The following is a 72,089-nucleotide window of genomic DNA, read 5'->3' as shown; positions in this document are numbered from 1 at the left end:
ACGAGGAGGAAAGGCAGAGAGAGAAGGAGAGGAGGCAGTGGAAGAACAGTAATTGTGAGTCTGAGCGCCAAATCCATGCCAACCTCTTTGCTAAGCACTTTTCACATACTACCTCTGCCTATCATAACAACTCAAGATTGGTTTGTTTCATCAATCCCCGTTTTACACACACACAAAAAAACTGAGGACCAAAGGGATTAAATGACTTACCGAAGGTCCCCAGCTGATAAATGCTGGAGCTAGCATTAGCATCCGGACAGATGTTCCAGTGACATCTGACCCAATATTCTTACTGCTGCCAGGAAGAGGCACTTACTGAGCAGTCTGGCTGGACATCTATAGTTTGAGCATCTTCTACTTTCTAGGAGGATGAGGAACATTTTCATTTTGATCTTGCTTTGTTTCATGTTTTAAGTTTGTTTTCCTTAAAAATCATAAAAAGGGGACAGGTAAGAGGGTCTTCAAACACTGTGACTTAACCTTGAATAGAGATGGCTCAACAGCACAGACAAACAGTGGGCCAGCCACTCTTCCTCCCAGACCACAAGTTCAATCACTAAGGGGGTTGTAAGACCAATGACAGCTACAAATGAAATATGTAAAAATGGAGGGTTGTTCTTTAGTAATATCATCTTTTTATACACTGAATCAAGTTTTTTTCCCCCAGAGGAAACACCATCTATAGCGTTTAAGTCCTGATTTCAGATGCCTGTTGAAGTCTATTACCCACCATATTATTTCGGCGATATTTGATGAAAGTGAGAGGGGATGATGAAAATTTTGGCAGGCTTTAAACAAGGCTGATCAATATTTTCCATTTCCCCATTTATGTGTCACTACAATTCACTAGCTAAAAGGACAAGTTAATGGGATACAGCATAGGAGAGAAAATCAGGCATATCTGTAAGTCAAGGCAAAGAGAGAAGGAAAAAAAATTAATGGAAAGAAGCTGAAGGAAGAAAGGCTAGAAGCAGGAAAATAACAAGCAGTTCATAAAGAAGCTTGCAAATTAACCACTGCACATATAATGAAGGTGGTGGAGCCAGTCTAGCCAGGACTAGAGCGGGTAGCCATATACATCCAGCATTGTCAGCTTCATTCTCTGAGTCACTGTCAACGATTCCTGGAGCCCTGGAAAACAAGGGCTTCAGGTCCCAGACTCAACACCAAGGAAACACCTTGGAAGGAGAGACCTTGGAACTGTGGCCAATTTCAACATCACTCCTGTTAAGATCTGTCTTGCTAGGCAATAGGTCACCCATTAGAGTTGATGTTGACATCTCAGGCTTCACACTCCCTGGCACTGCTAAGATTTGGTGTCTTGTTTCCTGGGTGCACTAAGCTTACCCCCAAGGACCTGAGAATTGTCAGTAATGGAATAAAGCTATGAATATCTAGAGGTAAAGTCAAATTTTATCCAGGTGACCAACCAGCCTCTATCTACCTTCTGTTTTGTCCTGATGGGTTAGGATGAGGAGACTGTATTAGAGCTCACTGATTAGTTTCTTTAACTAAATGAAGAAGAGCGTGGGGATGGTGTGGATTTAAAAACACCAAAGTCAAACCATCACACAGCCAGAGAATCAACAAACACCCCTGAAGGCAAGGCTAGAAATGTAGACATGAATATCCATAAAAAACAAAGAGAACAATATAGAATGAGAACAGAAATACTGAAGACCCAAGTCAGATTTCTTGGAAGGGAAAGGAGAATTAGGAGCAGTCACTAATTCTGCTAAAGTCTCCAATATTTGATTCTTCCTCACAAGTTTACCCCATGGCACAACGAATCTGCTTCTTTTTCCATACAATTTGGGTGAGAATAGATGCTTATTAAATTCGTTTCTGGACTATCCACAGTCCCCATTTAGCACACAGCCCCCATCAACACTTAATGAACTAATGACCCAACATAGCCAGGGGACAGCCTTCTGGAAAGCTCCTGGAGACACAGCTGGGCAGACAAAGAAGAGCCATCAGGTGACTCTATTAGCCTCATGAGCCACTTGATACGGGTTACCTCTAGGAAGAGCAAGAGGAAGAGAACGGGGCCTGAGCATCAACAAGGACTTTAATTGTATTTGTAATGTTTTATTAAAAAAATAAAGTAGGGGTTTAAAATGTTAATTACAAATTAACATTTGTTAATTTGCATGGTTTTGCTATATTGTTTTAATATATCAAAATAAAAACAAGAAACAAAAAATATGATGAGACTGAGGGAGAACAAGGGAGGATGGAAAAGAGAGGGGTAGGACTAGGGGGAAAATGAGAGGGAGGGAAGGAGGGAGGGAATTCCATGTTGAAAGGCTCTCTGAGGCTATTAGTGATCCCCATGGTAAAGTGACACAGAAACCCAGCTCTCTCAGAGGCTGTAAGTGCCCACACTAAGGGATGAATGCAGACAAAGTTCTAGAAGCTATAAATACAGAGGCAGAAATCCTTAGGATCCAGGGAAACACCTAGAGAAGTCCTTCTAGGAATACCACTACCAGAGTCTCCAAAGGAGAGAAAAGAATTATAGTCGGCAGGTAAATTCCACTGATGCTCCCAAAATTCCAGGGACCTTTAGCATCTGAACCCCTGGTCACCATCTAACTTCCCATCAGACACTTTATACTCATTCATATAGTCCATCATGGAAGTGTTTCTCTGGCTTCAAACTAGAAGCCAATGGGAAAAAAAAAAAAAGAATTCACTTTTCAGTTAAATTCTGAATAACTTTGGCAGGAAATTGACTTTTTGTATGATGGGATACATATACTGCATTTACATTTTCTGAAATCCAAGTATGGGCAGTAAATGAACATACCACCTGGTGTAGCCTACCTGTTACTCCAGAAACACAAAAATCCATTCCCTTTTGACATGAGAAAGAAAGGGTTTTTTTTTTCCCCTTACAAGACTTTAAAATCCAGTAGTAAAACTAGCAGCTTATAAAATCTGCAGTGTTGGAGAGAAGAAGAAAAAATTCCAAATATGTATTGATTGTTTCCTTTCATTAACTGAATATTGGGTAATAAAGGAGGCTTCACAACTGCCGGCAGAATACATCCTCTCATTAATCCCAGCTGTTTAATTAAATCATTTGGAAGTTTCTAATTTCATTATGTCTTTTCAGATGCTTACATTTATTTATCGGGAAGGGAAGATTTTTAGATGGTTAAAGTTGCATTTGGTAAAATTTCTTCAAAAGAAATAATCTCTTACTACAGAAACGGATTGTCTGAGACAACCTACTGACAGGTTCCCTCCCAGTACTTTTCAAGGCTGTCATAGAGCAAAGCCATCATACACAGTGGGGCTGACTTCTATAAGCCACATATGATAAAAAAGAAAAAAGATTAGCCTCCTCATATGACAGACACACTTCAGTCCCTGGAGAAGGTGGAATTTTACCACAGCATCTGGCCGGCAGAAAACTACCATGATTTAAGAAAAGGCATTTACTCATCCCTTCTGGAAGAGAAGATAATTCGAAGTAGCAAAGGAACAAGTGACACATTTCAAAGCAATACAATAAAGGGACAAACAAATCTGTATAAGGTCAAGAAAAGGAATATCAGAACCTAGAGGTCATTCAAGACATGCCTTCAGTGAATTTGTGGTCGTATGTAAGCATCAAAAATGTTTTATTTCTGGGAGGCAGAAACACAACATTTAACAAAGACAGCAGTAGATTTTTAAGAAGTGTTTGCATATGTGCACTACTTTGAATGTAAACACCAGTGTCTCCCTCTATAAGTAATAGATGACTTATGCTTCTCCCCTCCCCCTGGGGGGAAAAAATAGTTCTTGACCATGGGAAAAAAGGGACTTCGGGAAATTTACTTTTAAAAGAGAAAAAACTTGCCAAATAGTACCACCATATTATCATGATCCAACTAGTGCTCTATTTTTTACCTCATTTTATAGAAGGGCAGACTTTACACATACTTATATTTTTAAAAAATTGCAGAAGGTGCATTTGTTCCATCTTGAATACACATAAAATCAAATTCCCAATCCCACATTCAGTGAGGCACCCCAAGAGGTGATTAAATTTTCATAGTCATTTCCCTTCTCAAGTTCTCCCGACACTCAGGTCTCACCTCCCACAACCCCTCTGTGGTCCCTTTATTGAGTCCCCATCCATTGAAACAGTCTCTTTTCCTAATTTTCCTAAAGTATCACTTGCTCACGGCATGGGGGTATGTGGCACACTGTATGGAAGGCCTGAAGCCACAGTGGAAATTATATCATAGCACCTCACACACCCCAATAATATAAAATACAGTAACTTATTATATGCTGCTTAGTAGAGGGAGAAATGATATAAAATTGTACGCATCTTCTGATTGTGTTAACACTACCTACAAGGAGGAATAAAAGGAAATATACAAAACTGTGAATAGCAGTCATCTTAAGGTAATAAAATTAACATTCATTTTTTTTCTTCTCCCTCCCTCCAGATTTTCTACCTTTTCTCTGATGCACTCGCTTCTCTACATGTAGAGGTGGGTGGCCTTCTCTTCAGGCCCTCACACCCGTGGGCTCCCTTTTTACATTTATAATGGAATTCTCTCTCTGCCCAGCTCAGTGAACGTTTCAAGCCTGTGGCTCTACAGTCTCGAATCTGCCTAGAAGAGCTACATTCCAGGTACTCATCGGAGATGACCTCTAACTCTGTGTGGCTCAACAGTTTACAAAAGTTCAGTTGAAAATGAATCACGTAAATGGAAGATTGCCTGGAAGTTATTTCTTTTCCTTCATAGAATTATACTTTGGCAAAATGCCAACAACGAGGGACGCAATACAAAGCAGTCCTGCGCAATTCAGTGGTAGTCACTGTGGGGCATTGAGGAACTTGGTCATCAGAGCTCAAAGTATCCTTTTTATGAGTAACTATGAGAAAACATACTTCTGTTCTCAGTGCCAGGGACAACTGAGCTCCTCCTAAGAAACTTTATTTCTTAAAATCAAGTAACCAAATGGAATTTTCCTCTTTGTACTGGTCACTGGGAAGCCCAGAGCCAAATTTTTATTACACAGGCACGCATTTTCTATACCTAACTTTGCCATATTTCTCTTTCCCCTTAGTCCTCATTTATTTTGTATTCTTACTTAATTGTCTTAACATCTTTATGAAATAAGATAGTCATAAGAAAAGCACTTGCCTTATTGTTATAAAGGAAAACAGTGTTTTTTAATTGCCCATGGAATGATGGAAGTGTATGATCAGAACTTCCTTTCAATCTTCAATGAAAATGACACCCAGCATAGCACCTTCTTTGGCAAAATAACACTGATAAAGGAAAAGAAAGATACTTCTCCAACCTTCAGTATTTTCTCTAAGAATCTTGGGCTGTTTTCTATAAGAAAGCAGGATCTTTTTAAGAAGTTCTAAGCTGACAAAATGTTTTCATTAAATACATTCAAACAGTTTTTCTCTATGGTTTTTCCCAGGAAAATGTGTGTGCGTGTGAGAGTGTCTGATGGCTTGTTTTGCATAAACATAAGCACACATTAATATTCACCTTTTAGGAAACAAATGGAAACCAAGAAGAATCACATGAATTTTTGTTCCAGGGCCCTTCCACACAGAGTAGCAATAGGTTCTAACTCTGCTTAGCTGGGGATAAGTCAACGTGAGACGGTGAACTTGTAATTCCATGGCAGAGCTTGCATAGACCTCCTTTTGTATAAAGGTTATTGTGTGATCATCATACTGCCTGAGTTCCTCAGAGATCCCTTGGACCTCCGTATGAAGCATTAAGAGCAAATACTCTTAAGTATTAAGAGTCAGAGAGAAGATGTTTGCCTTCATGTTTAAAGCATGCCATGCAAGATGATCCACAACTGGCTTATTTTCCCCCTAAATTACTTTCTAGAAAAACTCCCATCCTTTTTTGCTGAAATAGAGCTGTGTCCTGTCACAGGGTTGTTCTGTGTAGCCTTAGATGACTGTGTTCCCATAAGCGACAAGAATTAAATGGAGTAAGTTCTTACCATGTCCCTGAAACCGCAAAGCTCCTTACTAAAGATCTCATTGTCCTTCACCACCAGCCTTCAAGGTGGGTGCTGTGGCTTGAATGTTTGTATCCCCCCAAAATTCATATGTTGAATCCTAATCAGCAAAGTGACGACATGAGAAGGAGGGCCTCCAGATGAGTGCCCTTGTAAGAGGCCCGAGGGAGCTTATCTGCTCCTTCTGCCATGTGAGGACACACAGAGGACACAATCTATGAGGAACAGGCCCTCACCAGATACTGAATCTGCTGATGCATTGATCTTGCTTCTACCAGCTCCAGAATGGTGGGCAATACATTTCTGTTGTTTATAAATTACCAAGTCTAAGGTATTTTGTTACAGCAGCAGGAGCAGACTAACACAGTAGATCTAACACATTTTAGTGTTCAGGCTCGGACCATTGGATAACTTGTCCCAGGTCTCACAGCTGCTAGATGACAGAAACCCAGATCTATCCAACTCCCAAATATATACTCTTAAACATGACATGATTGGGACTCTACTGGTCCAGAAAAGCAAAAACTTTCAATTCTCTTTCTGTGGCTTGCCCACTCTAATAGATCTAAGTCCCAGGTACTTCCTCATGGGCAAAGGGTCTGCTAGTCCTGCTTTCTCCCAGTTAGACCCTGGAGCCAGAGCTCAGGCATGCCCAGGAGACCATAATAGCTTCCAACAAAAGGCAGTTGCTTTTGAAAACAAAATTAGGCCAGAAATCTAGTGTCCCATGATGCTCAAAAAGGTTTTCCACTGGCTTCCTTCACTGGAAGGCATGGTCACCTCCAGCTATGTCCAGAGCAGTTTGGGTGAGGCTGAGCCTCTACCCCAGTGTTTCTTAATAACAATGTTAGTGCCCCTGGAGTATGCCTTGGAAATAGGAAGACACATTTTAGTTGTCACAATGACTGAAGGTGTGTTGCTGGCTTTTAGTGGGCAGGGCCAGGATTCTAGATATCCTGCAAAGCAGGTGACACATCCTACACATCAAGAAAAATGGTCTAGATGACTCACATGCAAAGATGTTCCACTAGGCATTAAGACTATCCCCCCTATTTATAATTATCTGAGCAAAGGTCCTGATTTTGTTTCATATATAAGCACAAATTATTTTTTACAATTTTAATATAACTGAATTTTCCAGGAATATAACTACTATGTCCAGTAAAGGGAAGATTATTCTTTATTTTGCTTGGAACATCACCAACTATGGCTTACCATTTCAGAAAATCATGTCATTAACAGCTACACTACTTGTGACATGACAGTCTGCCATTCACCACACCTGTATCAATTGGCATGTGGGGCTGCCAGTCACAGAGGTTCTATTAATACGTGTGCAATATCTGACCCTATATGTCGTATTCTGGTGTGGTTGGGTCATATTTCTTTATTACAAATTATTTTCCATTCATGTTTCCTTTATATTATATTCAGGACATTATTTTTATTTTTTGGTAGATTATATATATATATATACACACATATATATATTATATATATATATATACACACATATATATATTATATATATATATATATACACATATATATATATAGTTTATGTTTGATTTTCATTTCAGAACAGGGAAAAGGCATTTCAAGATATTTCTTATATGAAGAGGCAACTTAGTGTTGAGAACTGCTCTATTTTCCCATCAAACAGACTGCAAACTCCTGACTAGGCAACGCGGATCTTCAGGTAAAAAGAAGGAAGATTTTCCACTCAGTGTTATCTCAGCTGAGGGTGCCCCATGCCAAGTGACTTGGGCTCCCACCTGCCATCTTCTTAGATTCACATGCCCAAGCCATCTGTTCAACACAGAATCCTTTGCTTTTTGGAACAAGGCAAGATCCAATGCCATTGCTAACACCCAGCCCAACTCTTTCTACCCCCACGACGATTGTAATACAGAGACATTTTTATACTCCTAAGGTACTGGATCACTCAGCCCACCCTGAAGGTTTCTGTAACCTGGAATTACAAGGAGAAGGATGGAGAGATTTTGTTCCCTTCCTTCCCAGGAGGGCCACTGGAGTACTTATGCAAAGTTACTAACTTCTATCCCCCTCTATTCCCTACTATTTTAAATTCTGAATCTCAACACATTGTCATAGCAAAAACGTCACTGGACACTCCCCCAAAACCACTGACAATTACTTGTACATCCATCTCTATTTGGAGCCAGAAGAAATGCTGTGAGAGGCAAGAAGTAGGGCAAGGATTATCTCCTTACCCCAGTTGAAGAAAGTGAGGCTCAGAGGAGGTAAGGGACTCTATCAAGGACACAGAGCTCGTGAATGGCAGAGTCTGGATGAAAACCTCAGCTTTTGAATCCAAATGCCAGCACCGTTCACAACGTATTAAGGTGATGAGATGGAAAATTTTGCAAAGCCATCTCCGAGTCAAACAAGCCCCTTCTACCACACCACTTAGAAGATCTATATTTTCTTTCTTAAGCAAGGTAACTAGAGTCACCCTCTAGAGAAGCAGAGAGGATATTGCTTGCAATTGAGAGAGCATTTTATAACCAATATGGGCCAGAAATCCTTCTAACATACGTACACAACTCTCACACACAAAATCCCACCTGTTATTAATACTTGCTCAGCTGCTTATTAACGGGAATGCCTGGGCAATTTAAAATCTTATCTAGGGGCTGCAAATTTCATATCAGAATTATCAACACAAGCTTATTAGCCCCTTCGGCCCTGAATTCCAAGGTCCTACAGAGCCTGGGGAAAAGCCAGAAATTTCAAGAGCACCACTGTTCAGTATGTTTTCCTCAACACAATAGGAGAGCTAAGGTCTCTTTTAGCTCAGGAATCCCACGTTGCTTTGACAAGGACCATGCTTCCTTTCCCTTATCAGACACTGGGCATCTCATCAGTCTCCTCTGGCAAAATAGCTCTCTTGAGCACCTCAGAGCTAACCCCGATCCAGATCGTAGAGCCACATGCAGCTCTGTAAGGGAGAGTGGCTTCAGGCTTCTGAGACCTGGAGCCCTGGTCCTTGCTACTACCAAGGGGAGCATCTCTAGGCTGCATGCATAGGACAGACTCGGGCACACCCCATGCCTACCCATCAGAGTTCATATGGTAAGACTGGTGCATGTTCTCCATTATCCATATCAATGAACAAATACCACAGAGTCACATGCAATGGTTGAAATTATATACAGTGGAACCTTACTGTTAACTTCTTTCCACGAAACAACTTTAGTACAAGATAGGTGCCTCTTGTACCTGGCCCGAGACTCTATGCTGCCTTGTTACACAAGGATTCCAGTACAAAGTGTCACTTCTAGGAGAAGTCCATGCTATGTGCTCCAAAGGACACAACTATATCAAGGCTTTAAACATTTTGGGTGTGAGTTCTGGTTCCACCAGGAATTTCAGTGGGTTACAGAAGACACAGTAAGTATAGGCTGGGTACAGATTACCCTCATTAGTCACTTAAAAGGCCCTTTAGGTGTATGCGTGCTGTGGGCTTCATGGTTGTGCTCTCGAACATCACAACAATGTCAATGCACTTGAAGGAAACTTTAAAAATAATGAAAGGCAAATAAATAGTAAAGTTTCTGTAATCCTCAACCTTACTGAATATGATTACATGCATACAGTGACAAAAATTTCACAGACCCACTCCCACCTGACACTAGAGTTCAAGACCAAAGGTAAGTTTAAGAAAACATATGGCTGCAGCAGGCATTTCTGGGCAGGACAAGAGACAAGCTCACAGAGATAGGGGAGGGCAGGGGCTTCCAAGAGCCCACACTAAGGCATTTATTTAGCTTCTGGAAGGAAAGACATTGAAAATTTCTCAGCAAGAATATGTACAACAAGAAAAGCTGAGAAGATGGATTTGGCAGTGAAATTTTAAATAGATGCCACAAAACATCACAGTCTCTTATTTAATCCAAATAAATCAAAGATTTCCACCATATCCTCAAGAAGATTTTTAAAAAAAATTAACTAGGGAATATTTGGGGAGAAAAATACAAAGAGCCCTCTCAAAATCCAGATAACCTCATGAGAGCCACAGTCGACTTGCTGCTTTGGTTGAAAACCCAGACATGCACACTGCCAAGTCTAGATACAGGACAAGTATTTATAGCTGAGCAAGATTTCAATAGCCAGTAACATTTCATACCAGAGATACTTTGGTGATTAAGAAAATAAAGATTCTGATGATTACCAGAGGCTAGGGAGGTAGCAGGGGAGATAATGGGGAGTTACTGAGCAAAGGGAACAAAGTTTCAGATAGACAGGATAAATAGGTTTTGAGATCTATGCACAACAGGGTGACCACAGTCAATAATAATGTACTGTATATTTCAAAATAACTAACAGAGTAAATTTCAAATGTCTCACCATAAGACATGATAGGTAAGTGAGGTGATAGATATATTAGTTGGCTTTATTTAAACATGCCCCATTATATACATATGTCAAAACATTACCTTGTACCCCATAAATGTATATAATTATGATTTGTCAGTCAAAAATAATGTTAACAATAAATTTTAAAATAAAAGAAAAAATGCAGAAAAAGAAAAGAAAGACTTTAATAAAAGAGCTACTCTTTCTGGCAGCATATTACACCTATTAGTAGAAATAAACTGAAGACAGTTCATAAAGCAGAGGAAATGGGAAGACAATTTGAGCTGATAAATAGTTCCTGTTTTCACCTTCAATTTCCAAATAATCCTTGTTGCAATATTTCTGATAATTTCTTCAGTGAATTGTCTCCTGAAATGAACTTGATTTGAGGAAATGATATTAGGCACAACAGTTCTATTTCTGTTTGTATCCTATAAACTTTCTTCCATGGTCAAGGCCTCCTGAGAGTCTTTAAGAAAACCAAAGAGAAGGCAGGGCAGGGATTGGTGGAGGGGGTGGGAATTAAAATAGGAGAAAATAAGCAATTTTAGTGGATGCAATTAAAATGTCTTTGCAAAGACAGAAAAAAGAGTTATAACTATTGTACATTATAACTATTGCTTTTTCCTTCAATTTATTCAAATTTCCTTCAAGTGATTAGAATTTCTAACCACTGCACTTGCGACAAGATCCTAATCAAAACAACAGAGAGAAAAAGGATGATTTTATTTCCCCTTTCACGGAATCCTTTAAGACTCCAGGTTTTCCCTGGTGATCCAATTTGGTGCTAAGTCATGATAACACAGGTACTACTTGGTATCTCTTGTTTTGTTCTCATTTTATTTTTGCCTTGTTCCACAAACAGATGTTAGATGAAGGCTAATTCTAAAAGTGACCATTTGGGAGAAAAGAATAAGAAACTGTAAAAATGTACAGTGTGCCTTTTTAAAGCATGAGACTTAGAGTTCATCAAGAGATCTCACTTAGACTTCATCTAGCTACATTAAGTATTAATGCCATTCTTCTGCATGTGAGGCTTAGAACTCAATCAAGGGACACTTCACACAAACTCAGTGGGGACACTGATTTGTGCTTGAGCTTCCCCAAACTGCTGAAAGGGATCATTCTCAGAGTCAGTCCAGAGCCTCCTCTCAGGGAGTACTGATGTCATGTTTGCAGAGTTCTTTGAACCTACTCAGAAGAAAGGCATTCTTCTCATGCTATGTAAGACATAGCAATCATTTTTTTTTGTTTGTTTGTTTCACATTTAGAAATCTGCCTATCTAGCCAGGCAAGGTCTATGAAGTCACTACAAAGGGAAGAAGAGATCTTCCATGACCTTCACAGATTTTTTTTGTTGAGTATCTGAGCAGTCTTTATGCCAGCCGACTCTCTCTCCATCTCCTCTTTGTTGTTTCTTGAAGTCCCTGACGAAGGGAGGAAGGAAGAAATGTAAAGAGGGAAAACTAAACAATGATCCATCCTCCTTCGAATGAGTATTCCCTGGAAGGTATTCTACTGGAGTTCACCAAGGGAACCTGATTAAAAGATCTCTTCCCATATTCCAATTCAACTCCACAAATGTGGTAGGCTCTACAAGTATTTAAAAAATAATTTTTGCCTTCAAACTACTTCTTTTAGCAGGAAAGATGTAAGTTTTGATTGCAAAGAAGGATATTTTGGTGATATTGTGGTGTTATGGCTAAGAATGTAAAAGGGAACTATCAGAGTCAATAACAGTCTCAGGTATGTCTCATTTCCCAAGACCCCCCCCATCCCAATCCCAATATTCCCCCTTCCATCTCTATCGACAGTGAGACCTCTGATCTGCTCTTCCAAATGGCCTCTCATTATCTTCTTCACAAAACAAACCCAAGTCAATTTTTGAACAAGGTCTCATTTGGGTCATTAACCATCAACTGTCTTTCAGTTTGGGTCAATAACCATGAACCATCTTTCAACTCTACAAGGAAACCTCTCCCAGAGGGTGACACTTCTTATTTCCCTCACATACAAGGATTGTAATTCAGAAAAACAATGAGACCTAAAAATTACTGTCATAAACATACCTTCTAAGAGAGTTCAATTTCTCCTGGGGTAGGGGGACATAGAATTCCAATCTACCAGGTCTTCAATCTGCTTCCACTATGGCTCAGCAAAGCAACCACAGGCTGCACCTTGTTATCCTGTGAGATGAACAGCTGAAAATCACTATTCCTTTATGTTCAAAAACATATTTTCTCTCCCACACAACTCATTCAGGGCTCCTTTAAGATTTCAGCAGCGGAAGACCCAGCTCCTGTTAAAAGAGCTTCTCCAATTACAATGGAAGCTCCTTAACTCTTTGATCTGTCTATCCATTTATTCCAGACTTCTGACTCTAGGAATCATTAAGTGGTCTTTCCTCTTTTAGATGGCAAACTCTGTCATGCCTCATAATTGAGTGGGCACTCGATAAATGAATGCTATAGTGCTCTAAGAAATAATACACTTCCTATTGGCAGCAAATCCAAGAGTAACTTCCTTAGAAGAAAGGACTGTCAATTACCACTTAAACAGGCCTAAGTTTTGGCTCCCACAGAAAAGGCAAATGAAACAATAAGGACTCACTCCCCAAGAGCAGCCACATCACTATCTGGTTGCTGCCCTCCAGTCACTTGGCATGCTGCTGGTCCCACAGAAGGTGCCTAACAAGACCTTGTTGCTAGATTGATTTGTAAGGGCATGAGATTGGTCTGGCTGTGCCCAGCTTCTGACCTCCCATGGTCCTTGGCTCTCTTACAGTTGAAAACTCTAGCTGGATGTGAGATACTGGGCCAGGAGCAGGATGTACAAAGCGAGGCCTGGGAGGCTGTTCCAGAACACAAGCAGAGGAACTGCATTTGTTTCTTGTGCAACAGCCACTACAACATCCCTGTCTCCTAAGGGTGCAGACTCATTCAAACCTTACTATGGGGCTTTTCTTCTACACTATCTGGGGGCCAGAGCTTCAGGCTTGACACCAGGTGAGTCACCATCAGAATGTACATTAGACTCATCAGGGATGATTAAAAATGCTCACACCCAGGCCCCACTCCCAGACACTGTTATTCAATTGGCCTGGAGTGGAGCTATTCTGGAGTTGATAGTCTTAAAAGCTCTCCAGGAGATTTTAATATGTAGTCAGGGTCAAGAAACACAGCCTTATATCGTTTAACTCCTGGGCCCACACCTGAAATGTTTTTGTATCGCTTTTAAATTGGAGCTACTGATCATCATCATCATCATCATCATCATCATCATCATCACAGCAATGACAAATGTCATTATTATTAACAATAACAGGGAACAATTACTAGGCATGTATTACATGCCAGGCACTGTTCTAAGTGCTCTATTTGTATGAATACATTGAATCCTCATAAGTGGGTGCTTTTGTTATCCCCATTTTCAGGTGAAAAAGCTGAGGTATAAAGAGAGGTTAAATAATTTGCCTAGGATTTTATAGCTAGTAAGTGCCAGAGCTAGGCTTTGATCCCAGGAAGGCTGGCTCCAGCACCCACTCCCTTAACCATTAACTGACACCGCCTGAATGCACTGATTCATTGCACAAAGGCTTTCAGGTACCACATGGGTGCCCTCTGGATCCCATACAGAAACAATCACATTCTCAGATAGTCATATTTCTAAATGCCCACATCCACTCCCATCATCTCTTGATCAACAACCTTCAATGGTCCAGGTGTGGTGGCTTATGCCTATAAGCCCTGCACTTTGGGAGGCCGAGGCAGGAGGATCACCTGAGGTCAGGAGTTCACGGCCAGCCTGGGCAACATAGTGAGACCTCATCTCTATAAAAAATAAGAAATATTATTAAAATAGCCAGGTGTGGTGGTATGCACCTATAATCCCAGCTACTCAGGAAGCTGAGGGCTTCAGCCCAGGAATTTGAGGTTACGACATGCTATGATCGGGTCACTGCACTCCAGTGTGGGTGACAGAGCAAGACCCTGTGTCTAAAAAAGAAGAAAAAGAATAAACAAACAAAATTTCAACAGCTTGCTAAATGCTTTTGGGATAAAAATCCAAATATACAAATACCTTCCTTAATAGAACTTGCCTACCTCTCTGGCATCTCCTCCCACCGTAAGCCATTCTGTCCTCCAACAATTCTGAATTACTTGCAGTTTTAAAATCTACCATATAACACTAAAAGCAGGCTCAAAACCAGGCCTTCCCTCCACTCTGCAGATAGGGTCGTTATCAGCATTAGAACTCCTCATAAATGTGTTTCTAAAACAATGAGATGCTAGGACAAAACCCTCCTGGAAAGCCAGTCTGGAAGGAGGCATATTTATTCAGAAATGCAGCCCTTCAAGGAATATGAGCAGCAGTAATACAAATTTAAACCTCACACATAATCAAGTAAGAAAACGTTGGATACATCAACTATCCACTTCTACAAAATTCCTAAAAATTCAAAAATGGAATTATCATGGTGAAATGGTACACACTTAAAGAACTTGCTGCATGACTCATAATTTGCAGATTAAAATTCTTATGTCCTAATGAGTAATCTATGCTTAGCTAGCTCAGTAGGAGCCACAATTCCCTCATTTCTATAGAAACTCCCGTTGTAAGAGTGTTTTAAATGCTATAGCACTATATTCCAAAACCTCCTGTAAACTGCATTTATGACAAATGAGAACAATCAAATTTGGAGCCAGAATCATAAGAATTAATTATCAGTTTCCAGAAAGTAAGTGGCCCAGCACCTCATTCCCACATTAAAGAAACAAAGGAAACAAAACCCCACACTTTGCAAAATAAAGGACACTAATGAGCTCACAATACAGCCCTATATTGTCCTATATTTACCTACTTCAACTTAAAGTGTAAAGTACTTGCAATTTACTTTACATCTCCCAGGTCTGTAAATCTACCCATTGCCTCCTCTGACAGGGCATTCACATCTGTCATTGACTGAACAAAACCTAGTTTGTCCTTTCTTTGTCCCGAGATCCACAATTTTCTATTAGGCCACCCAAGTCCTAAATAATGTCTCTCTACCTTGCCCCATTATAAAATGCTCATGCATTACAGAGTCATCTAACTTCTCCTAAGTCTAGCCCAGGATGTCTCCACTGTGGCACCGCTGACATTTTGGACTGGATAACTCATTGTTGTAGAGATTGTTCTGTGCACTGGAGGATGTTCAGCAGCATCTCTGGCCTCTACCCACTAAATGCCAGTAGTATAATTCTTCTCCCCCAGGCATGACAATTAAAAACGTCTCAAGACATTGGCAAATGTTCACTGGGGGGTTGGAGGGTGTGGCAAAATTGCTCCCAGTGAGAACCAGGAGTCTGGTTTCATACTCAATCCATTTAGGAGTTTCTCTCCAGCCATAAGCCATTTTTACCACATTTGGCCATAGTTTTACTTTCTGAAATTATTCAAAAGCGGTTTGCAAAATCATCTTTGACCTTGGGGTTTCAAAAAATTTGTTCTTACTAGATTGTAACCAGGGTTCATTTATGATAAGTCTACACTCAGCATTTGAGGTTGGGGTAGGGGTGGGGAGTTGATTTGGCCAGGATGCACAAGAAAGCAGTCATTGACAACAGGCCTCACTGATGCCTGTATTCCTCTTCTAAATACCCTTCAGGAGGGGTTGGGCACGTGTTTTCAACTGGTGGCCACACGTGGAGTTTTGCCCATTGCTTTACGGATAAGCGCCTCTATCAGTTAGGTAGCAAGTAAAAGAAAGCAGCTCAATCTAAACTGACTTAAGCAACAAACAGACTTTATTGGCTCAGATAAGTAAGAAGTCCCATAGAATGGCAGCTTTCAGGACAAGCTGACCTGGGGTCGGGCTCATAAGTTTGGATCCTGTTTCTGATTCCTTCAGTTTCCTCTCCTCCATGAGTTGGTTTCCTCTTCACACTGGCTACCTTCATGGAGGTAAAATGGCAAGAGCAGTCTGGCCTTATGTCCACATAGCACATTACTTAGAAGACAGGACCTTTCTAACTAAGCACAAGCCCCAAGCAAAAGTCCTGAGCCTCACTACAGCTGGACTAGCTTGAGACACGTGCTTAGCACTGAAGCATCCAGTTGGAGTGGCCAGAAGGCGGCCATACATTGACAGGTGGAGGCCCCTCAACCAATCACAGTGGGTGAGGACAGGAGTTATGCCAATGGCTTTAGAACAGTGCTTCTCAAAGTGTGTACCCTGACCAGTGGCATCAACATCACCTGGAACTTGTTAAAAATGCAAATTCTTGGGCCTTATCCCAGATCTACCGAATCAGAAACTCTGGGAGCGGGGCCCAGCAATCTGTGTTTTAACAAGCCTTCCAGGTGATTCTGATAGAAGCTAAAATTTAAGACCAACTGATTTAGACCATCAGATCTTACCCATGGAGCCGAGAAGGGGATGAATCCTATTCATTCCTCTGACCTGTCACACAATTAGAAAATGATGAAATGGTGGCCTGGGAAGTTACCATAGAAATGCTCCAGAAGGGGACAGCTCATTTCACCTCTTACTTTCTATGCTGAGGCTGTAGGGTAGAAAACACAATGATCAGTGCAACTAGCAAGTGGTTTGCAGATTACTTCTGCTGCCCATATTTATTAGACTAAATAATAAATTTTCTTTCATTTGAAGAAAAGAAAATGGCAAGCATCATTAACCTTAGCATTTTCTATGGGCCCTAACCCACTCCCTCAGGAGAAACTGGACAAATACATTTACATATGTTTGACAGTAGTAAAAACTGCTTCGCAATTAACACTTCATTGAAGAAGGCATTCTCCAAAACAGTTTCGTAATCATGACTAATCCTGAGAATCAGCAGAAATAGGGTTACGCGTACAGATTCCTGGGCTCTAGCCTCTACGTACTGCATCAGGATCTCCAAGAGAGGGTCCTGGGAATCTCTACTTTAAGCAGACATCACCAGTGACATGTAGAGATAATGCATGTTTGGAAAACACTGTTCAAAGAGATAAAGCTAAAGGATTGAGGAGAGAAATCTCATGAAAGAATTATATGAACGTTTCCGACTATGCAAATAGTAGCTTCTTCCTCTCCTTTCTTTAATGTACTCCCTCACTACCGGGGACTCTAGCTAATTTTTTCTTTCTCTAGTTCTAGTCTACTCCACTCCCCCAAATAAGTCATTTTTCATACCATTGTCACAATGATCTTTCTAAAAGAACCTGAATGTCAGGCCTTGGATCAAAATCTGTCACAAGTGCTCGACATGCTTCATAGGACAAAATCCAAAGCAGTGTTAGCATGACAGCCAAGGCTCCACTTAACCAAGTCCTTGCCTTTTTTTTTTTTTTTTAGTTTGATTTTTTTTTTTTTCCTCACTTCATTCAAATTTTATTTGATTTTTTTTTAAACACCCACAAAGTGCGTAGCATTGTGCTGGCCACTGGAAATATAGTCATCAGTGCAAACGTACCACAGTTTATTTAATGGTCTTCTATTGTTCGACATTCACATTTTCCTAAATATTTTGTTATAATTAACATGTATGTAGTTAGGTCTTTGCAAGCATCCAAGATTATTTCCTGAGGAAGTGAAACCGTGAGTGAAAAAGTAAGTAAAATCGTAAAAGGCTTTGACATATTTTAGCAAATTGACCTCCAGACAGTTACAGAATAATCTTGCAATTGCCTGGTTACTTGAAAACCTGATAACCTGTTTTTTTATGTCAGGCAAATTATTGATAAAAATGTTAAGCAAGAGAGAGTCAGTGAAATGATTTTGGAGTAAGCTAGTAGATCATTCTTCCCCAAATTATATTAGTTCATCAATCTACACTTTGTGTGGACACTTGCCTTTCTTCCTCAGCCTTACTTCCCACCATTAGTTCACCTGAATCCCCCCCTTGAACCATCCTGAACCTCCTGCAATGCCTTGAACACCTGCTGCTCTTTTGCCTCTGTTCTCTCTGTTCACCATGGTCCCCCTTCCATCTTCACCCCGTGTATTAGTCAGGTTAATACCAGGTTATGCTGAGGTAACAAAATCTCAGTAGAGGAAAACAACAAAGATTTATTTCTCATTCGCTTAAGTCAGGGGTTAGCAACTTTTTTCTTTAAGGGGACAGATGGTAAATATTTTCACCCTTGTGAGCAACATATAGCCTCTGTGGCATTCCTTCTTTGTATTTTATATATAACCCTTTAAAAACAGACAAATCATTCCTATTTGTAGGTCATACAAACACAGGCCACTGGCTAGATTTGGCCCGTGGGCCCGTTGCCAGAGACATGCAGACAGCAGGGAACTCCTCAGATGAATAGCTCTGAATGAATCTAGTCGCTCAGAGACCCAGGCTAATGAAGCAGACACCTCTTGAACATTTCTTGTCAATGTGCACACAAAAAGAGAGGGTCTCACACTTGCAATTAAATGCTCCAGTCTGGAAGTGGCACCCTGTAACTTAGGATCACAAATAATTAACCAAAGTTAGTCTTTCAACCCTACCCAACTATCAGGGGGCCAGGGAGTGCAAATCCTACCATATGCCCAAAAGAAGGAAGAATTCAAATAAGTTGGTAAAAGTGATGAGTATACTCAGCTCAGAGACAAAGCCTCTGGCAAGCCATTTCTGATACCCTTATCTCATAACCACATTAGCTGCTCCTTCTCTGTAATCTTATAGCATCTTGGGCAACTTTTGATCAGTGCTGTATATGGGGTACTGTAATTGCCCACTTCTCTGTCTCCCCCACCAGAGGCTGGGCTTCCTTGGATAAGTGTCTCTACGTGCCTACTGCCTTGCACAATGCCTGCTACCCAGAGATGCTCAACGAGTGTTGCTTCAACACATACATGAATGTGGTGGACTACGGGAGTGAATGGGACCACGTATGCATTTACCTGAAGGTATCCGGGATCCAGTACTGTCAACCTCTCTGAGCCCAGGTAGTTCAGCCACATCAATATCTGCTTATGATCAATGTATCTTTTTAGCTATTCGTTACTTTCTATCTTAATCAAATATATTCCTCCTTATGATCTGTTTCTTCTAATAATCAACACTTTGCAAAGAGCTAGTCCTTGAGGCCATAGACCAATTTGATATTATGTAGGTTGGTTTTGTGTTTATTGTAGAAGTCAGAAGGCAGGCACAGAGAGGCACAGTGACTTTTCCAAAGTTAACAGCCAATCAGAGATGGAACCAAAAGTTATGCTTCCTTTTGATTCAACAAAAAAGCTACAGGACTGAACACCAAGCTGCAGATAAGTTCACTAACAGTTTATTTATATCCTTTGGAGGAGAAATAGAAATCATAACACATGTTTGCCAAAGATAAGTCTTATTATACCATATCAATGTTTACCTTGTACTCTACATTTATCTCTGAGTAAAATATTAAAATCCAGCCACACAGCTGTTTATTAATGCTGTACCTTTTCATACTGATTCCATCCATCCCCTTTCCTCTTCTGTAAAGTGACACAGCTCATCAGATGGCCTTTCAGAACCCCAAGAACATTGATGACATCGTGCATCTAAGGTTTTACCATCACATCTCAGTGACTGTTAGATGACTAACACCAGCATGCATCTTCACTACTGTCATAAAACAAATTGCAGTTGTTTCACTGTCTGTGTGTGGCTGCTGCAGTTTGTATCACCCACACAAACGCAGGGCAGGCAAAACAGCATTCCAAAAGAGCATTCAGAACCCCCATCCATGCTTAAGAATTAAGCCCCTTCATGTTTAGCAGTCACAATCCGGATATCCTGTGGCCCCACCACAATGTATGCTGACTCAGAATTTTCTCTCCTCTTTCCTGGGTATGGTAAGTTCCTAATAAACATCCCATCTGATGGCTAGCCTTGACAAACACCCAGGAGGATGTAGCTAGGCAGTACTCACCACTCCTCAGATCACCAATAGAAGAGTCAGAACATATTATTGAAATATGGCAAGTTTCAGTCATTCAAGATCGAAAACTTTATATATACATTTACATGTGTGTATATATATCTATCTTTTATTTAAGAAGGTGAAATAGCTCAGCGTACACTCCCACTCTGGTTAGATGCTTAACAGACCACAGCAGACATTGCACTTCCACCAGGGCTAAGTGTGCAACAAAACTGAAGTACATACAAAGCAAATTATAGGCTCAGGTACTGTCAGGCACTAAACAAGAATCAATCCTTTCTAGGAGTCTTGCCTTTGCTGCCTTTTTTCTTTAAGTCTTGTAATTGAACGTTACAAAGTCTATCAAGAAGAATAAACCTACTGGGTCCCCCTCTCCCAAACAAGAAAAGGTTAAGCTTTTAATTACAGGTCCTCAAACTATCATTTTGTGCAATTAGCAATTAACTATAATCGTTGATGAGAGAATGCAAAGCTGCGCTAGCAATTTCCCTCCTCCTCATCCCAGACTGGGTTATTTTAGTCTTGTTCTATTACAGAGGACAAGCCACAACCCCGGGTTTTCTCTCTCTCTCTCTCTCTCTCACTTAAAGACACATTTAATTTTTAGCAAAATGGCATCTCAGCGTGCGATTGAGACAGGCATCCCGAACCCCACATCAGAGCAGCCCAAACGTTTGGACCCCCTCCTCTTCATCACTTTCTGGGTGGAGCAAGGAGGCCCGAGGAAGATGCTACCTACCAGCCTCTCTTAGGGGCGCAGGAGAGGGTGGTAGAGAGACGCTTGTTGCCTGGAAGCTGCAAGTGCACCCCCGGCTGCAAGCCCCGTTAGTGGGGAGGCGGAGGCAATAGCCGCGATAGTTGCATCAGCGGTGACTGCTGCTGCTGCATTTACTGTTGGCGGCTGCCGGGAGGGTACAGTAATGACTGTAGGGAGCGCACAGCAGCTGCGGCGGCAGGTTCCTTGGATCAGGAAATTAGGACAGGCACCGGGGATTGGAGGCGAGGGCGCTGCGTGAGCCAACCAGCGGCCGCCCCGGGCCCCCGTGCGCCTCCGGCGGACGCGCGGAGCTGCCGGGCCCCTGGAGCAGTCCGGGTGGCGGCGGCGGCGGCGGCCACGGCCACTGCCACTCACGCACGCTCACACTCGCACACCCCCAGCGGCGCAGGCAGCAGGCTGCCCGGCGCAAGAAAGAAGAACGCGTAGAAGGGAAGGAGGGCTGGAGCCGCTGCGCTCGCCCCCCACCCCCCCAGCTGACCACTCCCCCTCCTTCCCCCTCCCGGCTGCTCACCCCGCGCTCCAGCCGCCGCCAGGGTGGGTGCTCCGCAGCCGGCCCCTCTCTCTTCTGTCTTCTCCTCTGCTCTCGGCTCCCCACCCCCTCTCCCTCCCCTCCCCTCTCCTCCCCTGCTCTCTCCTCTCCTCTCCTCTGCAGCGCCTGCATTATTTTCTGCCCGCAGGCTCGGCTTGCACTGCTGCTGCAGCCCGGGGAGGTGGGTGGTGGGTTGGCTGGTGGGGAGGAGATTGAGCAAGTTGTAGGGGAGGGGGTGCTCTCTTCTTCCCCGCTCCCTTCCCCCCCAACTCCTTCCCCCTCCTTCTCCCCCTTCCCCCTCCCCGCCCCCACCTCCTTCCTCCTTTCCGAAGGGCTGGTAACTTGTTGTGCGGAGCGAACGGCGGCGGCACCATCCAGGCGGGCACCATGGGCACGTCCGCGCGCTGGGCGCTCTGGCTGCTGCTCGCGCTGTGCTGGGCGCCCCGGGAGAGCGGCGCCACCGGAACCGGTGAGTGAGGACGCGCCCCTCCGCGGGGCACCCGGACCCAGCGGGGGCTACCGGGGACCCGAGGCGCGGGTCCCCTTTTGCCCACCCCCCTCCTAGAAGGCGCCTCTCCGCTCTCCTCGCCGCCTTTCCCTCCCCACCCTGGTGGCGCCTCTGAGCTGTCAGCGCCGAGGCTAAGGGGAGCCGGGCTTGGGGGGACAGTGAGGTTCCGGGCGTCCTAAAGCCTCACCTGAACTAGTCTTCATTCCCTTACACCCCTTCCCCCAAAGCCACTGCTTTGCCTCGTTTTTTCTCCCCTTTGACAGTGACTGGGGAATGCGAGCTTCTGAGCCATTGAACAATGGTTCTGCCGCCTCTGCCAGGCGGAGTGGTAGGCAGCAGGCAGAGGGCCCAGACGTGCGCGGCGGCCCGGGGCGCGCCCCTCGGATCTCGGGGAGGGGGGAGCGGGCGGCGGGCGAAGGTGGGTGCCTCGGGGACGCGGGGCGCCAGGTGCGGGCCGGGGCAGGGAGTCCCCCCGCGGCCGTGAGCGGGCGCACGTTCGGGGGGCGGCAGCCGGGAGGCGCCGCGGAGCCGGGAGAAGTGCGCAGCCTGCGCACCCGGACTGCGACTGCCCCGGGCGCGGGGCTGTCTCTCCGGGGTGCAGGTTAGCGGAGGAGTGTGGCTTTCAACAGGACTCCCCTCTGAGTGCCTCTCCACCGCCGCCCCCCATTTCCACCCCTCTGGCCGCGTTCGGAAGCCGCTCGGGTCCCCCTTGTAGCTGAGCGGGCAGGGGAGTGGAACGCAGACTTAACCAGGTTAGTTTGCCGACTCTTGTTCCCCGTGACGTTTCCTCGAGAGGAATCGAGTCCCAATCTAGCGAGTGTAATTAGCCTTCATTCTAAACAATAGATCAAAGGGGTAGCGCGAGAGCTGGCGTGCGGCTGTGGCTTGTTGGGGAGGGCGGTGGTGACCTGTCGAGTCCCCAGAGTCTGCCGCACCGGGCCTGGGAGCCCTGACCCGCCTTCAGCCACTCTCCCACGTTGAGCCTCAGAACTTCCCCGGGCCGGCGACAGAAAGCCCCCCTAAGAGGGTCCCGTCAGGATACTGGCAGGTCCCGAAAGTGATCTCCAGACGAGACACCGAGGGGCTCGCTTGCCAGCCCTAGGGAACTAGGACAGAAAGCTGCCCCAGCTCTAAACACTCCAGAGTCCCTAGCTCCCGTCGCCAGGTGGCTTAGAGGCCCGCCTGTCTCCAGTCACGTGTGTCCTGAAGTGAGAGCAAACTTTAAAGTATGCGGTCAAGAAGCCTCTCGGGCAATAGTTGGGGTTTTTACGTCCCCGAGCGCGCCCTGCCCTTTAGTTCCGACTGTCCGGAGCGTGTGAAGCTGGGACGGGCTTTCCTGCCCTCTGCGATTGGCTGGCGGTCCGGTCACGTTTGGGGCTGTCACGTGGCTCCGCGGGCTCGTAATTTAGCAGCCCGAGAAGTGTTATCTTTAAGGGAAAGTAAGAGACCGACAGGTTCCAACGGGCTGTTTTTTCAAATGCTTTCTCCCGCCTGCACTCTTGGAAAAAGACGGGCGTGTAGTGAAGACGGGATCCGATGTAGAACGAGCCTAAGAGCCTAGAAAAGCCCTGTTTGCAAGAGTGTGCAGACGCTAACATTAATCATTAATGGACGAGTAATGCTAACTTACTAAGTGATTTCTCCAAACAGTGCCATGACTCGCATTATGCTTTTTGTAACATTTCACAACAGAGGTATATCATAAACTACTGATGATTATCTAGCGAGGTGAGAGAAAAGTTTCATTTTTGCTGCATGTCCTTTCGTAGTCTTGGAATTTAAGATATAATAACTTTCCATTAGAGGTTAACTTTATCCTGCAGAATGCTAGGAATGCACCTAAACTGTTGAAATGAGTTAGCCAAAGCCCTCTGTTCACCTTGTATTAGGCAGGTGAGGATCTTCTTTGTTTGCTCCCCTTTGTCACATGTGAAATATGTGACATACCCTGAACAGTGGAAAACAGAAGCCCGTGCAGATTCTTCAAAGGGAAGGAAGTTCTTTAGGAACTGGAGGAAATTTGGAGTTGGCTGAGGCAGATACTAACTCCAAGCCAACACAGACTGGCTTCTGTCTTAAGTTCAAAGTCCCAGAGCATGTGGACTGACTTTCTGGCCCCAGACTTCTGCACTTACCCTTTCTCTCCACCATCACATGGTGCTGGTCCAAAACTGTAGGATAGAGCAAGACTCTGACAAGGAGCTTAAGTGAGGCTAACGAGAAGTCAGTACACCTGATTGTAAAAGACCTGGGGGTTCTTGGAAACATTTTTCTCCAGCCTAGGGAGTCAAGATTAAGATCTGGGCTACCATATATTCTTTAATGCCAGAGTTTAGAAGAACCAAGGTTTTGTGAGAGCTAATCAGATATAGCTAGCAACTAGCAAAAGAGCAGAAAGAAACTTCTCCCATTGTGGGGAGTGGGTTGGTGTTAGTGGTAGTACCAATAGACCGGGAGGAGGGCAAGGGGAAAATAAACCTGACTTACCCAGATAGCACAAAAGGAAGGTATGGATGATGGTAATCCTTATCAAAAACTGAGCATGTGAACAAGGACTCTTTAAAGGAGGGTCACCAGACAAGCCTTCATTGGCAGTGGCAGCTTCTTGAAGTCTGGAACACCTTTGTTCCTTAAATCACCCTCTTGCCCATTTCATGTGGCATTTTGATTCCTTGCCTTTATTACCTGCATCCCCAGGTACCTAAAGTATGTATGAAGGTCAAGTTCAATAGAGCTGAAACATGTTAAAACTTCAGTACAAACTGCATATTCAAATGCTAAACATTGCTAGCAAAGGTAACAGCCTATATGCTCAAAAGAAGCGAAGACCTGATCCAGGTGTTTCTACTTTTTGTGAATTGAGTAATCATAAGCTTGTCTTCACTTGAGTAGTTTTATTACAATTCTGGAAGAGGTGCAAAGCAGTTACAAGCCCCTTCTATTCCAGGAGGGATATCAGACTAAGACTTAAGAGGAACTCCGAGAATAAAACATGGCCATAAGGTCAAGGCAACAGATAGTACCCAGCCATATGGTTTCAGGTTTTGATCCAAAATCCAGAAGACTTGGCACACAGCCTAAGAATACAGATAATTCATATTAAATATCTAAACCATTTTGTATTTCTCGCAGACTGTAAAGTTTTTCTTTTCAGTAGAAGGCATAGTGATTAAATCGAGGCAGTTGCCTACATGATTTAAAATCATGATTACATTCACTTTGGATACGGACCTTCCTTTGGAAAGCCACCTTCACATACTAGCCTGTAAGAAACTCAGTGCATTGAAAGGCTATGATAAGGTCTATAATGATGATCATCATAAATGAGAGGTTCTCGTGGTGGCCTAATACAGCTGTCCTCTACATGATTAGTTGATAAATTCAAAATTGCTTAGTTTTTTCCCTTATAAATTAATCTCAAGAGAATAGTTAGGCCACAGCAGGACAGACTACTTTCAAGGCAAACAGTGCATAAATACCTTTTGCTGAGGTTGTGGGTACGATGTACTTGCTGAGCAGAAGTAAGTGGTCCAGGGGTAATTTTCGCCCTAACTGAAGAGTTTTTGGCTAGGAAATCTGAGGACTGATAGCTTTTCTGAGGACAAGGGGCAGAGTGTGACAAGGTTGAAGAGCATCTGACTTTGTAAGTGAAAATCAACTCAATTTTACTGTGTGCATTTTCCAATCTAAATGAGTGTCTCTTCTATTGCCTTGCAACATAAACTCTAAACTCTGTCAATACTACTTAGACACGCTAACTGTACTGCAGGAACCAAATGAGATGGCAGGTGATACAGGTTGAGTATCCCTTGTCCAAAATGCTTGGGACCAGATGTGTTCTGTGGATTTTGGATTTTTTTTCAAGGGTTGGAATACTTGCATATACATAATGCAATATCTTGGGGGTGGGATCCAAGTCTAAACATGATATTTATGTTTCACATATACTTTATAAACATAGCATGAAGGTAATTTTATACAATATTTGTAATAATTTTATGCATGAAACAAAATTTTGACTGTGTTTTGGCTGCATTTTGACTGTGACCCGCCACATGAGGTCAGATGTGGAATGTTCTACTCGTGTCATCATGTCAGCACTCAAAAAGTTTTGGATTTTGGAAAATTTCAGATTTTGGATTTTTGCATTAGTGATGTTCAACCCATACCTTAAATTTAGCACTTTTCCCTTTGCACAAAGCTCCTATGAAAACTTGGGCCTCCTACTTATTTTTGAGGCTGTAAATTAAGAAAAACAATGGCTGCTAGGTGCTGTGAGAGTAAATATAGAAATTCTGCTAGAAATGTCTTAATGTTTGCTTAGAAATCTTTTGCCTGCTTTGTATCTTAGAGATGCTCCATGAGTGGTGGAAGGAGTATGCATGGCCTTGTATTAAAGAGATAACGTTGGAGGGGGAGAAATTATAAAACAGGGCTTCTGGATTGTGGCCGATTTTGCCACTTCAGGGTATCTGGGTGGGCACTGCTGGCTAGTAGCCAGGCAAGGGAGATGAGGAAGCCTTGGTGATAGACAACATTTGCAAGTTACTTCACTTGTTATAACTCAATATGGCCCCCAAATGCTGTGAGTAAACAGGTTCCTATTTTATTGACTGCCTCTTTCATTTTCTTAAGAAAGCCTTCTCAAGATCTGAGTTATTAATGGATCTATAGGTTAACTATGTAGGTTGTAGATTGCTGCTGATTGTCTTTGTACATCTGCTTGAGACCACTTGAAGTACATCCACTGAGCACCTACCATATGGCACCAGGCATGGGGGACACAGTGACCACAGCATTGGGCTCTTCCTTCATGGCACTTAATCTAGTGGGCAAGCCAAACTGGGAAATCAATAATCCAAAGACAGCCTGGAATAGAAGCTGTGAATAGTGAGCAGATCTGGTGTTTAAGACTTAAATCATGAAAGAGGCAGATAGCAGCTGAAGATTGCTGGAATTCTCACATGCTACCTGGGTTATAGCTTATGAAGTTTTCCTAAAATCACCAAGAATTTAGACTTTAATATGACAAAGCCAGAAACTACTTAATCCCTGCAGAAGATCTTACAAAAGTGATGTGATTCAAGCAACCATGGATTGCTGCCAACATTACCAAAGAGCATTAAAACATGTTAGAAGTAAAATCTGGGTCTGATATATCAAACTCTGAAGCTTACCAGTTAGCTGCTGCTGTCAGAACTGCTCTACTGACATGGAAAGGAGCCCAACATACCCACACTGACACACTCATTCTGATGGACAAGTGTGGAAAGATGCACTGTTTTTAAATGAAAAAGTGCTGTAAATAGAAGGTGAACATACCCTCATAGGCATAGGGAACAAGAGCCTTTATAGCTTATAGTCTTTCAAAGTATTCTAGCTAGTAAAACAACTGGTCACACTTGGTTTTAATTTCAGAAAGGCTGGGAAGAATGTTTTGACAAAAGTCTCTAGTTCAGACCAGCTTTATTAGTGAACCAATGAATCAGCTGATACATCCAAGACTACTAACTGGTGTTTAGAGAATGTCTGGACATCAGGCCCCAGGTCCTGAATTACAAAGATAAATTGCAGGCCCTGCCTTAGAGGATCTCTGTGTCTAAAGGTGGATATGGGTAGCCAAATGCATCACAGTGCATAATGGCTGTGTGACAGAGACTATGAGAAAGTAGCCAGACCATACCTACCCCTGCCAAAAAAGGCATTAAGGGCCTCATTCAGGAGTACCATCTGAGCCCCTCCTGTTGGGTAAGTGAACAGAGGTAACATGAGCAAACCAAGACAAAGCAGCCACATGGGAGGGCAAAGGCATGGGGAGGTGAGGGCGTCCCCTTGAAGCTGTTAGCTCAGCCAGTATAACCGGAGCAGATGGTGGTAGTGGCAGACAGGGAAAAGTCTAAGGAAAATCGGTAGGAAACTTACACTCAATCCTAGGGACAGTGGGAAACCAGGAAGTGATCCCATCCTTGGCAATTCTGGCCATTCTAGGTTGCTTGAATGAATCACCATCTTGATTTGGGCAGAGAATGTGGCAGCCTGGAGGCAAATAAACAAGAGACTTAAATTTAGATTAAGTGAAAAATGGGGACTTGAATATGGTCAGAGCTTAATGGCCAAATGTCACAGTAGAGGCCAATCTGGGCTCATTTTTAGACTGTAGATTTAGAGTAAGTGATGGACCAGTCAAAGACAGAGTATACTGAGAGGGGAAGATAGATTTTAGAAGAACCTCTTTATTATACATGCCTATTAAGGCATTCAAATAAATTTTACCTACATAGTAGGCTCAAGGCTTTGCTCAGGTTGTCACTGTGATGTCTGTTGTAAGAGATTGGCATTTATCTCCTGTGCCCATCCAAGGATAGACATGAGGGCACATGGGGGTTAATATTTAATAGTATATCTTAAAACCCTGAAAATGAAATAGCCACTTCCATTATGGGTAGAATCATAGCTTCTTAACCTTAGTGCAGTGGTTCTCAAAGTAGGGTCTGAAACTAGCAGTGTCAAGAATAACTCTTTAGAAATGCAAACTTAGGCCCCACCCTAAACTTACTGAATCAGAATCTCTGGCCTGGGCTCCAGCATTCTGGGTTTTAACAAGCCTTTCAGGGGATTCTGATGCATACCTAGACCTTGAGGACAACTGACTTAGTTTACCACCCATAGAAGCTAACTTCCAAGTATATCAGGTGGAGGGCTTTTGCTCTGACTTGACCAGTGTGCCCTAGACAAGAAAACCAAGAGCCATAATCCTTCTAGAAGAAGACCCACTGAGAAAATTCTAGCAGCATTTTTTTTTTTTTTAATTAGAATGAGGAAGGGAAGCGTAGGGCTCTATCTCAACAATAAGGCTGTATTATGAGAGTTCATCTTGACAAATGAAAAAACCTACTTAATTGGATTAATTGAAGCTGGCTCTTTACCTAAATTCCAAGTCAACAGAATGTTCTAGAAACACATAGTCCTGAGTCGGGCACTCTAGTTTATTTGAATGCTCAGTAGCACAGTATCTGGAGCCAGAGTGCCTGGGTTCAAATCCTAGCTCTGCCCATGGTGATCTTGGGCAAGTTACTGTACTTCCCTTCTCTGAACAGGTTTCCTGATCTGTAAAAGGGGAATAATAGTGTCAACCATGTAGGATTGAGAATTTTAAAAGTTAAGAGACATGAAGTCTTAGGGCAGTGTTGGGCCATCAACAAAAAACATCTACTTATTTATCCATGATTCTTAAGATCATCTCAATTTAATGTAAAGGAAAAAACTGTTGACAATTGTCAGCTGTAAAATTCACTTATTTCAGTGATCAGAATAATCAGCCTACATGTTTAATAGCATTTTGTGGCCCCCAAACTGGTTCTTGCAGTGCTTCAGAGGCTGACTTTAAGCCCAGAACCTCTCCCTTGACACCTCTGCTGTGGTATTTTGCCTCTTGTGAACCTCCTTCCCCCTAGGAAAACTTCTTTGCTGACTCAGAAATCTGCTTGTCCTAAAAGGAGTTTTAGCCTATGAATAGAAAGATTGGCATTAAAGTGGCAGGCAGTGAAAGTGAACTGGACTAAAAATAAATGCCCTTGGTGGCCCCAGAAGTGCCAAAACAAACAGACGGAAGAAAGTCCAGCAGATGATAACACCTCTATGCTCAAGCAATGAGGAAGGGCACGAGAGATGTAAGTGCTTGGTCCTGGTGGCCCCAGCAGTGTGGCAGCATGAGCCCCACTGTGCAGGTTGAAGCACACTCTGAGCCTGATACTCAGAGACGCCGTCTCTCTATACTGGGCATGCATGTTGGAGCACTCCTGCCACGGTGCTGCTCAGAGCCCAGCAGGGAAATTTGTAGCCCCTCTTGAAGGCTCAGTATGTACTGTAAGGTCTGTGCAGTTTTTTTTTTTTTTACTGAAGCTTACATATTGTTCTCCCATATTAACCCTTGCAGGGACAATTAGACAACAGCAGGCTGACTTCCATATGCATTAAAAACCCTGAGTTTCTTGGAGCCAGTGAACTGCCAACATGTCTGGGTAGCAACGTTAACAATTTAGGTAAGCAAGGCTCCTGGGACACGGGCGCCTTGACGTAAGTTTGCATAGTCTGATTCCATCTCTCTAAGTGACAGTAAAAGCAAGTAATTCTTCGACACTTTGGGAATGCATTCATTACAAATTTAAATAGCCACATAAGCGAATAGGCACAAGTGACTTCCAACCCCTTGACCCAAAGGAACAGAAATATGCATTCTAAATATCAGAGCTAGAAGGAAAGCCAGACAGTTTAATTTCTTAAAGCAATAGAACCCTTTTCTAATTCTTACACAGAAATCTAATATTCGAAAGAAAGCCTTCTTGGCTGAGACAGGTAGAACACACAGAGCCCCTGCTGTTACGGCCTTTCCCCCCACTTCACCCACCCTCTGGCCCTAAGCCATTCATGTGAAACCCCATGGCTTTGAGGAACCTGTTAAAAATTGCATTTTACTCCCATTTCTCATCTTTCTGAGCAGGCAGACCCTGGGATAAGTACCGAGCGCTTCTACTTCCAAGGTTAGTTTTTGAGTTGTTATTGGCTTTAGCTTAATCTAAGAATTAAAAGAACCTCAGGTGTAGATGATTTTAAGCTCAACTTGTTTGCTTTATGAAAGTATAATGCCGAACCCGAGACTTAACTTTCATGGATGGAAATAGACTACAGGTTCACAATCCTATAATCCCAAAAGCTTCAGGAACCAAAAGCTCCTTAACTCATTTGGTGCTCTCAAATCTGGAGCTGGGTACAGCAGCAGTCCCGGTTGAGCACTAGAGGTGGAAAGGCAGAAGCTTTTTAAAACTTGAACAGAAAACTTAAAAGTGTTGCAGTCAGATGACTGGGGTCTCAGCATTCAATTTAGTGTCTGAGTTCTCCTGCTCTGCATGAAGCAGAGAATTAAACAAAACTAGGGAGCATTTTCTGCCCAGCAGCAATCTCTCAAAACAAAGTGATTAGGGAACTAGGAAACTGAGAGGCATAGCCATAAAGCTTAAGGTCTTTATTTGCCTCTCTTTAAAGGGTCCTTTATAAAGCCAGCTTCCCTTCCCACCCCCACCCGATCTCGCTCTTTCCAGCAAGCGGGGATGTTTTAGTGGCATATTGTACTCCCAACGCCAATTGCTGCTCTGATGGAGTGTCTATGCCCGTGATGGCAAAACACAGCTTTACGACAACCAGGCAGAAGCTTGGGTGAGGTGGAAATATCGGAGATAAGAAAAGGTAGAAATGAAACTCCTTTTTGTCTTAGGATATTTTCTTAGTAGAAAATGCTCTATCTGTCCTGAGCCTTCTCAATATGGACTCTTGAGGCAGAGTTGCCAGGATTTTAATACAATTTGTTCCTATTGATAGCTTGTATTCTACCGCTGAATTCAGACACCCTCTTCAAGGTGGTAATGGACTAAATATCAGCCTTAGGAAGCTGTATGCCCATATTTAATCCTAGGCCAGTTTGGGTGTTTATAAAACCTGCAGCTTCAAAACTCATTTTGAAGGAGATCTTCTTCTGGGTACCTAAACCTGAAGTGAAAAACCATCATTTGACATTTATGTTTAGGTCCCTATCCAAGTCCGATTACAGGTTTCCTGTTTTGACTATGTAGATACCAATGTTTTTATCTCATTTTGACTTAACCTTTGTTGTTAACTAAAACCTTTAAAAAAAATTCAGAGCCTTTCAGCCTTTACTGTATCCTAACTGCAACCTATTTTTTCCCCAAGTATGTTTATACCTATGTTCTCTGACTGCAAATTCTTCTTTTTCTAATAAAGTACTCAAAGAAGATTCTTACCACTCTTACCATCCTCAAAATTAGTAAAGTTATAGGACTATAGCAAATGGCCCCTAGAACATGTCCCCCCAGCATTGAGAATATGCAGACTAGCTTGAGAATCCAGTGGTAATGGGCAAGGGATGGAAGCATCTAGGTACCTCATGTTGGGTTTAGCAGCATAAAAATGAACAGGTGATGCTTCCTGACAATCTCTTCCCTCTTCTTGTTCCCCTTTTAAATCCCTAGTATCTTGCAACCAATAAGATATTGGTAAGTGGAATGCATAAGTATTATGAAATGTAGGTAAGAAGTGTCATTCAACCATACTGCCTTGTAGATGGGTCCCGGTTTAACTAGACTCTTAAGAACAGAGTGGTATTAATAGAAACAGTTTTTAAAGCAACATATTTAATATGTAAGAATGTAACCACACCCAAAGGTAATCTTGACTTGGGCCAAATTTTGATCTCCCAGCAAATTAGTCACAAAGCACAGAATGCTCCCAGACAGCAGGGAGTAGCTGATACTAAGGAGACCAACTAGAGTATTGTGTGCGTAACACAAGCGTTCCAGTCTGTGCTTGTCGCTGTAGTATCAGTTCTTTTGCCAGCATGCCACAGCTGCAAATGCTGAAAGGTGGCAGGAAATTGGAAGGCTTTCTGCTTGGAAACCTTCCCTAAGTCATCTGCATGAACTATATGATTCCACTGGTTTTCTCAAATATTTGCAGCATATTTGCCTTAAGTGACCAGATCTATTCCCTTTTTAGAGATCACATCCTCCAAAAGGATAGAAATGCTAATGATAGGAATCACCTGAATATTAGTTGTCCCGTGCCAGGCACAAAACTAAGTTACCCTACTTACAAGTCTTAGTTCATACCATTATGTAAATTAAGTATCCGTACATTCAGCTCAGGAAAAGTGAGGTTCAGAGAAATAGATTCAGGTCTATGGCACTACCACACTTTCCTTTTCTCTCATCACTAAATTAGAAACCATCTCCCTTTGCCTCTTAACTATACTTTCTTGTTACTTTTATCTTATCTTGGAGCTGTTTTGTAAACATGTGTCTTTTGCAATTAGACCTCAATTTCTACGATGAGGAACCATATATTAAGTCTCTGTTTTTACACTCTTCTTGCTGCCCTTTCTAAATCTCCTTTACTTTGCTTATAATAGGAACATTATTCATGAATAATAGTATGGATGTGGGCAAGAAATGCCATTAGAGGATTAGGATTTGGCTGTGTGATTGTAGCCACACAAATGGCTTAAACAAAGGAGAGAAATGAGCCCAGGGGCAGATGTGATGCCCCTTGTGGTGTCTGGACAATCCAGGGTCCTTCTGTCTTGGTCTGGCTCCATTTGCCCAAGATCACTATTCCAGCCACCGTGCCCAGGTTTTAGGAAACAGAAAGGAATTAAGGGAAGGAAAATGGATCCTCTGTCCTTTTAATGTTTCGTAAAAGCCGTATATACATTTCCATTTCATTAGCCAGAACTTAGTCCCTTGGCTATGCCTCACTGCAAGACAGGCTGGGAAATCTAGTGTTTTGTCTCAGCATGTGCCCAGCTAAGAAGTCAGTTACTGCCCCAAGAGCCACCCAACGCTGGCCCCTAGACTGTTGCAGCCTGCTGGGTCTGCAGCTATCTTGAGAGAGCCCCTGTCCGTGGGTTTTGGGTAACTTGCATCTCTAACTTACCACCCTTCTGTCATCGCTTTGCTTAGTGTTCCTTTCTGATTCTAGGACGAAAAACCAAATGTGAATCCTCCCAATTCCAGTGCACAAACGGCCGCTGTATTACTCTGTTGTGGAAATGTGACGGGGACGAGGACTGTGTTGATGGCAGTGATGAAAAGAACTGTGGTAAGTAAAGAGTTTGATGATCTCACTTGCCATCTCATTTGGACTTAGACATTTTATTAAAATGGGATGATGTTATCTTAGTGTCTACAAATGTACTGAGATTTTGAGAATAAAATCCACTCCTAACAATTGCTTTGAACCAAAGTCCAAAGAATCAGAACTTCCCTGTCTAAAAAAATATAACTGGATATTTAACATGGGGTTATCAACTTGAGTATGGAGTGTTGAAGATAGGGTGGATTTCCTTTTAAATGACAGGTCTCAGTATATCTTAGATGAGGCAAACATGTGGTATAGGAAGCTGGAGGAAGGGAGAAGAGGACCAAAAATAAAGGCAGACAGAAGATTGCTTAGAAGTGACTTTTTCTTTTTTCAATTCTCGAATGGCTCTGATCCCAGAAAAGCAAGCAAGCCATGGACATGAGGAAATCCCATAAAGTTTCATGGGGTTAATTAACCCCTGACATAGAAATTACAAGCCAGCACAGATCAAAGATCAGATAAGGGTTCTTTTTTAATTCTCTGCCTACAATAGTTGCTAATGCTAAAGCATTAGCAGGGCGGAAGACATTCTCTCCCCAAGAGAATGGGGATATAACATCATACCCATCAATCAGCATCTATGAAAAGATCATTGTGAGAAATGCCTGTGTATGCACTTCTCATGTCAAGCCAGAACAGCTGAGAAGTACATGTCAAGCTCACATTAGGTACCTTGAATACATGCTGCAGTTTGCTTTATGGTCCCTTTGTTCAATGTTGTAAAAATCCTGAAACAATGTTGTGTGTGACTATTGGTGCTAGTGTTGTTATTTACCTTTTAAAAGATGTTATATGAAGATGTTCACTAAACAAACTAGAAATACAGGAGAAAAGTAGAAGCTAAATGTAGGTTTCATCAACTGCTGTCTTATTACAGCCTTCACTACTACTTCATGCATCACTACTGAGATATTATAGAGTAAACATCATGGCAGACATTGTCCTGTGCTTGACATCTCTGAGCAATGTCACAAGTGTTTTCATGCCAATGTGCAGACCAATAGCTTCTTTGGAAGCATAGAAAGTCCATTCTGCCGTCTCAGGGAAGAAACTTATATCCAGTCTCAGAACCAAGAAGAGTTCTCCTGTGCAACACTTTTCCATCATTTGCATTGTAACTCTAAGATTTTAATCTACTCCACGAGACATTGAGTTCCATGCTATATGTAGGTTACCTAGGTAATTTAGTTCTCTCACTAAATATCTCCCTTGTCAACTGTTCTCTTAGTGTAAATAGCAATTTTTCCTCTATTCTAAAGACATATTTGGCAAAACACATTGCTTTTTCTTAAAAAGTAATTGTTCTCTTTATGTTGTTGAAGTCGTCTTTTACCATCTGACTAAATCAGTAGGAACTGACCTGGGTCATCTTAGGGCATAATCACTGGCTTTTCCTAAAATAGTCTTTTATAAATACCTTCTACTAGCCACATGGTAGGAGGGTTTGGAAGAGGGAAGGAGGTAGTTGTTCACTTAATTGAGATTATTTGAGTTGGGAAAAATTAAATATATTCTTAGCCAGAATTTGTCTCTGCTTCTCAAGTGTGAAAGTAGAGGAGGAAAGTAGAAGCTGGATTCAGGGAAGCTCTGAACACTTACTTGGAGATGTTGCTTTATAGAAGAGAAAAGCTATACAATTACTTAAAATTTCCAAAGCCACCTCCTATTGTTCCTGTCTAATCTCTGGATATGGAACTTGGATATAATTTTCAGTGGGGCTCTATTTCAAACATACCAACTAGCATACTGAATCAACGTGGCCTCAGATGTGCTTCCATTGGTCCCGTTAACTCATTCTTTTGTATTGGTCTGAGCGTATTAATCAGTAACTTAAATACTCTGAGTATGTTACTGCTAATTCTCTTCCTCTGTGTCACATCTAAATTTCTATCCCTCCCTCAAGGCTCATCTCAAATATCCTGTCTTTACCCTCCTAGTCTGTGATCAGAATGAAGAGCGAGAACTCTATGGCAATTTGTCCCTATTTATCTTTTGCTCAAACACTTTGTTATACAGCCAGTCTTTCATATCCTGATGACGTTTTCTACTTCTTAAAATCATCTGGTCTCTTTACAGCCATTTCCCTACTCCTTTTGTTGTAACCTCTGAAGAATATCACAGATTGAATTAACCCCTGCAGATTCTCTGGTCTCTTCCTTCATGCTCAGGAGAATGGGCCTTAGATAGCACTTACTTCATTAGCACTGGGGTTTGAGTATTTTGGTGATTTCAGAAATAGGTGTGACTCTAAGAGCTGACATGACCTTTCTTGTTTCCTTGGCTATGCAGTTCAAGGAGATGAATAACATTTTTGGATCATAATAATTTGTCAACCTATATTGAGTTCTAGAAATTAACTATAATCACTATCTCCCCATTTTAAAATATCTAAGGCTAAACCAGAGTGGTCCAAGGATAATCTCTAACCTCTGAGAGTTCTAGCTAGCTTAAATTCTTGACTTGATGCAGTCCCTTTCAAATTCTCAGCGAATTGCAGACTTTTAGCTGATTTATCATCACAGAATAATTGTTAAAGAGGAATGTTTTAAAGTGGAAATTCAGGTACAAAGTGTAGGCACATACGAAAGAAGAATATAGTCTGACAAGGATAAACCTAGGGTATACTGTGTGGCCATTTTATCAAGACTTTTCCTACTCTCAGATTCCTTTATGAGTAGGGTGACCAAGCTTCCCAGTTTGCTTAGGACAGTCCTGGTTTATGCTTATCTTCTTCATATAATTAGCAGTGTCGCCTTTCTATTGAGACTGTCCCTATTTGGACAACAAATTGCATGGTAACCCTAAGTATAGGGGAGATGGCCTGCCCTAGGAAGAGACCTTGCCTTAGGCTTCTTTAACACTAGCAGTAAGTTATGGATATCAGCACTGGCAGCTTCAATAACTTTTAGCTGATTGATGTTAGCCTACCCCTTGGCTGAAAAGGCTAAAATCTTTTCTTGAATTCTAAATATGACCTCTTTGTTATACTGTTTGAGTTTTCTCTTCTTCCTACTAGATAAGTTCCTTTGCCCCAGAAAACGAGTAGGGGTGACGATATTCAGTACTGAGGCTTAGACTTCTGTCTACATCTATTGTTAAGACATGCCCCTAGAACAGTGTCTTAGTTCAGACTGCTATAAAAAAAATACCATAGACTGGGTGGTTTAAATAGCAGAAATTTATTTCTCACAGTCCTGGAGGCTGGGAGGTCTGAGATCAAGGTGCCGGCAGATCTGATGTCTGGTGAGGGCTCTCGTTCTGGTTTGCATGTGAGCATGTGCTCACTGTGTCCTCACGTGGTGGAAAACAGAGAAGGAAAGCAAGCTCTCCTTTCTTTTTATAAGGGCACTAATCCCGTTCACGAGGGCTCCACCCTTGTGGTGTAATTGCCTCCCCAAAGGCCCCACCTCTTAATACCGCCCACATTGGCAGTTGGGATTTTAAGACACAAATTTGGGGGAGATACAAATATTCAGACCATAGCAAACAGTTCTACTATGATCCAGTCACAGAATGGAATGTTTGGTTGTTAAATTTACGAAGTAGTTAAATGAGTTAGAAAACAACACATGAAGAGAATGACAGTGTTACTTAATCTCAACGTTATAACACAGGCAGGAAGTTAGATGTATCTGTGGTTGTAAGATAATGGGCAACCTTTGTCTTACCTTGACATCAGTATCCTCCAAGTCTCTCAAAAGAGCACCTTCCTCCTCTAAAAAAAAGAATGATTTTTGTGAAGTTCTCCTGGACATTGGTGATTGAGTGCCAACTGACTGAGCTTTATTTTTAGAGGTAAACATCCCAAAAATGCCGTTTTAGCCCTACTGTGAAAATAGGGTTCTTGGGAAAATGACTTCATCTTTAACCCTTTGAATTTACTTTTGTAGTAAAGAAGACATGTGCAGAGTCTGACTTTGTGTGCAACAATGGCCAGTGTGTGCCCAACCGATGGCAGTGTGATGGGGATCCTGACTGTGAAGATGGTTCCGATGAAAGCCCAGAACAGTGCCGTGAGTGTGACTTGCTTTGGACTTGACCTTTTCCAAGTTGTTCTGTGTCTCATAATTCTAAGTATGGCTTAATCCACTACTCGGTATTCATTTTTCTTTGCCTTCCTTAAAGTTTAGGCCAATTGACTCCAAGGTCAGTCAAGTCATTAACAGTTGATCAGTCTCTTTTAAAGAATATACTCCCTGGTCTAACAAGACTGACATTCTCTTGGGTAGCTTCACTGTTGAATACTTAAGACTGAAGCCAGAAGACTTGATTAAGAACTCCTTGACTAGGTGCATAGATTTCAAATGTTTGATAATAATGAATCAGAGCAGATGGTACACTGGTCCTGGAAGCTAAGTCAAGATGTGAGGCTCCTCATAGACCAAGTAGAAGCTTTTAGATGCACAGCTTCTCAAATTATTAAAAATCTGTTACTGAAGGGGTGCAGTAGCTAGTATTTGGTGATATAGTGACTTTTAACAAATGCTGCAACCTACAGTTACTAAAGCAATGATCTTATAGCTTGTTTTTAATTAAGAGAAACTTATTAGGTATGCAAATGTGTATCTGTGGTCGTAGGCTGATACTCAGGAAAAAGTCTGAGACCATAGAGGATGATGGTTTTGGATCATATAAATTGAGATTATTTCCATGTCCAGGTAAAGAAAGTCTTGGAGTTCATTAGTTCATTTTGAGGGAGGCCTGCTGACACACTGAAAAAGGACTGCTGTAAACAAAGTTTAGGTCTGAAATGTGATTATAAAAGAAAATCAAACAGAAAGGAAGATAAGGGTGTTACTTTCAATTTTCTAGGCAAGGAGTGAGGGGAGTAATTATATTGGTCAAGGCCAGTAAATTAAAGACATTCTATAAAGATTCAGCCCCAGGTTTTGGTGGAGGACAACCTGGCAAAGGCAAGAATTAGGGTGTGCCCCTACTTTGCAAGATGTAAATCTAGAGGAGATTGTGAAGGAGGCCTGTGAAGACATCTAGGCAATGGAAGATTTTGTAAGTGTTCGACCATCTGGCCTTGAATGAAGTTGGAATGAGGTGACAATATGTGAGTGTGCCCACTTGATATCCAACAGATAAATAGCGGGCTAGGAGCAGGCCGGCCCATAAACCTACCTGTGCCAAGTAAAACAAAAGCCAGAGCTGAGCACACCATGGGACCTTGAGGGAGTGACATGGTCAAGGCCCTCGAGTGCGCTGCCACATAGCGTGGGTTGGCGTGGCTTCTGAGGAGTGGAGCTGGAAAAAGAACGGCCCAGGCTTCAGCTAGTAAGTTCAATGTCACCAGTGTGCCAGGCCACCGAGTTGCAGGTGTTCCCACCTCCAGGCAGCGCAGCAGCAGCAGCAGCAGCTTTGCGTTGATCAGTTTTGAGGCTCTTTTGAGACTGTATATCGTCAACAGATATGAGAACATGCCGCATAAATGAAATCAGCTGTGGCGCCCGCTCCACTCAGTGTATCCCAGTGTCCTGGAGATGCGATGGTGAAAATGATTGTGACAGTGGAGAAGATGAAGAAAACTGTGGTAAGAAGATCAGTGTTGAGTGGCGTGCCCCAAAAAGGCCCTTTTGCTCCAGGAAGGGTGGGTAGGGGAAGCTCACCCCGGCATGAAGATGCACTTACATCAACTCACTTTTCAGTGACTTCACTATCTGCTCGATTCCTTGTCCTTCATAACTGCCCTAAAACTCTCAAAGACATTCACAGGGTAATCGGCCATCGCTTGGTGTTTCTTTTAGGCAAATAGAAATAAGAAGGTAAGTCATTCAAGACATCGTATCTAAAAGTAGCTCAGGGAAGCAGCAATTGTGTCGACTTTGTTAGGGCCTCCCTCACTTTGGCTCAATAAAATTGGAAGGGGAGTAGGCTCTCGAACACCTTCATAGGTCTAAACTAGATTGGCTTATTGGAATAAATTCCTTGAGTATCATACAAGCATTTCTTTGCCTCCAAACTAGATTCTACCATAACCTTTCCAAAAGTTAAACTGGCACAGAAGCACGAATTAACATCTTGCTTGCAGACACCCAGAAAAGTCTAGCCAACTTGTGATACCTTTGTCTCCCATTACCGTTCTTATCTCTGAAAGCTAACTCCGTTTCCTATTCTTTCATGTTTCTGGTCTTGGAAAATCTGTAATGAAATGCTACATGTTAAAGGTGAGGCCCTGGGAAAATCTCTAGGTTGAACAAACATTGCTTTGAATGTTCTTTCAAGCTACCGCCCCTTTTATAGAGCCTCTGAAACCTGCAGCTCCCCGGTCTGACACGTGTGAGCCTCCCGATGTAGTAGTACACAAGGAGCTCAGGGCACTTATAGTTGAAACACCAGTCTCGTGAGTAAAGGTCACCTCCTGAGGTCAATACCACTGCACCTAGTCCAATGAGTTTTAGTGTTCAATCCTAGAATTGAACTTTATGTATTGGTAAGCCCTGGAGCTGCCAAGTGTTTCCCTCGTAAATCTAGATTTGGCTTCCCAAGAGAGTCATGGTCTCATATTATAATTACCGCCAAATTGTGACCTTAATGTGTTTGGCAGGAATTTAAGTCAATGTACAAACTGGCTAATATGAGTAGCTTATCATGATTCTAGCCCTGGCAGTGACTTTTTAAAAACTGAGTGTTTAAGACTCTTTATTCCTGATCTTCATTTAAAGGACCAAAAAAGGGGGAACCATGTATGGCGGTATGTGGTTCATTTCTTTTTGGTGATAATGTCTTAACCTCATTGCGAGCATTACCTTGCCTGCGTACCTAATGCATGATATGCTCAGCTAGTGATGTAATCTGGCCTGACCAGCAGTATGTTGATTCAAGGATAACTCGGTCTCTGCCTTCCAAAATGCAATCCCCTGCCACAGTGTAAGTTATTGATCACTGTCCCTGTAGAGTCAATTGTGATTCTCATCGCAAATTTATTTCTAGTCTTCAACTCTTTTCTTGATCGTTTATTTCTGTTCTCATTCATAGTGTGCCTGCATTGTTTTACATGATGAGACTGTTTCCTAATACTTCAGGAACTTGTTCTTGATTTAACTCCACTGTAGCTTTTAAATTAAGCTTGGAAGCTAGGATTAATGATCAAGGATCAGTATATTAGATTTTAGGACAACAGTCTTAAAAGGACCAGTCCTGATGCACTTTCAATGGGGCATCCTCTCTCTCACTAGGCAACATAACATGTAGCCCTGACGAGTTCACTTGCTCCAGTGGCCGCTGCATCTCCAAGAGCTTTGTATGCAACGGCCAGGATGACTGCAACGATGGCAGCGATGAGCTCGACTGTGCCCCGCCAACCTGCGGCGCCCACGAGTTCCAGTGCAGCACCTCCTCCTGCATCCCCATCAGCTGGGTGTGCGATGACGACGCAGACTGCTCTGACCAGTCCGATGAGTCCCTCGAGCAGTGTGGCCGCCAGCCGGTGGTACACACCAAGTGCCCTGCAAGCGAGATCCAGTGCGGCTCCGGCGAGTGCATCCATAAGAAGTGGCGATGTGATGGGGACCCCGACTGCAAGGACGGCAGCGATGAGGTCAACTGTCGTAAGTAGCTTTCTCATCAGCATGGCACGTTCGGCTCTGTTCCATGGATCAGCTGGGACAATGGCTTCATTCCATGGTGTTCCCTCCCTTTGCAGCTTCTCGAACCTGCCGACCCGACCAATTCGAATGTGAGGACGGTAGCTGCATCCATGGCAGCAGGCAGTGCAATGGCATCCGGGACTGTGTAGATGGTTCTGATGAAGTCAACTGCAAAAATGGTAAGCGTCTCTCCTTGTTGGCTAGGCAAGGGGTTGCCCTGATCAGACCCACTAATGGAACTTCTCTTCTGTGTTTCTCTTCGTAGTGAATCAGTGCTTAGGCCCTGGGAAATTCAAGTGCAGAAGCGGGGAATGCATAGATATCAGCAAAGTATGTAACCAGGAGCAGGACTGCAGGGACTGGAGCGACGAGCCCCTGAAAGAATGTCGTAAGTGAAGGGGTTACTCGAGTACAGAGCTGGGAAGGTTCACACGATCCAACGTAGCTAGTGCCATCCGGACCCTGCATGATGTCTGGTTAAACTTTTTAATGAACTAAAGTTCAATTATAGAATTAAAAAACATTTTATGACTTAAAAGCCCAGGCAATGACAAACTCGTTCATAGTTTAACGTCTTTTAAGATAATTGATCAGCAAGAGAGAAACTTGACTACATACTGCTTGACCAACTGGTAACTTGCCAAGGAGCCAGTCCACCCTCAGACACATATCTATAGAACAGATGATTAGGTCTAATCGTGGGTTTCAGGTCAACTAGAAAAGTTATCACAAATAGCCTGAGTTTTAAATGTGAAAGACAAATACTAATTGAGAATAGGTTGTCAAGTGACTTTGCTACATTTTTATTCCAGATGTAAACGAATGCTTGGTAAATAATGGTGGATGTTCCCATATCTGCAAAGACCTAGTTATAGGCTACGAGTGCGACTGTGCAGCTGGGTTTGAGCTGATAGATAGGAAAACCTGTGGAGGTGAGTCGAGGAAGAGCACGCCGGGGCCCTGTGGGTGAGGGGAAAGGGCAGTGTACATCTGGTGAGGTGTAGGAACAGCAAGACTAATTCTAATTTCCCTCCTAGATATTGACGAATGCCAAAATCCAGGAATCTGCAGTCAAATTTGTATCAACTTAAAAGGCGGTTACAAGTGTGAATGTAGTCGTGGCTATCAAATGGATCTTGCCACTGGCGTGTGCAAGGCAGTAGGTAAATGGACTTGGACTGGTGTTGCTCTGGTACCTTTATGAGTAAGTGCTTATAAAAGGTACAGCCAGTGACTACAGTAGTCAAACTAAATATGAAATAGTCCTTGAGAGCAATGCTGCTAAACCCAGTGCAATAGTGTAGGTTAAATATAATAGCAAATCTTCCCCCCAAACATCTGCCTTGGGCATTCCTTTTGCATATGATACCATGAATACCTACCAGGTTTGCTTACTTTCTACTTCCAAAACTCGAGTGCAATTCAAATAAGTAACTTCTTTGTCAGCCACCCCATCGTTGAATGCTGTAACCCCAGGACTGCCTCCCTCAACGGTGGGAGGCGCCCGCAGGTCCCAGGGGCAGGAACTCCGGGACAGGTACTACTAAGGTGTTTAGCAGTACCTTTATTGTTTAAGTGCTCCTCTGTTAGGAGGAGGTGACTTGGAAGGACCTTGCCTTCTTACAGCAAAACTAAGTAAACCCGACTTCTGTCTTGCAGGCAAAGAGCCCAGTCTAATCTTCACTAATAGAAGAGACATCAGGAAGATTGGTTTAGAGAGGAAAGAATATATCCAACTAGTTGAACAGCTAAGAAACACCGTGGCTCTCGATGCTGACATTGCTGCTCAGAAACTCTTCTGGGCTGATTTAAGCCAAAAGGCCATCTTCAGGTAACTTTCAGTTCCATTCGTGGTGCCTTGGCGTAAGTCATTGTCACTTGGCCTGCAGGAAGGTTTGAAGGAGCTTCTCCTGTCTCTATCCCCAATCTAGCATCTAATTACCTGGGAACATTAAATCTAACACTAATTCTTTAACTATTAAATTGCTATCAGTTCCTAATTAGAAACTAACAATTGTGTATGAAGTAATAGATGGTTACAGCTGCAAGACTGTATCAGATGATGTCTTAATTTCTAATATTTTCTTTTCTTTCCCTATAGTTAACTGAGTGCTGTACATTGTTGGTACAAATAGAAATGGTAGTGCAGCTTTTTCTTAATGCAAACTATAGAAACTCAGACGATGGCTAATGAAACAAATAGCTTCACTTAGAATTTTGTTGTTCTTGTGTATAGAAAGCAACTAGATAACCTACAGGATTATTAATTTAGCATCAGTAAGCAGAAAGTCCATTCTCCAGGCTCTAATGGTGTCAAACTCTTAAATTTCTTGTGACCTATTCTGTTTCAGTGCCTCAATTGATGACAAGGTTGGTAGACATGTTAAAATGATCGACAATGTCTATAATCCTGCAGCCATTGCTGTTGATTGGGTGTACAAGACCATCTACTGGACTGACGCGGCTTCTAAGACTATTTCAGTAGCTACCCTGGACGGAACCAAGAGGAAGTTCCTGTTTAACTCTGACTTGCGTGAACCTGCCTCCATAGCTGTGGACCCGTTGTCTGGGTTTGTACTCTGTTTTCATAGCCTTTTGGATGCTGTCTGTGTAGGTCAGGAACTTTCCTCATACCTGAATTAGTACTATTAAATAAAATCTCAAGATATGTCAGCCCCCCACTACCAAGAAATTTCTGGTTCAAGATGTCAATGGTGCCACTGTTGAACAACCCTGGGATGGCCTCATCTATATGACAAGTCCTCCCTGACTTCTGTATAACTGCTGAGTGACATTCACAAAATAACATTACCAATTTGATGTATACCAAAAGCTATATCTGAACCTTTTGCCCACCCCGTTGATATGCAAGTGATTTTTAATTTTTGTCTGAACGCGTTTCTGGGTTAGCTCTGGATAATCAAACGTTGCAGGGATTTTGGTAACCACATTGCCTCCAAAAGGGCAAGTTGTCTGAACATCCAGTTGAAATACATAGGCCTTTTTTGAAACATTTACCTCAGGTGTTTCCCTAAATTGCCATCAAATAACAGAAAGGCAGCTTAGGAAGTTGACTAAAGCTGTAGTAATCAGAGTTGCCCCCCCCCACCCCCTGCCCCGTTGAAGCCTCATTAGAACACAAACAGCCAGCCCCTACTATAAAATTTAAACAGTATTTATCTTTCACTCCTCAGAAAGAATTGGCCTTTTAAAAAAGAAATATATAAACTTGTGACTAAAATTTAAATGTCAGATGGATATAGATTATTACAGTTAACAATGAGCTTGCAGATTCTTTTAGTGTTAAATTTTATTTGCCCATAATTTAGACCTTCAAGTGTTACTATTCGTGTCTAGAGAATCACTCTCTTGAGTTTTCTGTTCACTCTTTAAAATGTTTGTTTCAAGTTTTATTCCTTCTAAACCACTAAGGATTATTTCTGATTTAATTTTTCCCAGCTTTGTTTACTGGTCAGACTGGGGTGAACCAGCAAAAATAGAAAAAGCAGGAATGAATGGATTTGATAGACGTCCGCTGGTGACAGTAGACATCCAGTGGCCTAATGGGATTACGCTTGGTATGTATGTTCTTCCTTCTTGACTACCAATTCAACTGCCTTCATAGTGTTTTAACTTACCTCCATAGTTAATTCCAGGCCGTAGTAGGTAATTCTCTGGTTCCTTCTATGGGAGGCATTTGGGATGAGAATAACACAAATGGAATTGTAGGCTTAAATTTCATGCTCCACAATTATGTGTTTGTTGTCCATTTGGGCCTTGATATGTGATATGAATTCAGTGAATCTTGGGGCTTGGGGACTGCTGAACGTTCTGAGCACAGGTGCCTTAGCATTTCCTGAATTGCAAGCTTACAAGACTTTTCTTCTGGCTCTTTGGGGGAGAACAAATGGTAGCCTCTTTTAATATTTTCTGTAATGTGAGGGACATTTCTGCAGTCAGTTACCTTGAGAATCTTAGGTACCCCTTTAGCCCCCAGAAATGAATGGGAGTACAGATTCTGCATGCTGCTTCACAAGGTTTGTGGGAGCCCTGTTAAGAAACCCTTCTGGCAAAGGAACCATGAAATTAGAATATTGAATTCATCAGATATTTTAAATGGAAGCCAGAGCAGTAATGGCTTATCATGCAATGACAATTCTTTCCCTACTTAGACCTTATAAAAAGCCGTCTCTATTGGCTTGATTCTAAGTTGCACATGTTATCCAGCGTGGACCTGAATGGCCAAGATCGAAGGATAGTACTGAAGTCTCTGGAGTTCCTAGCTCATCCTCTTGCACTAACGATATTCGAGGTAAGACGTGTGTCTCACATCTAAGTGTATGCCTATGAGTGACCACAGCACTGTGGAGGAAAAGAACAGGTGTAGAGGGAGGAAGAGAAGAGCGTGGCTTGAGAAACTGCTTTGTCTTAAAACCTGGTACAAATTAGACACTGATTTCTCAAAGCACTTCAAGAAACCAGAACTTCCTTCTTTTGCAGTTTTATATCCTATGTCCTGGATCAGCATTCGATAAACTTGGTCCATTAAGTGGCCAGTGAATAATGATGACCTTAGTTAGATACTGACTTGTGTTAATCCTGGGCAGACATGCTGACTCTGGGGGGTTCTGTTTTAGGATCGTGTCTACTGGATAGATGGGGAAAATGAAGCAGTCTATGGCGCCAATAAATTCACTGGATCGGAGCTGGCCACCCTGGTCAACAACCTTAATGATGCTCAAGACATCATTGTCTATCATGAACTTATACAGCCATCAGGTACTGTGGAGAAGCACAGTCCTTAGCCACCACTGCTAAGGGAAGCAGCATGACACGGAGCCTATTGGGTGGCAGTAGCTCTTTGGCAACTCAACTTTCTTTAAAAGGGAACTTTTGCCCTCTCATACCCTACCTCAAACACTTCACAGTTGGTGTTTGATATCTTTTATTTCTGGCGTCTTAGTGAAAAAGCTTCATAACCTTAGTTCCTGTCTTTTCCCAACCCCCAGTATCAGCTTTCATTTCTGTTTCTTCCGTGTCCCCTTTATCTCTTGCTAAGACTATTGCACTAACTCCCCAAGTAACTCGTATTCCACAAACTCTCTCTACTCTTAGTTTGCTAGAGTTGCTCTAACAAAATACCACAAACTGAGTACCTTAAACAACAGAAATTTATGGTCTCACAGTTCTGGAGGCTGAAAGTCCAAAATCAAGGTGTTGGCAGTGTTGGTTTCTTCTGAGGCCTGTGATGGAAGGATCTGTTTCAGGCATCTCTTGGGGGCTTGTAGATGGCCATAACACCTACCTCCCCCTAGGACACATTTTTATAGGATTATATAGATCCTCAAAACATCTGGTTTTATTGCCTGCTGCTCAAAACACCTAGATGGTTCTATCTAAGTGCAACCTTCAAACCTCCCTATAGCTGAGTTACCTTCTACTTTATAGGAGCAAGTCAAGACAAAGCCAGAACATGCTCGGTCTCCTTCCTCTGAGCCTTCACTCTAAGCCTTGGACCAACAGTGAGAGCCAATCCTGGTTCCTCACCTCCCTCCCCCGGCTCCCATCTTTTGAAGATATAACTTTTATGTTCTACCCCCACGAAGCCCCTTTGAATCTGGTGTCCTTAGAGCATGCGGACCATACCTATTCTTCATGGATATTGCTCTCACTTGAAGATTTGACAGAATAGAGAATTTTGAAGCTCCTTGGAGATGAGGACTCATGTCTATATGTATATATGTAGCAGGCTATATATGTATATGTAGACTATATATGTAGCAGGCACTGGAATACTTATTTTAAAGGACTTTTTTCCTGACTAGGTAAAAATTGGTGTGAAGAAGACATGGAGAATGGAGGATGTGAATACCTCTGCCTGCCGGCACCACAGATTAACGATCACTCTCCAAAATATACCTGTTCCTGTCCCAATGGGTACAATCTCGAGGAAAACGGCCGCGAGTGCCACAGTAAGGCTTTTTGCATTTCACCCGCCTATACCAGGCGATATAAGACATTGGCTGCAAAAACTGACCTGGCTTTTAAGAATTCTGTTGTTACTAATCATGTGAATAGATTTGTGAACCTGTCTGCTGCTGTCGCATGCCGGGTATTCATGTTAGTTCTTCAGAACTGACTTTTAACCCATTTCAACATTGTATTAGTTTATAGGTGACTAAAGTGTCAAGATACCTTGTACCAATTTGTACCAGTTAGTCCCATAACACTACAAAGTCTTCATGTTTTCCTCCAACGAGGAAGAACTGAAATTATCCTTAAGGCAGGCCCTGGGAAACCTCAGCCGAAGACACTAATTTAAGCTCACTGTTGAACCAAATTTGCATTTTAGCCTTCTATTCTTAGCTTTTGATTAAGTAGCAAATTAAACTCACTCATTGTGATCCAGGAACTCACATGGCTTTTATTAGCTAATCTTGGGTCATGGCAGGGACTAGCTCAGTTTCCTGAGAAAGTACTTGCAAGACAGTCTGGTGTGCCTGGTATCCCAGAGCATCTTGAGAACATTTCTTATAGCTCCCAGGAGAACAGGATATTGTTTAGAGGGGTCATTAAGTGTGGCTGTCCATCCATCTGTTTGTTCTGGCCTGAATTTTACATATCTGTTTTTGTATGAAGACTGCTGTTTCTCTCACTTCTGATATATCAGCCATAAAACTTCGTTCAGCAGTGGTTTGTCTCTTTTACCTGGTGGTAAAATAACCTTTTGCATGGCTTGTCTGGGTATACAGCTAGCCACTCTGGAAGGTTCGGATTAACCAGGTGCTTGGTTTTTATAATTCAGGTACTGCAACTACTGTGACTTACAGTGAGACAAAAGATACCAACACAACAGAAATTTCACCAACTAGTGGACTAGCTCCTGGAGGTATTGGGTTCAGTACTGCAAACTGTTAATCTTGACTAACAGCCACACTCTTTGTATCTATAGTGTAAATATAATAATTAATGCAGCCTTTAACTATTAGTTCTGCCCCAATTGGTAACCTGAAAGTCATAGTCTGACCTGACCTACTAAGGTTTCTGTTAGAGAACTGTCAGTGACATGGCTATTACAGCATGTGACTCAAATACTTCTAGGCCAGAGTTGTTCTTGGCATACAATTGTAGTAGATACTGAAGATCAGTATTGGGTGCAAAGGTATGAGAAATTTACCCCTCAGGTGGAGAACCTAAGTCTGAATTCAGATCCTTTTATTCCTTTGTAGGGATCAATGTGACCACAGCAGTATCGGAGGTCAGTGTTCCCCCAAAAGGGACTTCTGCAGCCTGGGCCATTCTTCCTCTCTGTAAGTAGATTCCCTACATAAACTCCTTAGATACCAGATAGACAATTCTAGTTCACTAGCCACCCCTTTCATGGTCCTTTATACTGTCATAGCACTTGTAACCCTGAATTACATTCTCTTCCTGCCCCCCACAGTACACTAAGTTAAGGTCTATACTTTTCTCTTCTGTGGTATCCCCTTAGTACAATAACTGACAGTGATAAATGTTCAGTTACATGAAAGGTGTTTAGTGCTTTTGACTTTGGCTTTGTTAGCCTGACTTATCCCCTTTTATAATGAGTCCCTTTAACTAGTATACTGTTCTATTCCCTTTTGAAATATGTGTTATGCTTCATACAGAGGAGATGCACAAATGCTTTCCTGAAGAGTTGTAGGATTTGCAGAGAGTAAATTAAAAGTAGTTAAGAATCTTTAAACCTAGGAAAAAGGACCTCTACAGTTATTATCAGACATGTGAATTCTAAGGGACTTTGCTTTCATGGCTTCTGTCTTAAATTACTAGATTTCAGGCTTAGCTAACATACTAGGACCACCTGAATAGCTCACCAGAAGCTTCTGCAATTTTAATTCAGCGGGCCTGGGGGGGGCCCAAGACTCTACACTTGCCTAGATGGCCCAGCTCCCATGCATAGGATGATAATAAAACATGAAATTTTTATTAATGTCAATTACCATGGATTCCTGATCGTTACCTTTTTTCCAGTGCTCTTAGTGATGGCAGCAGTCGGTGGCTACTTGATGTGGCGGAATTGGCAACACAAGAACATGAAAAGCATGAACTTTGACAATCCTGTGTACTTGAAGACCACTGAAGAAGACCTCTCGATAGACATTGGTAGACACAGTGCTTCTGTCGGACACACGTACCCAGCAGTAAGTCAGCTCTGTGTCTTTACGCACCATGGCTTGAAATGAGACTTTCTGGAAAGGAGACCATTAACTCGAGGTAGAGCTACCGGGGCTAGGAGGAGCCATTAGGATCCTGGAGTCACCAAACACTTCATCTGCTACGTGGACATTAGAGAGTCTAGCCTTTTAGAATATAAATCAGTCATTTGATCGGGATCTGACCCAGACAGAATGGCAAATAGGTCAAGGTCATCATTATACTATGAGATATTTTTGGTTCTAGAAATGACATGTAAATATTACCATGAACCAAGTAGCTCCCTTTTGAACTGTTGACTCCGTTGCCTACTGGATACTTAAAAAATTATTGTAAGTAGGGAATCACATATAGGGAAGTAGGCTTAAAGTCAGTGTGTTGGGTAAGAGTCACTTATCCAAAGTTACTAAATGCTTTATGAAGAAAAATATCCCACCTTTCGAGCTCTCTGGCAAAACATGGAATGGTGGTCAATCCGTGGTACACTTGTATCTTTCACATTTTTCTCTAAGACTTTTGATCATTAAGTAGAATAGGCAGAATCAGTCACGCTATTTTCTCTCTCTACCAAGCAGGTATAGTTGAATTCAAGTTAAATGCATTAATGTTAGAACTTAATACTGAGACTAGAGTTGTCACCAGGGAGTGATCACCAAGCTCATTTCATATTTTTCCTTTCCACAGATATCAGTTGTAAGCACAGATGATGATCTAGCTTGACTTCTGAGACAAGTCTTGACCTTTGAGGTCTAAACCCACAATATACCCCATGTCAGCATGGTAACCGAACCAGCAGCTGAAGTCTTTCTTCCTCCCGTCTGGAAGAACATCAAGAAATCTTTGCGTGGAGCAAGCTTGTGTACTTGACTGTTTTTATGTTACTTTTGTAAATATTCTTGTCCACATTCTACTTCAGCTTTGGATGTGGTTACCAAGTATCTGTAACCCTTGAATTTCCAGACAGTATTGCCACCTCTGGCCAAATATGCACTTTCCCTAGAAAGCCATATTCCAGCAATGAAACTTGTGCTATAGTGTATACCACCTGTACATACATTGTATAGGCCATCTGTAAATATCCCAGAGAACAATCACTATTCTTAAGCACTTTGAACTATTTCTATGTAAATTATTGTAAACTTTTTCAATAGTTGGGACAATGGCAATAGGATAAAACGGGTTACTAAGATGAAATTGCCAAAAAAATTTGTAAACTAATTTTGTACTTATGAAATCTTTGACCTCAATGGAGGTTTGCAAAGACTGAGTGTTCAAACTACTGTACATTTTTTTTTCCAAGTGCTAAAAAATTAAACCAAGCAGCTTAACCATGGTTTGTGCCTATTCCTCTAGGATGAACTCCCATAAACAGCCTGGATAGTATCAAGTGTTCTAACTATAGATGTGCCCTACAGCTCTTGATGTTGTATAACTACACTATAATTGGGCTAGTGTCTCTCATACCCAAGTACTAAGACATCCCATTTAACATTTGTTCCCCAAATATTTTGTAAAAGAAGCTAGCTTAGCCTGTACCTAGAATTCCTCTTGCTTAGAGGAGAGTCCCTTTTCTCGTTAACTTGTTTCCTGAGCTAGAGGTATGTGCTAAGGTTTCTATGAATTCTGTTTCATATTTGTCTGTTTTCCACGTTTTGTCATTATGTATAGGTCAAGTGCCTTCTAAGGCATAGGAAAGGGCTTTCTTCTTAAAGAAGTGTAGACTGTCTTACCGTGAAGACGGCTACGGAGGATGAGCAATCTAAGGCAGGGCGCTCTGTGTGGTTCCAGGAACAGCAGCATCCATGTCATCTGGGAACTTGGTAGAAATGCAAGTTCTCAGGTTCCAACCTAGACCTACTGAATCAGAAACCAGGGGGCAGGGGGAGGCTGAGAATCTGTTTTCTTAAGCCCTTCAGGGGATTCTGATATAAACTACAATTTTAAAACCACTGTTCTAATGTGACTTTGTGAAGAATATGATTGTAACATCTAAATTTTTAGTCTGGCGGGGATAGGACAGATTCCTACAATGGACAATTTTTGGAATGTATGCTATAAAGAGCAGATAAGGAGTTTGAGTAGAATAAACAGTAGCATGAGGAGTTCAGTGAGTTTTCTACTAGGTTGGCCCTTTTGTTTCTCTAAAATCTCAGGAAGTCTGGAAGCAAGGGGAGACACAAGGCCGGAAGCAATGCATGCATGTTCTACGTCTAACGGGAGGTGGGGGAGTTCACGGCAGAAGGGATAGCGATTCCTCTGGGATCTAACAACTCATCGACACAGTAGCAAGAGGATGCAGAGATGTTCTGAGTAGCTAAATGGATCAATGGCTGACGCATTTCACTTGCATATGGAATATAAGGTGGTTAACATCTTGCTTGTGGTTGAGGCAAGGAAATCACTAATCCAGATGAAGGGGAAGTTGATGCTGTCTTCTTGTTTAATGGACTGTCCTTGTGATTTTGGCCAAATGAGTGAAACAGAAGAGATAGGCTTGGAGCTTTCTCTCTCTGGGAGGCATGGGGTTAAGCCTGTGGAAGGGAAAGGCTGTAGGCATTAAGGTGCTGTCTGCCCTCCAGCTGTCTTCCTGTACACAGTCTGCACACTGAACAGCCTGCGGCCTGCTGGCAAGGAGTTGCCACGGGGCCTATTTGGTAAGTAGGCTAGTAGTCATTATAAACTCGGAGGGCCATTTGCTTGGCTGGTGCTTTGACCCTGCTCTGGGACAAAAAGAAAATACTGATTTTTTTAAAAAAATTGGATTAATACCAGATGCTCATTTAGAAGCTTAACGTTTGACAGCAGTGTTTTTTCCCATAAGGCCCAAAGTCAGTTTTTACAATAAAGCATTATTCTCCATCTTTTCCAGTCCCCAGTGTGTTCTTTTCAGGTTCTGGCTACCAGGTTCCAACCCTCAAAGAATCTAAAGCATCTCAGTTTTTTTACCTTGTCCCTGGTGAAAACCATGGTACAATTCACTGTAGTTAAGAGGTGCAAACTCATTTGAAGAAACAAAGTATTTCTGTTGAGATAAGAATAGTTATATGGTAAGTGGCTGCTAGTCAATTTAGCATGTAATTACAGCTCAGGAGGGACTACAGCCCTTGGCTTTATCATCCAAACAAGAACTGAAAGAATCCTATGTGAAACGTGTTGGTGTAAGTTTGCTGGGTCTCTAGAGTTTAATATAGGAGAAGAGAATTAATTAAGACATAAAATGTGAAGCTTATCAAACACTAAAGGGGAGTATATTTGGACTTAGATGAGCCTGTCACACAAAGTGACAAAGTGGGCTCTCCAGAGACTTTAGGAATTGCCACAGCATCGATGCTATGTGAAGGAACAGATTTGTGGCCTCTGGTAAAGAAATCCAGCCAAGTCCCTGAGTTCAGATATTTAAGTGGCCTCTAAAAGGCATGTATTTGGCAAAAAAAAAAAAAAAAAAATCAGTCCCAGTTGTTCAACCAGCTCCCTTAAAACATTCTTATTCATATTCCAAAGCCTTGGTGTTGTTTCTGAGTCTTTGGTTCTTGATGAACCCAGACAAAAAAAATCGAGGCTTCAACTTTGGGACTTGCTTATATCCTTGGAAGTCAGCCCTTCTCAAAGATGAGAAGCTGGGCTTTAAATAGCAAAACTATAGTACTGTAGTGCATTTAAAGCACTGCCTTCAGTTAAGAGCACCATAGAAGTGGGAGACCTGCTTAAAGTCTACCTTTTAATTATCTTCACCCCAAACCAAAAGAGTCTATACATAGGCTTACTCTTATACAGTCTAGCTGGAGAAAGTTCCTAGAATTCTTACCTAGTGACACAGTTTATTATTTTGAACCCAAACAAAAGCTACACTCCTTGCTTTTAATGGTGATAAAACTTGAAAAAAGCAGATACATTTTTGCTGACTTAGGTCCAAGAACAAAGAATACAACCTGCTAATCTTGATCCCTAAATTTGAGCCCTTCGGATTTAGAATGGGGTTAGCCTGATTCTTTGCAAAAATTGAGACTTGTATATCCATGTTTCAGCCATATCATGGACCTAAAGGGTGAGCATTTAGGAATACATACAAGTAGGAAAAAATACCTTCAAGGTACTACTTTAAATATAGAGGGAATGAATTTGAAGATGAAACAATGGCATTTTTAGACTTATTTTTCTCAAATCCATCACGGGAGATTTTCAGCTCAAAATAGTTTCATGTGAAGCATAATCAGTCATCTTTGTATGTATCTCATTCCCTCTACTGTCTCACATGAAAAGCTGAATACAAGTTAGCAGCAAGGTCCTAGAAATTTGGGGCTCTATAGATAACCTAGTAACAAACTGATGAAAGTAGTGTCCCATCTCTCTGTCGTGTGTCCGGAATCTGCTTAGCATTTTTGAGCCTGGTCTGACAAAGAGGAATGAAGTGGGACCACCAGAGTCTCCCTGTAAATCTCCTTCCATCCACGGACACTGAGGCAGGAGTAAGACAGGATGAGCGTGGGGGGTTCATGTTCTGCAAGTTACCCTGTGACACATCAGAAATGTGTTTTTTCCCTTAACTGTGCTTAAGGGAAAGTCACATGAGTGGCAAGGTGGTTCTGTTCAGAAGCAGTGAACAGAGCACAGACTTTGTGTCAGTCTTATGTGTGGGACTTCGGGCAAGTTACTAACTGCCTCTGTAAAGTGGAGGTGATAGGGACTATCTCGCTGTGACGTGGTAAGCGCCCAGTGAAATGCACACCAAGGGCTCAGCACAGCGTCTGGCATTTGGTAGGTGCACGGCAGATGTCACTACTGAATATCACTATCCATGCCAGGCCTCTATATTTATCATACCACAGTCTAGGATCTGGTAAGTGACTTTCCCAGTGAGAGTTATGGGTACTTTTGCTCCCTATGAGTATAATATGTGTTAGATCCTTAGCACAGTGTTCACTACACCTGATGAGATCTAAGTCTGAAATTTAGGACATGATAGTTAAGGAGGCTTCAGGGATTGTATGGTTTAAACCCTAAAAACATAGCTGGTATGTTTCTGCCTCAATCTTTTGACTTCACACTGCCTACGACATGGAAACAAATATTTGGGGGCCTGCATAGTCTTTGGATGGCTGCCAAAGCACTTGAAATCTCCCTTAAGTTCTTAACTATATGCTTGCTTTTATGCTAAATAAGTGCTCTCAAGTCTTTAATTTGATCTTCACAACAACCCTAATAGGTAAGTAAGTATATTATCTCCATTTTACATACATAAAATCTGAGGCTACAATGTGTGATTCCAAATGCCCTGTGCTTACTGCCATCGCCTCTCAGAAGAGGATGCAGGACTGTATAAAGGTTAAGTGGGATGTCATGTTGCGTATTTGCCGAGTTCCCTTTACTACCAATTTTAGGATGCTTTGGCAGTTTCTCAGGTGTCTGATGCCCATTATGGCTGGCTTCCAGTGTGGCTGTGTGCTGGAAGTATACCGCTAGCACTGCTACGTTAGGGCAGCACAGAAAACTGCTAGTTACGTGTCATGCCTTCAAGATGCTAGGCGTTCCAAAATTATTTTCCTGGGCCATCCAAGTGAAGTAGCAGTAGCTTGTTGGACTGCAAAGAAAAAGATAAGGATTCCGTGAAAGAACTTATAGACAGGCAACATCATTCCTGTGTATAAGATATTGGGGGGAAATAAGCTGTAACATAAATAAATCTTAAGTTTCAAGGCTCTCATATAGGGAGAGACATGACCAAGAAGACAGGAAGAACTATGGCTTACAGCATTGAAAGAGGATGTTGTAACTCCAGGATTGGATTTTGGGTATTCTGGAATCTGTCCCTGAAACCTTGACATTTCTCAACTTACGCACATGCACAAGGGGAAATGAATTTTTTAAACAACACGACTGGTTTTGACAGAACTATATTGCCCCTTTAAATGTCACTTGATACTACAATGTGATTTAAAAACATGTAATACCTGGGGAGTGCAGTGCATACATACAACCAAATTACGCTCAGCATCTTCAAACTTCTAAAGGCACACATTGGAACGCATCTAGTCCTGCTGACCTGTGGATAAACATTTTTCTTTTATTAATGAACTGTACATTGAACTTAAAGTTTATTTTTGAGATAATTATTGTGAGTCTTTCCTTTTCTAGAGATGTTTTATAAAAGCTTTTACTCAAACCTTTCACCTTCTCTCAACTGAATCATGACTGTCACCCCTTTCTGAGAAACAAGCAGGGCCACTGACGTCTGGACTCTTCAGGCTGGAAAAATGAGAGATGTCCCCTTTCTTGCTATTCTTAGAGGTACAATTACTGCCTCACCGTAGGCGCACAATGCGTCATCTTCTCAAACTCCCCCTTTTCTAACCCTACCATGAAAGGAGCAAAAGTCAAAGCTACTATTACCCAGGAATGTTAGGTTAGTCCAGAGTTCCTTCCCTGTGGGTGACTGAGAACAGGCAGTATCTGGCTACAGGGAGGGTGCCCCAGGGTGGCAGGACAAGACAGGCCTTGACAAGCAGGTAAAATCATTTTTATGCTGTTTCCTCATCAGATCTTACATGGTCGGTGTTGAAATTCACTTAGGATAAGGCTGAAAATCTTTGTAAGCTTTAGAAATATTCCACCTGAAACTTCCCCAAGCAGTGACCCCCAATGGTTTGACTTACATTGAGTGCCAAACCTTGAAATTGACTCAGAGAATCCAAACAGAATAGTGGGAGGAAAGTAAGAAAATTGAAGGGAAGAGAAACCATCAAAAATCTTCAACAGTGAATCCTTAATGAGTGAGATGTTGTGTTTTGTTAGAGATGTTGATCTCACCAGCTTTGCAGTGGGATAGATGTAAGTTTGCATGTTCTTCCACTACTTAATCAGCTATGGCCACAGGTACGTTGCTTATAATCCAAGCCAGTTTCTTTCCTCTCCTGAAAAATCACACCAACTACCTTCACAGGGTTCTCGTAAGAGAGGCAACATATATAGCTTCACTCAAATAACTCCTGCTATTTCTCTTGCACCAAAAAAAAATCATGATTCATTTTTTTTTAAAAAAGTTAAAATCCTTTAATTATGTCCATTTGAGGTCTGATTTTTTATCTGCACTCTGGTGTTCAAGTCCCACTTGCAGCAAGTATTCCTTGTTAAATCTCCCCTTAAAATGCTAGCATTTGAAGATTTTTTTAATTCCAAACAAGTCAAGAAGATTAATGGTCCTGCACCTGTTAGCTTTGCAGAGAACATCATGTGTGACCCTCTGCTGATTAGAGAGGACAGGTGACCAATTATTCAAAGAAGTCTTCTTATCAGTAGGGGAAGACAGGGTAAACTTTACACCCCTCAAGAAAGCATAGCACACTCTTTGGATTTATCAGGCTCAGCAAATGTTATTGGCCTGTAATCTAGGAAATGTTAGAGAATGCTAAATTTCAGGTCTGAACATTTAATGCTATAGTGTCTAATTCAAACACAGTTCTTGCCTACTAGCTGAGGGCAGAGAGTATGTTTTAAATCTTTTGTCATTGTTTATGTTTTCTTAAATTTTCCCATTTACATGCAAGATTTGCTGAGGATTAGTTCTTCCAACTTGAAGGCAAATTTGCCTTTTGGCCTCACCCCAAACACATAGCTCCGTGGTTTCCTAGAAAGGATTTCTAAATGCTGGAGGATGGTTTTAGAAAACCAGAGAGCAATTGGCATTCCTTCTCATACTTCAGGGGACTCACAAGTAAGAGTTTCCAAAAGGTTCCAGAACAGTTCTATAATTGACACATCCTAGATGGAACATTAGCTAGGGGGAAGTGCAAAAATTTCTTAAATTTTTAATGAAACTGAGGAAGAATATGTGGATCAGCCCCGTCAGAAGCCATCCCTCCACACACAGACTCACGCACTCTGTGGGTCTTTACTCCACTCTCTCGTTCAGCACCTCCTATGTGCCAGGTACGGTTCTGGAGTCTGTGGAACCAGTGAGAACATGACAGACCAAAGCCCCATTCTTCATCCTAGCCGGGAGTCAGGCAGTGAAAAAAGCTGTGAAGATAAACAAAACAGGCAACAGAGGACAATAGAATATGCTATTTTAGATAAAGCAGAAGCCCTGGAGGAAGCTTGGGTGTGAGCCCACCGGGGGCACAGTGAAGACACGAGTCCTGAGGCAGGTGTGTGCTTGATTCATCTAAGGAAAAGCAACGAGGCCTCCGTAGCTGGTAGCAAAGGCAGAATGGGAGGGACAGAAGGGAGCAAGGATGAGTGATGTAGATTTCAAGGGCCACGTTGGGACTCAGGATTTTCTTTTACACAATGGGACAATTTTAGAGGACTTGGGGCAATGGAATGACCCCTGATTTTAAAAGGCTCACACTGGCTACTTTGTTTAGAATAGACTCCTGGGAGGCGAGGGTAAAAACAAGGAGGTAAGTTAGGAGACTCTGGCAGTGGTCCAGGTAGATGGCCATGGCTTGGGCTGGGCTGGTAGGGTGGAAGGCGGCTCCACTCTACATTCAGCCCATCACATGGTGGGGATATGCATAGGTTGTCTGCCTGGCAGGGGGAATGTGGGATGAGAGATGATCCCCTCAATCCGGTAGCATCTCACTGGTCCCCATCTCAGCCGTGCCCTCTGCCTGTGAGATATCAGTTTGGCTGCCCGCTCTCCCCCCCAGATAGGCAAGGGTGACAGGCACAACCCCAGCTTGGGTGGAAAAATTCAGTGAGGTTGCATGGAAACTAAAAGGAAAGCCATGCTTCTCTTTCCTAACCAAAAGAAGTCAGAACTTAGAAGGAAAAAGAGCCTAAAGCATAAATCCTAGTTCACAAAAGTACAAGGGCTTCCACCTTGCAAATCAAGGTCTTTCCTCCCTTCAAGATAAAGCCCTTCCGGGAACACATTTTGGCAGAATTATTTTGGTATGGAATTCTGTGCTAATGGTCTCTGGAGGAACGTTTTTTATGAATAGCACAATTTTTTAACGCAATGGCTTTAGACAGAGTCCTACATACTTTGCCTATACAACTGCTTTATATTTTCCCTGTTACCATCCTTGTCCCTAAAGGCATTGGAAAACTATGAAAACTATTTTCCCTAAGAATTTTAGAACCCTAGCATTTCTGAATTAAAAGTGCCCCCAAGGTCACTGAGTCTGACACCTGTCTTATTGAAGAGGTGACAGGTCCCCGTGGAGGGAGAAGGAAAAGGCTGCCTATGGTTACCCAGTAAAGAGACCCCATTCACCAGACAATGCCTTAATTCACCCACAAGCAACAATGACTCTCATAGTAAGCCTATAAATTCAACAAAAGCTTGTGATCCTGTAGGATAAAAAACAAAAATGGATACTTGTTTTGGAAAACAAAGCCTCCTAAGACTCAAAATTTGAGAAAAGGATTTTTGTGGGTTAGGAAGTGAGGTGAGTCTCAGAACTGCATCCCTGAATGTCACAGAATAGAACTAAATATTAACAAACAGCTTATGAAACAGAAAGCAGCCTCTTCCCAGTCATTAGCCCCAATATTCCTGTTTCCATTCAGAGAAGGCGGCTAACCGCCTATATCTCAGGATCCATTAGGTTCCAGAAAGGACTATGCTGAGAACAGAGATTACTTTGCTGTTCTAACTTCCCAGCACTCTGTGAACTGTCCCATTATGACACAGATAAGATTTCAATGGGCCTACCTAGTAGTTCCAATTCACCAAAGTGCCACACCCATTTATATGTAATCTCAAGTCTCCTTAGATATCTGGTGAAACTTGAATGGAAAAAGATTATTTATAACCAAAATTAAATGTAGCTTATTTTACCTTGGCAGGAGGGCTGGGAATGTCCCTGGGAAAAGAAATTTCTATATCGCCATGAGGGAAGGAAAATCTTTGGATTTGCCAAAGGAGGTCCTGAGCCGAGTTTGGGGCGTAGGCTACAGATGGGTGAGTTGCCTGTATCCTATAGAGAGAGGAAAGCAGGTCAGGTTGGGGAAATCATCGTGAAGCAGCAAGGTAGAGAAGAGGGTGGAAGGAGTCACATGGTATACCTTGGAGGCTTGGGGCTCAAGGGGACAAGCCACAGGGACATCCAATACGCAATTTTGAATTGCTTACATTTTCTGCACTGTAAACCCCTTTACCTCCCAGTCCTTCAGTAAAGTCTGTGGCACACACTAACACCTGTGTGAGTGGCTTTTGATAAAAATCATAGCAAGGAGCCCAGTCCTAGACCTGGGTTGATATGACAGCAGAACAGAAAAGGGACTTACAGAAAAACCCATTAACTGAACTAATTCAGTCACTGCAAGAGCTTAGACCCAGACAGCATAACCACCCCACCCCCACCCCCCGGACTCTTAGAATTCTTTGGCTGGGACAAATGGGCTTTCTACAGGATGTGGAATGGAAGTTCAAGCCCATATTATCTGGAGCTTAAAGGGCAGAGTGACTTCAGATAATATCACAGTAATTAAATTAATTAGGTGGGGTCAGGTGGCTTTTAAATGATATGCAGCCAGCAATTTGCTAGTCAGTATACAGAACTTACTACAGCAATGGCCTATAGGAACTTGGAATATTTCAAACTATGGAATCATCTTTCCAAAGTGCAAAGATGGCCATGTCACTCCCTATCTTAGATGACTTCTTATTGCCTACAGAATGAAGGCCAAGGCCCTTGGGCTCAGTCTCAAGAACACCATGACCTGATTCCAGTCCTCCTATGTCCTGCAGTTCTCCAGCCCAACTCAAACTCTAGTAATGCTCACCTGCTTGTAATCCCTCCCCTCTTCCCCCCATCCATGCTGCTGTATCCCACACCAGCTTGCCTGTGCTCCTCTCTTTCCTCTGCCTGGAGAGCCCGTCTCAGCTTTCCTCACCTGGCTCTTACTCTTCTCCAAGTCTTGGCTCAGATGTCACCTCTTCCAGGAAGCCTTGTTCATTACTCCAATTTAGATCATGTGTCTCTTTTCTACCCAACATGTAATTCTATAATAACATGTATTAATATATCATTATACTGAGATCATCTACTAATGTGTGTAGCTTCCTGACTGAAAACACAAACTTCTTTAAGAATTTAGTCTTGGTAGTCTTTGTGCCCCCAGTGCATAGCCCAAAGCTGGGTGCTTTAAAGTGTTCAAATACTGATTGTTAAACCAAACAGACCTCATGAATGTAAGTCATAGCTTACTTTGTAAATAAGCATCCCAGAGCTTAGGCTTCCAACTGAGCATGGGTTCTTGAAAGAAATTTTCACGAGAGGTTGTGTGCCTGGTCCAGTGATGTCCTATGCCTCATACAAGTTGAAGGTTCCTTTGTGAAGTTATGCTCAGAAACCGTAAAACTGATTTTTGCATACATACTGTTATAGCAAGTCTTTCATCCTTCAAGGTAAACTTAATATTTTGAAACTGAAAAAAACCATTGAGTTTCCTTCAGGGAACATAGTAATTTGTCATGCTGGTTAATGTCATTTTCAGGCCCTTTATGGTTGTCCTAATGAGAAAGTCTTGTAGAACATACAATCAACAGCATCATCTTTGAAATAAACACATAATCAGCCAAGGGAATTACATCAAATGGGATAATATTCATCTAGGTTACTATATACTAGTGGGGCTATTTTAAAAGTTATTCTATAACTTGCTAATCATACCCATTGCTTCCTTGCTTCCTTTTTGTGTTTAAAATTGATTTGCCAACTAAGTACCTTATTTAATTACGACTACTAAAGGGCTCGATCCCACAACTCTTCATGGGTTTTTACCCTAATTACTAGAGAATTGAAAGTCAACATCCATTAATCTATGATTTACTAAGCATCCACTACATGCACAGCAGGCTACTGGGTACTCTAAAACAAACAGATTATTGAGATAAAATCCCTCTTATGTGTAACAGTTAAGAAAGCAAAGCTCAGTGGGTACCAAATGAATGTGGCAGACAGACAATAAGTTCCCTGAAAGCTTAGGAGATGGAGAAACCTTCGTGGGCTGCTTTGATGGAGGATAGGAGAAGTTGTTTTTGTGTCTATCAGAGTAATAGTTCCTTAAGAAACAAACCCCTCTTTAAAACTCTAATGAAACCAAAAGATCATCCCAGAAAAAATATATATATACACTCACAAATTACTCTTACATTTAATTCCAGGGATCCCTGAATCTCCTGATGTCTGTCTATATAGAGATTTTTAAAAGGTCCATTCCCCAGGTTAAATAATTTATACACTTAAATAAATTCAAATTTTCTATATTTCTCCTTTTTTTCTAAAATCCTACACATAAGTTCTCTGAGATACCATCAAAACAGTGTAATGGACAGAATTAATACTTAAAAGCAAAACGTAACAATTTTTTCATTATGAAATTGTAACATTTGGAAGTTTGTTGACAAAATTCAAAGGGTGTTATATTGTTTTGCCCTGTGTTATATACCAGGTGTGTATATTTTGAGTCTTGCAAACTAGTAATAACTTAATCATCATGTCCATATTTTCACTCTGGAGAGAGAGTATGCCATCATGGTAGAAGCATGAGAGCCACAGATTTGAGTTCTGATCTTGGTTTTGCCACTTGCTTACTTTATAATCCTGGTAAATTCTCTTCTATCTCTAAGCCTCCATTTCTTCATCTGTAAAATGAGCCAATGATAAAACTTGACTTAGTCACATCACATAATTGTTATGAGGACCAGACGGGATAACAGATGTACACAATCCAAATGTGAGCTTTTTGTTTTGTTTTTAGGCTGTTTGAATAAAAGACATTTGCCATGTGTACATTTGGCAGGTTCAATTCCCAGAAAGAAAGTTTATTGAAGTTTGACATCACGAACTTTTGGTTGACAATGAAAATCACTGTGCAGGATGTTCTGCATTTAAAGCAATGCCACCCATGTTGACAATGCCAAGTCATTCACACTAATGCCAAGTGAAAGCCATTGCCTAATCTGGTGACTCTTCCGTTGATGTTGACTGGGCTTTTCTCCCAGCAACATTTCATTATTTTAGAAAAGTGTTTAGGCATTGTTTGCTGCAGTGCAGAAGGAAATCCTGAAAGATGCTTTCATAAAACTTACATTTGGGGAACTATTTTCACGAGCTAAAAAGGGCTTATAAAATATGATGGTTTCCCTCAACACAAACAAATGATAAATGTTAGAGATGATGGCTATGCTAACTACTCTGATCTGATCACCATATTATATGTATCAAAATATCACTATCTACCCTATGAATATGTATAATTATTATTTGTCAGTTAAATAAATTAAAAATAAAAACAGATTATAGCTTAAGCTTTTTGTCTTAGAGTTATTTTTATTACATGGTATTCAAGATGGAGATGAAATATTTGAATTTGTAATACTGGTTTTTCTTTGTTTCTTATTGTCACAATAGGCATGTTTATGTAAAATTTTAAACCTGCAACAGATACACTTTGTAGAATAGCAAGTAGAACCAGAAAGAAAAAAATCTATCGTTTAAAGAAAAGGCAAAACAAAAACAAAACCAAAAACCAAATATGGTGGTTTCAGACTTAAGACAAATTCATATCGTTATGTTTACAGTTTGAATTATTAAGCTTTTTGGTTGGCACTGGCCTACGCTATCCTGAGAGCTGATGCAATATGGTGAAACTCACTGAGAGTGGCCATTGCAATCAGATGGATCAAATTACAATATTGTTCTTTTAAAGCAATGAACAGTGCAAAAGGAAATACGTTGGATACCATGCCCAGGAGATTGTACTTGTTCAAAATGACAAATCTCCAGTGTTGTGGGAAGGCAACCACTTTACAAAGTTGGATTATGAATAGGTCCTTCAGATTTGTGTTTCTTTTATGACTCTTTAAACTTATAAATAAAAGAAAATCTAAAATAGTCTTAAAAATAAATTCCAGTCACTTAAAAATACTGCAATCTAGCCTGGGTCTTGGTACTTCATAAACCAAGTATCAAGCCAGGCTGGATTTATTTAGCTGAATTAGAAACCCTGGGTGCCAGGAACGATTTTTCAGCGATGATGGTTACAGCCCTTTCATAGCCTCTCCGTAAAGAAGACACTTATTCTAGATTACCCACAGTTTTCATCAGATGGGGTCACTTTCCCTTCTGTGTGGGAAATTCCTCCCAGCCTGTGAAAAGTTAAACAAAATCTTTATCTGCAGGAACTTTGGAAATTAGGATATAATGTTTTCCTTGGTGCTTATATCTCGGCTCTCATTGCCAACATATTTCCTGCCCACAGCTGCCAGATTCATCTTCCCAAAACATACTTTGAAGTCATCATCTTTCTACCATGGGATCTACTGGAGGCTTCTGAGCAAAGCCTAAGCTCTTGAGCCTGGCATTCAAGCCCTCCAAATGGCTTTGCTGGTAAGTTCTACCAAACATTTAAGAAATAATATTTCTACCTAATCTCTTCAGAATATTGAAGAGACTGACTCCCAATTCATTTCAAGAGATCAACATTATTCTGATACCAACCAAAGACAAGAACAGATATTCCTCAAGAACAAAGATGCAAAAATTCTTAACAAAATACCATATTAGCAAATCAAATCCAACAATATATTGAAAGGATAATATATTATAACCACATGGAGTTTATCCTAAGTATGCAGGGCTGGTTTAACCCTGGAAAAATCAACATAATTTGTGATATTAATAGATTGTAACAGGAAAACCACATAATTGTCTCAGTAGATACAGAAATAACATTTGACAAAATACATCTATTCTGATTTAAAAAAAAAACTCAGTAAACTAGAAATATAAGGGAATGTCCCCAACCTCACAAAGAGCATTTACAAAATGTTTATAGCTAATATCACACTTAATAATGAAAGACTGAATCCTTTCCCTCTAAGATCAGAAATAAGACAAAGATGTTCTCTCTCACTTCAATTCACTATTGTATTGGGGATTCTAGCCAGTACAATAAGATAAGAAAAAAAGAAATAAAACACATCCAGATTGGAAAGAAAGAAGTAAACCTTCTCTATTCACAGATAACATGACCACCTGTGTAGAAATCCTATGAAATCTACAAAAAAGGCCTAAAATTAATGTGTTTAGCAGTTGCAGGATAAAAATGTAATGTACAAGTATCAATTATTTTTCTATAAACTAGTAACAATTAGAACTTGAAACTTAAAATAATACCTTTTACATCATCAAAAATATGAAATACTTAGGTATAAATCTGACAAAAAGTTTGAAGACCTGATCACAAAAATGTAGTCTATCTTGATAAATGCCACATATACAACTTTAAAAGAGTATGCATTCTGCTATTGTCAGGTGAAGTGTTCCATAAATGTCAACTAGGTCACATTAGTTGGTAATGCTATTCAAGTTTTCTATACCCTTGCAGATTTTCTGCCTACTTGTTTTATCAGTTATTGAGAGAGAGGTATTGAAATCTGTAACCATAAATGTGCATTGTCTATTGCTTCTTGTAGTTCCAGGTTTTTTCCATGCATTTGATGCTCTGCTTTTAGCTGGAGAAATCCTATTCCACACCTCACAATGATAGCTTGTGTGCATACATACACAATCTCACACACACATTCACACACACATGTGTGCATGCACGTATCACTGCCACTTATAAATGCAAATGAATAAAACCCAAATAAAATGCTAGCAAATTAAATTCAAAGATTTAAATTAAAAATTTAATATTAAGTAATCTAATATGGTACTTCAATGGATCAAATAAAACAAACTTTATAATAAAAAAAAGTCCAAAAGTCATTCTGTAAAATTCAGTAAGCAATTTTACATAAAAGATCTTTGGACACCAACATTACAAGGTCACTTCCTTAAAATGATAAAAATATATGGCAGTTTTAAATCAATAGCCATTTTCATACTTAATTACAAAATACACCAGAAGCATTCCTTCTGAGAGCCTCAATAGAACAAATATACCATTTTTTCCCAAAGATGTTTGTAACTTGCCCACTTCTGTTCTTCATGTTATATGCCCTTGGCCCCAAGGGTCCTTGAATTTTCTCAGCTCATGACATAGATAGTTGCTGCAGGATAGTGGATAACTGGTTGGGATAGGGCTTACAACTCTCTTCCTAATTTGGCCAAATAATCATGGCAAAAGCATCTGCGAGCCACATAGATTAAAAGAAGTAGAAAATAAAAAGCCAAAATTATTGTAAAAACTATTTCCTTATAGCTGCATCAAATAGGACAATTTTGAAAAGACAAATTTTTAGTCTTAAGAGCTCTATCCTCTGGCTTATCTTATTAACAACATTTTTGTCTTACAAGTGAAATATTTATAGCAATAGGTTTACATTTTAATAGAAATGCTATTACATACATTAATATTTTATAGCCTGCATTTTTTCACTTAGCCATACATTATGACCATTTTCCCATGTAATATGTTTGTCTAAATCGTTATTTTATAGGCTACATAATATTCCATGATACAGCTGTACCACCATCTACTTAACCTTGTACCTTTTGATGGACATTCATTTTGCCTCCAAATTTTCTAAAATTGGCATTTTAAGGAATATTTCCCACCTCCTCCCATCCACACAGCAAATAGGAAACCTCTTAGATTTTTCTCATAACTCAGATTGCTCTCTCCCTAATCTTGATGGTAATCTTCAAGCTTACCCTCTAGAAAAAATAAACCAGAACCTTGGATGAAAATACAGTGGATCAAGCTGGGAGTCAACATTGTCCATTTTCAGAACCCCAGACTCCTTAATCCCCAGGATGTTTCAGCCAGATTTATACTCCTGTCTCCACACATATATTACAGGGTATTGGAAGTTTTGGTATGACCAAGTGAAAGAATCTGTAGTTACCAACAGCTGGCATTTCTTCTAAAAATGGCAAGGTCCTGAACTAAACCATGTATAGGGAAAACTACTCATCAACAAGCCCTGCTCAGGCACACAGAGTTTTAATTAGCAAATTTTTCCCTCACTCTTAAGTATGAACAACCAGAAAAACCACCCAGAATTTTAAAGTCTTCCAACATGAAAAGCAGACTAAATTGAACAACAACAAAAACTTCAGTAGAAACCATGTCAATGGAGGAAATAGAAGAAAATGTCCAAAAACGTTCTATAATTCATAGCTTTAAAACATAAGTACTGCATGTATAAAAAAAGAACAGGATGCAATATCTAAGAAAAAAGAAACATGCAGAATACGGAAAATTCTTGGAAGTCAAAAAATACTATAACCAAAAACTAAAAGGTCAGTAAAAGAATTCAAGATAAAATTGAAAAAAATAAAATCTCCAAAAAGTAGCACAAAAGACAAAGAAAGAGAAAATAGTAGACAAAATATATGACAACTAGAGGATCAGTAGGAGGACCAACACTCAAAGAGAGTGTCCCAGCAAAAGTATAGAGAAAATTGGGTAAAGACAATCAAAGAAATACTATGAGAATTTACTGGGAAAGAAAGACATGAGTTTCCAGATTAAGAGAACCCACTGACTGTCCAGTCCAATAAACACTGCCCCCCCCCCAAGGCATATCACCCCAACACTTCAGAAAACTAAGAACATGGTAGAGATCATAAACACTTCCAGAAAGAACAGGCCACAAAAAAAGATCAGACAATAGAATATCAGTGAACTTTTCAACACCACCACCGGATGCTAGAAGAGAATGGAATAATGGAATATTACAAAGAAAGATTAATTTTCCTTGGCATTCTATACCCAAACTATTCTTTTTCTTTTTTTTTTTCTTAATTTCAGCATATTATGGGGGTACAAACGTTTAGGTTATGTATATTGCCTATACCCAAACTATTAATCAAATAGAGGGAGGGATGAAATAAACACATTTTCAGACATGCGGGGTCTAACTAAGATTTACCAAATAAAATGTTAGGTATTATTTCCAAGGAAATAAAAAGTAGTTGTCCAAGAAAAGTAATAAGAATATATATGATTCAGTATTTATCATAAAAAATAAGATTTACATTATTATAAAAGTATAAATGCCAACTATCAATATATTCCCAAATTGTGTAAGAGAAAGATATAGGGAGGAAGAATGTGGAGGCAGTGAGTTGGGAGGGATTTCAAGAGAGTAAAATTCTCATATTTTATTGCAACAAGTCAATTCATAATATCTAATTCAATAAAAAATGATTTAGCAATAAAATGTTATCAACAAAGTGAAATATTAGCTATAAGAGCAGTAAAAGTTAATAGTACTTGTCTCTGGGTAACTGGAATAGGGTCTAGAAAAGAGGAGAGAGAGGAGACCACTAGTTTTCATGATAATCATTGTAGAACTTTTTTTTTTTACTTAAAAAAATGCCTATATATTATATTTTTTACTTTAAAAAAATGCCTATTTTATACATATATATTTTTAATAAAAATAACTTCAAAAAAGAGATCATGAAGCAAGCACTCCAATGGCATGAACACACAGGGTTGAAGAAGTTCTTTCTGCCTTGGTGTAAGGAAGATAAAATGATATTGCAAGGAACAGGGTAGACTCTGAATTCCACGAGGCATTGAGGAATGTGTAGGCTGAGTCAGCACCACCCGAGGCACAGAAAAAGGAATATGCACTCTAGCTGACAGCCACACAGAAAATTTCCAAAACATGCACCTGGATCAGAAACTGCTTTCTCTTCAGGAACTCTTCCCTGAGCCCAGCCAGGGAGAATGCCATCTGTCCAAGATCTAGGCCCTGGAATCAGAGAACCACATTTTGCAAAATGGAAGAGATGAAAGAGTATGGCAGGAAGTGTAGGGAGAATAGAGTGGGAGAGATCATGAATTAATCATTTATCACTGGCCTACCATGTGTCAGGCACTGTGCTGAGCATTTTACATACACAGTAACATTCTCACATCACAATATTTAGGTATTTCTATTATCTCCATTTTACCAATGAGAAAGCTGGAACTCTGAGGGGTGAACTTGCTTGACCAAACACACCGTTAGTGAATGGTGGGGCTTAGAGTTGAGTCAAGTCTGTCTGACATCAATGTCTTCTGTGCCATGACAGAGAAAAAGAAAGAGTCAAAGAAAAAGGTGAAGTTGCCTTGGCTTCCTAGGCGTATAAAAATGTCAGGTTTTGTTGTTTTATGTTTGTTTTTTTTTTTTTTTTTTTTTTTTTTTTTTTATTTCAGCTCATCATGGGGGTACATAAGTTCAGGTCATATACATTGTCCCTGTCCTGCCCATCCCCCCGAGTCAGAGTCCCAAGCGCGTCCGCTCCCACTCTCCAGACAGTGCGCCTGGCACTCGCCATGTATTCATACCTCGATCCCCTCCCCCCCACCTCCCCGGGTCTGCACCCTCAAGCATGACCATTCCCCAGAGGGTGCGCAATGCACTCGTCATGTAGGCATACACCCATCCCCTCCCCCCACCCCCCCATCCCAGTCTGATATCCAATTGGTATCCTTCCCTGATGTACATTTAGGTGATGATCAGGGAAACCAGTTTTCTGGTGAGTACATGTGATGCTTGTTTTTCCATTCTTTGGATACTTCACTTAGTATAATGGGTTCCAGCTCTCTCCAGGAGAACCAAAGAGATGTCGTATCATTGTTATTTCTTATAGCTGAGTAGTACTCCATGGTATACATATACCACAGTTTACTAATCCATTCGTGGATTGATGGGCACTTGGGTTGTTTCCACATCTTTGCGATTGTGAATTGTGCTGCTATAAACATTCGGGTACAGGTGTCTTTGTTAAAGAATGACTTTTGTTCTTCTGGGTATATGCCCAATAATGGAATTGCTGGATCAAATGGTAGGTCTACTTGAATCTGTTTAAGGTATCTCCATATTGCTTTCCATAGGGGTTGCACTAGTTTGCATTCCCACCAGCAGTGTATGAGTGTTCCTGTCTCTCCGCATCCACGCCAACACGTGTTGTTTTGGGATTTTTTGATAAAGGCCATTCTCACCGGAGTTAAGTGGTATCTCATTGTGGTTTTGATTTGCATTTCCCTGATGATTAGGGATGTTGAGCATTTTTTGATACGTTTTTTGGCCATTCTTATGTCTTCTTTTGAAAAATTTCTATTCATGTCCTTTGCCCATTTTTTGATAGGATTGTTTGATTTTTTCTTGCTGATTTTCCTGAGTTCTAAATAGATTCTTGTTATCAGTCTTTTATCTGATGTGTAGTATGCGAAAATTTTTTCCCATTCTGTAGGCTGTCTGTTAAATTGTGGTAAAATACACATAACACAAAATTTACCATTTTAATCATTTCAAAGTATATAATTCAGTAGCATTAACTATATCCACAATGTTACACTATTGTCACAATTCATTTCCAGAACTTTTCCTTCATCCCAAACAAAAAAACAGTAACACCCATTAAACAATAACAACTCCCCACCCTCTACTTCCCCAGCTCCTGGTAAACTCTATTTTGCTTTTGATTTCTATGAATTTATCTACTCTATTTACTATTTATTAGTGGAATTATGTAATATTTGTCCTTTTGTGTCTGGCTTCTGTGTTTGGCTCCTTTTATATATGACCTATGAAGTGTACTGTTTTCAAGTTTCATCCATGTTGTAGCACGGATCAGAATTTCATTTCTTTCAAAGGCTGAGTAATATTCCATTATACGCATTGTATGCATTGTTTAATCCATTCACCTGTTGATGGACATTTGGGTTGTTTCCATCTTTTGGCTATTGTGAATAATGCTGCTGTGAATATTGGTGTACAAGCTTGTGTTCAAATACTTGCATTCAATTCTTTGGAAGGTATACCATTTATTATGAAGCCTTTTCTACTCCTTTGACATTATTTTTCAACAGTTTTGTTTTCTCAAACTCTTTCCCAAACCCATTCTTCCACCCCCACTCCATGCTTCAAACATCTTCAGCCCATGAAGGAAAAACAGAGGAAAAGTCTTCTTTTCCAATAGCTTCTTGTACTCTCTGAATCTACTTAATGAATAACAAACACACTTGCATCTTCATTCATTCATTCTTTTATTTATTCAACAAATATTTTGAGCACTTCTTCTATGCCTGACACTATTCTTAGAGCATGGGATACTTCAATTAACAAAACAAATACCTTTGCCATCAAGTTTACATTCTACCTGTTGGTTTTTCCGACCCAGGTTTATCAGAACATTTCCAGATCACAAGAATGGTTTTTACAGAACAGGAAAAGATAAGGAGTCTTAGTCATTCAAGAATGCAAGTCTTAAAAATATATGTGAATTGATGAAAGACATGATACTTCAATAAGATTCAGACCCCTTCCCCGAAGAGATGAAAACAGAAAAGCAGCAGGAGAAAGAAGATGGAGCAAGAGTCTTGGTTTTATCATTAGCATATCGGGCTTTGATAAGTCCCATTTCCATGAGCAAGATATGACGGGGATTGTATCCTTTCATCCTGACTTTAAAAGTCCAGATTCCCCTGTGGTTTTACTGAATGACTTAGATCAGTGGTCCCCAATCTTTTTGGCACCAGGGACCATTTTCATGGAAGACAATTTTTCCATGGACCAGGGGGAGGGAAGGATGGTGGTAGGATGGTTTCAGGATGATTCAAGCACATCACATTTATTGTGCACTTTATTTCTATTGTTATTACATTGTAATATATAATGAAATAATTATGCAACTCACCATAGGTTGGAGACCCCTGACTTAGATGACAGGCAGTACTTTTCTGTTGTACTCTAAGTCCACTGAGGATTCTAAAGGAAATTTTGACTCTCTAACAAGTCAGAAAGAATGACGTTTGCAACTTTGCTCCATATAAAGGCACAGCCTTCTCCACATTTTTAAAGGATTTTTTTTTTTTTAAATTCTGGCACCATTATATATAGTACACTGCTAAATCTACAAACTATTTTAGAAGGAGCTGTGTCTTTCTTGGCTTTGAAGCCACTTAAAAAGCATCAGTGTCTTTCCAAATTGGAGCATTAGGTTTTCCCCAAAAGTCATGGATTTGGGGTTCAGTAACTAACATCAACTCAAAAGCAAATCTCAGATGACTACAGCCCCAGCTGGCATGTCCAGGCCAGTGGATCTCTTCAAGGCACCAGCTAGAATTCAGTGAGAAGCAAACAGGCATACTTTAATTTTCCCAGTTCAAAATCAAAATTACAAATTGACACTGAAAAGTGATCTTGAAGAAGTGTGCTTCTCTAGTTTGGGCAAGAGTGGTCAGAGGAACAAAGAACTGGTTACGTTCAGTGACACATACCAACATTAATCCCTCTACCAAAGCAAGCCAAGGCTGCCAGAGCCAGCACATTATGTTCTAGTATCCAAACGACTTGACTGAAATTAACCTCAGCAAAGCAAACGGAAACAGGTTTACCAATATGATGTTGCCTGAGACATATTTGCCTGCAAGCCCAGGAAGCAGCTGGACCGGGGTTTCCTTGGGAGTCCCCTTTTTTTTTCCTTCTGCCATCTAACTTCCCTAAATGCAAATACTGTCTAGCCTGATTTTTCTGGGACAACGACGTTCTTTAGCATTGATTCCAAGATGGTATAATGTCCTCAGGCA

General features: G+C 41.3%; 1 protein-coding gene across 2 annotated transcripts; it reads left to right on the top strand.

Moving 5' to 3' along the window:
• The first annotated feature begins 21,414 nt into the window (after positions 1–21,414).
• VLDLR (very low density lipoprotein receptor) lies at positions 21,415–50,934 on the top strand. 2 transcript variants are annotated; one of them, XM_045562311.1, is made up of 19 exons: positions 21,415–22,065; positions 33,652–33,771; positions 37,704–37,826; positions 39,227–39,349; positions 40,995–41,366; positions 41,462–41,584; positions 41,671–41,793; positions 42,218–42,337; positions 42,443–42,568; positions 43,065–43,236; positions 43,757–43,975; positions 44,865–44,983; positions 45,578–45,717; positions 46,043–46,184; positions 47,231–47,377; positions 48,211–48,294; positions 48,635–48,715; positions 49,419–49,588; positions 50,286–50,934. In XM_045562311.1, exons 1-19 carry the CDS (start codon positions 21,984–21,986, stop codon positions 50,319–50,321), a joined length of 2,622 nt encoding a protein of 873 aa, XP_045418267.1. In that variant the 5' UTR covers positions 21,415–21,983; the 3' UTR covers positions 50,322–50,934. The 2 variants fall into 2 exon arrangements, with proteins under 2 accessions (XP_045418267.1, XP_045418268.1); XM_045562312.1 differs by lacking the exon at positions 48,211–48,294 and having other exon boundaries at positions 21,582–22,065.
• The last annotated feature ends 21,155 nt before the right edge of the window (positions 50,935–72,089 follow it).

Source organism: Lemur catta, chromosome 10 (assembly GCF_020740605.2).
Source record: "Lemur catta isolate mLemCat1 chromosome 10, mLemCat1.pri, whole genome shotgun sequence".
Lineage (NCBI taxonomy): Eukaryota > Metazoa > Chordata > Mammalia > Primates > Lemuridae > Lemur > Lemur catta.
This window is presented reverse-complemented; position numbering and strand designations above follow the sequence as displayed.

Coding starts and splice junctions, on each gene's coding strand:
- VLDLR (XM_045562311.1), top strand. CDS start 21,984: ATGGGCACGTCCGCGCGCTGGGCGCTCTGGCTGCTGCTCGCGCTGTGC. Junction 22,066..33,651: donor GAGCGGCGCCACCGGAACCG/GTGAGTGAGGAC, acceptor TTCTGATTCTAG/GACGAAAAACCAAATGTGAA. Junction 47,378..48,210: donor AAACGGCCGCGAGTGCCACA/GTAAGGCTTTTT, acceptor TTTATAATTCAG/GTACTGCAACTACTGTGACT.